Below are 72,089 nucleotides of genomic sequence, written 5' to 3' on the forward strand. Positions count from 1 at the left end.
TGGCGACCACAGTGGGAGCCACCGATCTCGCTGCCGAGATCGTTGCGTCGCAGCCACGGATCTCAATCCCGGTCGAGGAGGAGGTCGAGTATGAATTTGATCAGCAAAAGTTCAAGGAGTATCTGTTATCCTCGTCCGGATCCACCTCCCCTCGCAAGTCCAAGAAGTTCTCCTCCAGGAGAAAAGTTCGTTGGCATGAAGAAGTACAAAATGCCAATGAAGATCTCACCCCAACTGACGCCAAAGTTACGTCGGGTGAAGTTCCGCCGACCTCCAACCAGGTCAACCCTGTTCTCGCCGATGCCTCCACTGTTGAGGGCGTTGTGACCCTCTCGAAGAGAGCCCTCCAGAGGTGACGTCAACGCCTGGCGCGGCAACTCGCAAAGGCGATGGAGTCCACCGACGGAGTCCGCTATCATGCGGATCTGAAGAACAGGAGAGGCAAACAGCCTCAACCACCGATGAATCAGGTCTTCTCTAAGCCACCGCATTCGCAAGCGCCGCGCACTGTCAGCGCAAGCACGGGCTCAAGTCCAGGAAGCCCGCAGGAGATTGCAGAAGGAGGTGGCGAAGAAGCCGCCACCAACCCGCCAAGTCTGGAGGCCAAAGTCTGAAGCGGCGATTCAGGCTAAAGAGCAACCTTTGCAGCCTTCAGCAAAAGTTTAACCTCCGGCGAACCACTCTAAATCGCCGATAATTCCCACGGCTACTCCGGGAGATTACGCAGAATCGTCCCGAAGAAAGAAGTCAGTTTTGGAGCGCCTCGGTCCACTTCCCGATGAACGATGCAAGATGCCAGTTCAATAACATTTGGGTCCGATGAAGAAGCCCCGAACGACTCAACATGCTGGGGGTCGCCATCACCTTCAACATGACAACGAGTTCAAGGTAGCTGCGCGCACTACTTTGCGCATTGAAGTCCGGGAGCCCGTTGAGAACTCACGCCCAAAAAGGCATGTTTCGAGGCGCGTGACTCTTGAAGGCCCTAAAAAGGCAGTCCGCCCTCAGAAGGAAACATTATCGTCTGATGACGATAACGTTATACCTGAGAAGTCGTGCCCACACACGATAGGTTACTCCGATTGTCAAGCTGACGAGTTGTACTATCGTGACGAGAGTACGAGAAAAACCAGGAAGAGGAGTCCTCGAGAACTAGAAACTCAATGCCCCTGTTCCAAACTCATTCGGGCGGTATTGTCTGAGTGTAACTGCATCAAGACAGTTCCTGAAAGAGTTTCGGTTTTCGAAAGACTCAGTGCCGAAATGCCAAAACCAAGGCCTAGGCGTTTCCTACGAAGGAGAGCGGTAGTCGAAGATGGAGAATTTCCAAGGGTTACCACTAACATGACCAGCAAAGGGACATCGGCACGGGATAATCTCGAGTCGATTCTGAAAGCACCCCGACATATGACCCGTCTGCAGTCTGGAACCATCAAACGAGCAACTTATGGTAGAGTTCGGACAAGATTACCTTCGGAAGATGAAAAATCTGATGTCGGCTCCGCGGTTGCATCAGATAATACGGTGTCCAGTGAGGGACAACCCCGCGAGTCATTTATGATAAGTGCGGAACAAGTGGCCAAGATGCTCGAAGAAGCCATGGCTAAACAACAGGAGAGCTTCAGGTTTGAATTACAGATGGCCATGCAGAACATGAGAGAAATGCATGACCAACAAATCCAAGCATTGACGAACCAGCAAGGCGAGCCAAGTCGTCGTAACCAGGTTAATCTGGAAGATGAGGACACAAATGCGAATGAGACTCATAATGCCAATAATCCTCCCGTCAATGCAGGGGGTGGTAATGAGAATACTAGTGAAAACACAGGTGAAAGCTTGAAAATCAAAAACCTCGAGAGCAAAATCAACACATTGATTTCCGCTCAAGAGATGAAGAAAACAGGCATTCCTTGTCCATACCCAAGAGAATGGGAATCGATCCTATATCCAGCGAAGTTCAATCTAATTAACTTCATGCCGTTTAATGGGATGGGTTCACCCACTCAGCATTTGATTTACTTCAAATCACACTTGGGAGTTATCTCTGGAAATGGGCTTCTGATGGTACGGTCATTCGTTGGCACTCTTCGTGGAGCCGCCTTCGATTGGTATCGCCGCCTCAAGCCAGGAAACGTAAATAGCTGGGACGACATGGAGACTAAGTTCCTCGCTAACTTCTTCGACGACGACACCGAGATATCCATCGGGTCGTTGCTTGATGAAAAACAAAAGACGGAGAATTGGTTGATACCTTCGTCAAAAGGTTCCGGAACAAGGCGAAAGGCACATGCTAATGCAGTTGATGCTAATCAAACTTTCCAATTACAACCTCAGCAACAGCAGCAGCAACGAGCATCACAACAATCGCAGCAGCCATGGCAACAACGGCCTCAGAAGCAAAAATCTTCGGAGCCAAGATTTCCTAAGGTGTACTCCTTCAAAGATGACGAAGTTCCCGGCATCTTTAAGTACCTGTTGGAAAACAACAAAATCCAGCTGCCGTCGATCGTGGATCAAGAAGGGGCTAGCAAAGTGACGGATCCAAAGTATTGCGCATACCATAGAGTGGTCCATCACCCTACCAAGTCATGCTACCATCTCAAGGATAAGATCCAGGCGTTGATTGATGTAGGTGTCATAACCCCGAAGTCGTCCAAGAATGTTGGAGCAAATGCAGTGTCAATCAGCTTTGGATCGGTGCCCACAACATGGTTTGAACCAAAACACATCACCAAAGTAGGAATGAAGATGGTGAATGATGACCCACATGGACAGCGCCAAAAAGGACTTGTGCCACACACAGCCCCAAACGGCAAAATCCTCTGGGTTCATCCCGATCTAATTGAAGATGACCAGTGGACGACTTCCTCGACCAGAAAGGGTAAGGGCAAGTCCTGCAATGCTACCTCCGTGATCTTCGAAGAAGATGGTAATGAAGCTCCTACCTTCCCGCTCTCCGAAGAAGAACAAGAAGTCATTGCCACTAGAAGCGGAAATGAGTATCACTACAATTATCCGTCACCTAGTGATCAGTTAGCTGAGCAGGGGGTGAATAAACGGGGACCAGCCAAAACTCTCACAGAGCTGGGTGTGATTACAACTCCTAAACCGGTTGAAGAAGATCGACGACAGCCGGTTTATAAACAGAAAGAGAAAAGGCCCCAGGAGGTTCAGAATCCGAAGCAGTCTCGTTTCAACCGTCCGATTGGAAAAGATAAACCGAAAAGCTCGAACACTCCGCACGTCTTCGATATTATGGCTCAGCTAGCTAACATCCCAGCGCGGATAACATTGTATGAGTTGCTACGGTTGTCTAAAGAAACAAGGGAAGCCTTGCAAGAAGCCTTGGCCAATTCAGAAGTGTTGCTTACTCGGATCAAGCCGACACTTGAAGAGCCAGGACCGTTAATTCAACACTGCAATATAGCGGCTAAAAACCTTCCCTGCATTACCTTCACCAAAGAGGATATGCAGACGAAGAATTCAAACCATGATCGACCCATATATTTCATTGGGTAAATTGGCTCCAGCAAAGTCAACCGAATCCAAGTGGATCCGGGTTCTGCTGTGAGTATTATGCCGCTTCGCTTGATGCATTTCCTTGGCATTCTAGTTAGTAAGTTGGCGTCCACAGGCACTGTTATCTACGGGTTCAATACCAGTGGGTCAAGACCTTTAGGTAAAATTCGAATAAAGTGTCAAATGGGAGATTTGAAGACAGAAGTCACATGTTATGTGATCGATGCCGAGACTTCATATAACTTACTATTGGGTCGGCCTTGGATCCATAGTAACGTTATAATCCCCTCCACTCTCCATCAGTGTTTGAAATATGTCGACACTGATAATAGGGTTAGAACGGTGGTCGCGGATAAACAACCATTTAAAGGGTTTGAGAATTATTTCACTGATTCTCTCCTTTATGGTAACGAATCCGATACTGAATCATCGGCCCATGGCACGGACAGCGGAGAAGAAGCTGATACCGAAGCCGGATTTGATTAAAATGGAGGTTATGTTTTAAACGACATTGTACCCTTTGTAATCAACCTCGACGATGAACAATCATCGGAGGGCAGTTGTAACAGCTTATTATCCCGCTGCGAATGGATTAGCTGAAGCGTTTAACAAGACAATCATTAAGATCCTGTCAAAGCTCGTGAAGACCAATAAATGAGACTGGGACGATAAACTCGGTGAAGCGCTCTGGGCTTATCGCACCACCATACGCACACCTACAGGAGCCACCCCATATTCGTTGGTATATGGATGTGAAGCTGTGCTACCATGGGAGATTCAAATTCCATCCATTCAGATCGCCCTCGCGAATGAGATGACGACAGAAGAACAACATCAGAAACACCTCGAAGAACTCGAAAGGTTGGATGAAAAGCGCTTGGAGGCTCAACAACACATTGAGTTTTATCAAGCCAGAATATCTAGGGAATTTAACAAAAGAGTCCGACAGAGAAGCTTCAAGGAAGGAGATCTGGTCCTCGCTGCTCGCCGACCGATAATCCTCAACTCCAAGAAGAAAGGTAAATTTGAACCCAAATGGGAAGGACCGTTTGTAATAGACACAGTCTATTCAAACGGCGCATATCGCCTGATTACTCAAGAGGGCGCCAGGCAATTAATGCCAATAAATGGGAAGTTCCTGAAAAAGTACTATCCCTAGTACATTCAGGATAACTCATTTGCCGAGAAGTTCCTTGAAGAATATTACAGTTAATATTCTAGAGGATAACCCAAAATCTTTTTTTTTACCAACAAAATCTCTCACTGATCAATTTCAATTGACAGTGAGTCCACCAAAAATGTCTTTCTGGCCCTCTTGACTCTCTCCATGAACAAGAAGTCCACTTTCATTTCAGAGTCCCCTTTCGATAAACGAAAGAACTCCCTTCTTTTTCTCTTTGGTTAAGTCTTCTCATGGTTATAACCGAAGTTGAAATTTCACTTCGATAAACGAAAAACCCATCTTCAGTTTAGATAACAAATCCTATAAAAGATAAGTTTATCTAGATTTTCCAGATTCTCGGAGCGAAGATCCCACTTCTAGTTTCTTTTGCGCTGAAAATAGAATATAAAATTCTTCCTTTCCAGAATCAAGGAATAGAATATAAAATTCTTCCTTCCTTGTATTCGGGTTCGCCTTCACCCTAAAAGAAGACCAGGAAATAGAATATAAAATTCTTCCTTTCCTGTACCAACCTTTTCCGAGAATTTATCAATTTTGGATTCATCCTAGGAAGTTTATCCCGAATCCTAAGCAGGGATAAGTCTGCGCCTAACACGCGCTGCCGGTTTAGTCTTTCTTCGTAGAAAAAGACACCAGAGTTCGATTCTGGGGTATTCTATCCTGAAACCTAAGCAGGGATAAGTCTGCGCTTAACCTGCGCTGCCGTTAACCGTTAAAAAGAACACCCGCCCACATATTCAACATTGTGGCAGATTGTTATTAATAGCACCAAAATCCATGCCTTACACGCATGAGGAATTTCATCCTGAATCCTAAAAAAGGATATGCCGACGCCTAACACGCGTCGCCGGTTTAGTCTTTTACCGATTGAAAATGATACCAGAATACCAGACTGGGGTATTTTATCCCGAAGCCTAAGTAGGGATAAGTCAGCGTCTAATACACGTTGCTGGGTAGCCTATTCCCGTAACAATGGCAAAGTCTACGTATTCAAAGTCGTAGCAGCGAGTCTAAAGGAGTTCATTCCGTTAGCACAACGTTACATGCGGAACGGATTTAGACAATCCGTATGCTAGTCCGACTCAAACGGTAGCCGGTAAAGGCCAATCAAACCCGTTGAAGGCTGGGGGTTGACCAAAAATCTTAAAGTCAATACCTAACACGTGTCGCCGGGTAGCCTATTCCCGTAACAAATGGTAAAGCCTATGTATTCAACATCATAGCACAAAGTCTCAGAGTATTCACTCTCTTAGCGCAACGTTACATGTGGAACGGATTTAGACAATCCGCATGCTAGCCCGATTCAAACAGTAATCGGTAAAGGCTTATCAAACCCGTTGAGGGCTGAGGGTTTGCCAAAAATCCTAAAAGTATTATGGTCAATCATTTCAAACGGAATGAGGAATCATAATAAAGATAAAGATAAAAACCAGTTCCACTAAGAGAATCAAAAGTCAAAGTATTCAGCAAATGAAATCATACATCAAGCCCATGGCTAAAAATCTGCTGACTAAACTTAGACAGCTTCTCATCATAAGCTTGCCTAAGCTCATCCTGCAACTCAGCTCTGATGGACTCTTCAGTGGAGGCCAAAGTCTTCACAGCAATCTTCTCCGTCTCAACCAGCTTCTGCTTCAGGGATTTCAACTCATCAGATAAAGCAGTGTGGGCTTGCTGATCCTGTATCTTCGTCATCTGAAGAATACTCAAAGTCTCCTCTTTCTCACGGAGTTCTCTTCGGAGCTGGTCTATCTGGGTCCCACAAGAGGCAATAGAAAAATCAATCTCGTCGAGTGAAGATGATCTAATAGCAAGGTTGGCCTCAACTCGGTCTACCCGATCCCGCTGCACCTGAATCTCGAGCTCAGCAAAAATCCAAGTATCACGCCATGTCTGTAAGTGAGCATCCAAATGGGCAGCAATGAATGAAGAAGCACCTGCATCCCGGAGCTCACGAAACATCTGAAGCTCGTGCTCTAGACAACCAAGGTCATCAACTATAGCCTTCGCCAGATCCGGGTATCCTGCATCCCTTATTGAATTTACTCTAGAATCAAGGAAAGGTTTAAACTGGTGAAGGGAAAATCCGCCGTGGAAGAGTTTGCCGATCATTGCATTCACGAAGGAGAAGAAGGAGCGGACTTCTATACAGATGACGATTTTCTCTGGGTCGCTGTCTGATAATAACTCCTTCACAAGGACATGAACCCGAGAAGAAAGCCCTACACAAAAAGGAAAAAATCCGTCAAAAGCCTGGATGAGGAAATAAATAACATTTCTCAGTTGCTCAATTTATACCTTCTTCCCCTAGAGTCACTGGGGGTAGTGGAGGTGTAACTGCTGTAGGTATATCAACTGGTGTAGTTGGTCTCACAGCCGGTTCAACAGGATCAGTCTCGATAAAAGCTCCTGTCAAATACAAAACGGAATTCTCAGATGCATCACGTTATAGCTGCATTAGTCAAAAATTGGCTAGTCCTATAATTAACTTGAGAAGAGGCACGTACCTTCAGAAGAACCATCCTCGGGATTCTTAGGGAGTGTAGACTCAGGAAACATATCTCTAGGCAACTGGTCATCAATCTGAGGAGAGCCATACATGAAGTGGAGCATAGGAGTATCCACAAGCAAACCCTCCTCGTCAAAATCATCAGTCGAGAAATCTGACACAAGAGAATATGAGTGCGAAAGAAGAATAAAGGGACTACGACCAATAGAAATAAGCTACCTCTTATGGGTGTGTCAGCCTCTCTATTCCCAAGATCCACGTTTGCCTCCTACAATTTATCTAAAAAGAGCAAGAAGCATAGAGACGATTAGGGGATGCACGAATTTTAGATCGCTCAACTTCTTTGTGTGCCATCTAAAAGATATATTGTCAATGGTAGATGTACCTGGATTCGCTGAATCGGATCCTACATTGATAGCCTCCCTAACGTCGGCAGCTTCTGCAGGCTTTTCTACCTGGTACGGTGAGTCAAGCTCACCAGAAGGTACATAATCATGAGGAGCAGGATCATGACTCATCTCGCTATCCCCACGCTCTCCTACATAGAGATGGAAAAGCATAAGTCGAAGTGCTGAATGATCAAGAGGATGATCTATAGGATAGATGTTACCTCCGTCGCTAGCGGGATCATCACCAGCCAAATCCGTCTCAGATGCTCGCGAATCTACACGCTGCTTGTGGGCTACTCTCTTCCGCCTAGAAGCAGGGACAACAATCGAAGGTCTCGCCTGGGAAGGAGGACGAAATTCTTCATCCTTGTCAGCTGCAGTCCCTGAAACATCAAACAACTATCAAGATTAATAATTCCGGAAGACAAAAGAAAAGGATAAGTAGCTAAGCTCACTCAGAACAGTCCTCGTAATTTTCAAGATTTTCGCCTGAAGCCTCATCAGCGGAATAGAAAATCTTCTTTCCCTCTTCGTCAATCCGACGAGCCTTGTTCCGTGCCCTCTGTGACCGAGCATTCTCCCAAATCACACGAGAATCAGCCTGAGAAGCTTCCTCGGCCTCTAGCTCTGCAATCGGCTTCACGAGGATAGTTTTATTAGCTGCTAACAACCACCTGTAGCTTAAGAAGGTGAGATTCAACTGCCGCTCAGCACTCGGGAGACTGAACTTAGCACCAGTACAGCCCGTCACGGTCCACAGCCATGCCCGGAGACCGTCCACCAAACCGCCATGAGTCCCCCCTCGGCTTTTCCTCATCAATCAGACACTCGCCGTATCGGCCGGAGAACTGTGGAAAGCAAGTGGAAAACGCCCAACACTTGTGGACCTGTAGCTGCTGTCTGACGTCAGGGAATCCTCGCCCCTCCCACTTGCCATTCTCAAGCAACTGTAGTAGGGGAACGGAGGGGTCTGTGGCGTTCGGTACTGACATCATATCAGAACGATGAAGGATGAACCAAGCCATAAAATAATTGTACGGAAGCTCCACCTTAATAGTAGTAATTTGAGCCGGTGGTTCACTTTCCTTCCGTGTAAAAGCACTAGAAATCTGTCGAAGCCCTCGATGAATGTTAGCCACCATCACCGGAAGAAGCGAAAGTTCCTTTTTGTAGGCAAGCTAAACCGCTGGGTAGAGCACCTCCAATGGCAAGATATCACTAGACTGATACGGGACCACGTATTTCTTCAACCAGATAGCTAGGTAACCGGCGAGAAGGGTCATCGGTCGAATTGGCGCGGTCGCATGCCACAAGAATGATTTAAACTTGGTCCCTGTAGGAAAACCACTCTCAGGACTGCTAATGGTATAGGAATGAGCATCAATCTTCTTCAGTAGATTATTAACCCCTGAAGGAGTGAGTGGTGCCAGCTCACAAATAGCCTCGTCAGAATTGCTCTCTAGATTCCTGAACAAATAAGACGCAAACTGTTTCTGGCTCACATGGGATTTAGCCCTCTTCGCTAAAGGTTCAGACTGCGCCAAAGCGATATGATAGTGACATGTGAGATCCCATAAAGTCTCGTAGCGGTCGGGCATACGATCCTTCAGCTTACTCAACTCATGATTAGAGGGAAAATACTCCTGATATAGCATCTGACCCATGGGCAAACCAGAAATCCTGTGCATCTCATGGAGAGCCAAGCCCAACTCCCCTTGCCGGGTCAGAAAAGTGTTTGAATCTGGGTTATAGAGCTCGCACAAAGCGAAGAAATGCTTTGCGCTGACAGGCAAGCCATACATGGAGGCACGAATGGCTGCATATAGACCACAAGCGTGCAACTCCTCGCTCCATCGGCTTAAGACGTACTTCGTCATACGCGCCCACCAAAGCTTGTCTAAAGAATGGACCCAACTGTAGAATCTATGGCGCGCCGCAGGCATCTCCCGTCCTAAGTCAGCGAGGCGATTCTTCAAAGTGGAAGCAGAAGCAAGAAATTCGTTACGTGGCGGCGCATCCAGCCCCAATACTCTAGGACGCAATCCGACGATATGACCCCTGCTCGAACCTGGGGCTGCCTGATGAGTGATATAACCACAGTGAACGCTCTCATGCTCCTCCGTCAAGCGCCACGACATCTCCCGTGTCACAGCCTGACGCCGGAGCTCAGTCAACGAACGGTGTCGGGGATTCTTCGGCAAATATAGGAAACCATTGCCATTTCTATGAAGCCACTGCTCGGCATCAATGAACACTGTATCAGGATCTCTGACAGAGTCGCCAAATAAAAAGTCAGTCTTCCTGAGAGACTGAACAGAACTGGCATCCTTTATGAAAGGCACATCCGTAATCAACTGTCGAAGAGCTCGATGTCCACATTCCTTCACCACTTGGGCAACCTCTGTCGACGTGCCCGGAACAAACTGAAGAGTGAGTGGAATGGGTGAAAAATCATCGGAGGTGGAATAATACTTGTCACGACGTCCGTCCACAGCATGAGATGAGAACGATCTAGAGGGATATTCCACTGAAAACAAGCAATTAAGTGTTTGTTAGTTTCAGTTATAAAAGGAAGTTGAACTCATCTTACAAATGGGTAAGATAGAGTCACGGCCTTATAAAGGGTGAGACGATTTGGCCACATTATGCACTTATAAGGTGGGATACATCAAAAACATATCCCTGCCTTATAAGGCACAATGCAGCGTCAAAACACCCCCCTTTATTTATTTTGAGATATGGTTTTGACCAAGCAAAACCCATCTTTAAAGCATCGATCCTCGCCAAGGAGAATCAAGGCTCTTCCCGATTGCCTAACCAAGGAGAACAAAATGGGGATAAAGGACTAATCTGCAAATATGCCAAAAAGAGCTCACCAGCATACGAGGGAAGCACGCCATCAGCCGACGCAGTAGGGGAGCGACCTCTCGGGACACGCGACATGATGATCTGTAAAATAAATCAGGGGGTTAGATACAAAAATTTTTAGTTAGGGTGACAAACTCTAACCATAAAATTTTATCCCCTCTTTATTATAATTAAATCTTTCAGACCTCCAAATTTTACCCCCCTGAAGGATAAGCTCGAGGCATCAAATCACAAACCCTAACCCTCATATGCAATCCCACAAATTCATGTACTAAATTAAACATGAAATATGCCAAAATATGGAGGATTTACCTGAGGAAAAAAAAACTCAAGGATCCGGCAAAAAATTAGATCTTGAAAGAGGCTCGAACCACGTGCTCGAGGGGTCTGAGAGAAATTTTTATATGAAGATTTTTGAAAGATTTTTCAGTCTAAGATCAAAAGGAAGGATAGATCTAAGACAAATATGAAGATTTCAGAAAGAAAAGATGCATGAGGGAAGAGAAAAGAAAAAAAGAGGACAAAAGGGGGGCCAGCCCTAGAAGGAGAGGAAAAGAGCTCTTTTATAGGTGAACCAGCCTTGAACCAGACCGGACCAAGTTGAACCAGACCAGACCAGTCTAAATCAGTTCAAAAAAGGCTGAACCAGGCCAAACCAGGCTGAACCAGGCCAAACCAGACTGAACCAGACCAGACCAGGATGAACCAGTCTGAACCAGTCCTGAACCAGCCTTGAACCAGGTTGAACCAGTCTTGAACCAAGTTGAACCAGTTTGAACCAGTTTGAACCAGAATTCAAATTGAAGCTGAACCGAGCATCGAAACAACTTCAAATCGACCGAGGGTTCAGTCCTTTGTTTATTCTTTCCTCTCCCACACATTCGGAAGGGTCAGGAGATTTTTTTGAGCCTAATTACTGCCTTTTTGGGTCATTATTAGGCCGGTTCGGCTCATTCAGACATAAAAAACACTCCAATAAGGTATACGAGTATAAACTATTCCCTATTTTTGGTTGAGAAGTTCCTGGAGAATATTTTTCTAAAAATATTCTTAAGGATAACTCAACAACACTACGCCGGACAACGCGTCGCAAATAAGCACTCAACGCCGACAATCGATGGTCAGTTCTATATTGAACCAACAAACACGAGCTAAAGATCAGAAAATCGGGAATCGACTTCAAGTTCAAAATTCCGACAACGGTCAGACAATAAATGCAACGCCGGAACCCTTACAGACATTCGACAAAGCACCGAATAGCCTGAAGGATTGAATGAATCAAGAACAGAAGTCATTCCAAGGTCCCGTTACACCGACTGAAGGTTGGGACAATCATATCCAAAGTATTCCAGACTCTTCTATAAAAGAACGAGGCTGAAATACTTTGGAGGGGGTATCTGTAGGCGTATAAAACTGCTTATAGGTCCCTTAACACAGCTCGGCACGGTGATTCAACAAACCAACGAACCATCGGGCGACATATCCAAACACGATCGTTGGACCACAACACCGAGAATCAGTTAAACGCGACGAAGCGGATTAACGAGCCACCTCTAGGTGGCTCGGTGGCCGAGCCACCTCTAGGTGGATCGGCCAAAACCGAGCCACCTAGAGGTGGCTCGGTGGCCGAGCCACCTGGAGGTGGCTCGGTGGCCGAGCCACCAAGGTGGCCGTGCCACCTAGGTGCCCGAGCCACCTAGGTGCCCAGGCATAGTTCAGAGCCTATAAATAGATCTGGATGCTCATTGTTTCGGAGGTTGGAACTTCTGGAGCCGAAACTCTGCCGGATTGAGAGCTGAATCTTGGAGTTTTGAAGCTTTGAAGACTTGGACATTTTCAGATCTCGTTCTTGGCGAGCATCCACGTCAGAAAGGCAGGATTTCGGGAGAGGAAGATCAGATCTGAGATCCATACGGTAATACTCCGGATCAAAACTTAGTTTTTGATCCCGAGAAGGCTATTATTTCCTTGGTGAAATAGTACCCTCGGCTGTTATTTCCTTCGTGAGATAATACCCACTATACTGTGTAGATCCGACCGGATCTAGATCGCGCGGTAGTCCACAGATTAACCCCGGCGCAGGCAAAGAACCCACAAAAGCGAGTGACCGCAAAATAGGAGCTCGTGATTCGTTCGACAAACAAGGAAGATTGTAACTTTTTCTTTTTCTTTTGATCTCGTTGTAACCGGATCTTATAAAAAGACCGGATCTTTCTGTAACCGATAAACTGTTACCAAAGAGTGCAATGACTTCAATGAAAGCAACAATTTTTCCCGCGAACAGGTCAACGAGTCATCCAACTGTATAACGGATTCGAACTCGAACACCGAAGCGGGTTTACTGCTGAAGACGCTCTACTAGGTGCCTTTTACTTTATGTCTGTGCTTTATTCTCTTCCAGTTTATATAAGGAGAGAAGATATGTGTTGTAAAGTGTGCGTTTTTTAGTCTAAATTTTTATTAAAAAGTCTATGTGGATTTGCAGTGTGCGGAGTTCTCTTGTACGATATTTTATAAATAAAGATTGTGGAGAAAGAAATTATCTTAAGAATGGGCAGCCGAACTTTGTAAGTTATTTCCTTTGTCTAAATTTTTTTATGCATGTTTAGAATTGGTATCAGAGCTATAAACACCTATATACATACATATACACACACGCGCGCACACACACACACATATATATATATATATATATATATACATATATATATATATATACACTACTACTACTACTACTACTACTACTACTGCTACGATAACTCTTAGACTTCCTAACAAAGACTCTTGAACTTCCCAATAACATTCATGCATCTAACATATTTATGCATTTGACTTCTCAAATAACTAAAAGATCTTTTCAATTATCAAGGTAATTGATCAAGTTTACTTTCAACATTCTCCCTTAAACTTGATCCTTCAATCATACCAAGCTTACCTCTAAATATAGTAAACACATCATGCTTCGATGACTTAGTAAATATGTCAGCCACCAGATCTTGCGATTTCACAAACTAAAGCTAAACTTTCTTGTTCTTTACTTGATCGCAGATAAAATGATATCGAGTATTGATATGTTTGCTCCATTCATGAAGCACTGGATTTTTCAAAAGTGCAATAACTGACTTGTTATCAACACAAATTTTGGTCGGCTCTTCTTGTCTGAACTAAAGATCTTGGAGAAAATTTCTCAACCAAAGTCCTTGAGTGACACCTGATAATACAGCAACATATTCAGCTTCAAAAGTTAAAAGAGTGATTATCGGCTGCTTCTTTGAAGACCAATTAAAAGCAGTGTCGTTGATAAAGAAAGTGTAAGCAGTTTATTCTTTTGATCATCAACATCTCTGGCCCAATCGCTATCAGTGTATGCAACAAGTTCAAAATTGTTAGAACATGAATAAAACAAACGGGAATCTGTTGTACCTTTGATGGCCAGAGAATCCTCTTTGCTGCCAACAAGTGTGAAGACTTTGGATCTTCCATGTATATGCTCATGAACCCAACACTATAGAGAATATCGGACCTTGTGTAGGTTAGGTAGCGAAGAATACCAACCAAGCTTTTGAAATAAGTTGCATGAACTTTGCTTCCACCATCTTTCTTAGACAATTTGACTCAACGTTCAACAGGAGTACTCAAATGATTGCTATCCTTCATATTAAACTTATCAAGAATTGACTTTGCATGTCCCTCCTGAGAGATAAAACTTCAACTTAGCCTTGCTTGACCTCGATGCCAAGGTAATAAGACATGAGTCCAATAACTATTATCTCGAACTAACGAACCATGGAGCTTTTGAATTCCTTGAACATATATGGATTATTTCATGTAAAGATTAAATCATCAACATACAAGTATAGAATAAGAATATCTCTAGCATTATTTACCTTGGTATATAAGGCATGCTCAAAAGGAAATTTATAAAAATTATGAGCTCGAAAGTATTCATTAATTATGCTATTCTAAGCTCTTGGTACCTGTTTCAAGCCATAAAGAGCATTCTTCAACTTCAACACTTTTGATTCTTCTCCTTTCTTGATGTAACCTAGAGGTTGATCTACATAGACCTCTTCTTCAAGAATACCATTCAAAAATGCTGACTTCACATCAAGTTGATAGATTGCCCATTTTTTCTAAGCTGTTAAGACAATAATCAGCCTTATGGTTTTAAGACAAGCTACTAAATAGAATACCTCATCATTGTCAATTTCAGCTTTCTACTTGTAGCCTTTAGCAACTAACCTCGCCTTGTGCCTCTCAACTTCTCCTTTCATATATTTCTTCTCTTTGAACACCTATTTGACTTCAATTTCTTTTTTACCTTCTGGAAGTGTTGTAAGCTCTCGGGTTTTATTCTTCTCGATAGCCTTGATCTCTTCATCCATAGCTGATCTCCATGTTGGATTTGAATATCTCACAACCAACGAATAAGCAAAATAATTTTAAATTATCTTGATTTCCAGTTACCTCATACAACTCCCTCAGAATCCAAAAATTTTGAGGTTGTGGGCTCGATGATGATGAGAACAAGGTTGAAGAAGTCATCGATTGGGGCGACTGAGATGTGGTTGGTGATGTTATCATCGGTGTTGATAGAGTGGATGTCAATGGAGTATGTGCTGGAGCATCTTTCCCGACCTTAGTCTCTTCACTAATGAAAGTAATATGGCTCCTAAAAATTTCTACCTTGCTCCAATCCCATGATTTCTCTTTGTCAAATTGAACATCTCGGCGAATAATGAACTTCTTACTACACGGATCATATATCTTGTAACCCTTGGTTCTGAAATCATAGTTGATGAATACATATGGAATACTCCTCTCGTCGAGCTTATTCCTCTTCTGCTCTAGAACATGAGCAGAGCCAATACTACCAAACACTTGAAATGACTCACATTTCGTTTGTTACCAATCTAGGCTTCTTGCATTTGAGTTGGACACCGGTTGAGGAAATGTAGACCGCGTAAGAAATATTTTTGGCCCAAAAGGTTTTAGGCACCTTCTTACTACTCAACGTACTTCTTTCCATATTCAAAATAGTGTGGTTCATCCTGTTAGCAATACCTTTTTTGTGGAGTGTAAGGAGAAGTCAGAAAATATCGAACTCCATGTTATTCATAATGTGCTTCAAAATCCTTTGAAGTGAACTCTCCACCTCGGTCTGATCTGATAACTTTAAAATAAAAGCCACACTCTTTTTCCATATTAGTTTTGAAATTCTTAAACATAGAAAACACTTGAGATTTGTTCTTTAAGAAGTATACCCAAGTCTTTCGAGTAAAATAATTGGTGAAAGTAAGAAAATACTAATCTCACCAATTGAGGTCGGAGTGATCGAACTACACACATCAGTATGTACAAGTTGTACTTTGATGCATAAAATGAAGCCTCCTTTGGGAAAGGAGCTTGATGATGCTTCCCCATTAGACATCATTCGCAGAGTTGTTCAAGACGATCAATTATCGGCAACTCTTTCACCAAGCTTCTATTGGTCAATGTCTTTAGGTTGTCAAAATTGAGATGCCCAAATCTCAAGTGTCATAGCCAAGCAAGATCATTGATACAACCCTTCAAACAATTCACATCTTCACCTTGAAGGTTTAGCATGAACATTCGATTCTTTGACATCTGGACTTTTGCAATCAATCTATCTCTTTGATCTCAAAGAAAAAGACTACAATCTTTCGTATAAAAATCATAGCCCTTTCTAAGATCTATCTCAAACTCAATATATTGTTTTTCATATTGGCATAATAGACATCAGTGGTAAATTTTTCTTCTCTATTTTTGAGGTGAAAAATTATTCCGTTGGCCTTTCATTGGAATCTTTTAGAAATCTCTAAAAGTTATCTTGTCATTCACAAATTTGTCTATGTTGACGAACATACTTCTCTTGCTACACATATGGTTACTGGTGCCACTATCAAGATACCAAACATCCTTATTGTCACTATCTCCTCCGAATGCTAATAGAAGAATATTATCATCATCTTCTTTCTCAACATAATTCACCTTGTCTTTAACTTGATTGTAATAACAATCAGAAGAGTAATGACCATACTTCTTGCATTTAAAACATAAAACTTGCATTTTCCATCGGTCTCTATTAGATCTACTATGTCCACGGTCTCTAAAAGACCTTTGATTTTGATCTTTTTCTTCAAACTTGTTGTGACTTCCTTTGCCATAGGAACCACATCCTTGGCCTCAATATCTATCCCAAAATCTTCCATGGCTATGACTGTCGTTACTTCCTTCTTTTGAATCTTCTCGGTCATCCTTCAAAAAAGGATTAGTTTGAAAAGCCTTCTCCACCAGTTCATTTCTCTTGTTAGATCTTTTCTAGTGGGCATTTAAGGAACCCAAGAATTCATTAATCATCATATTCTCCAAGTCTTTTAACTCTTTGATGGAACAAATAATATAGTCAAAATTCATAGGAAGTGATCGGAGAATTTTCTCCACCACACGAACATCTTCGATCTTCTCGCCATCTCTCCGAAGTTTATTCACCTTGGCCAAGACTCCAGTGAAATATTCAGAAACTAGTTCAGTTTCCTCCATCTCTAAATTTTTGAACTCCTTCAAAGTGTTTGGAGTCACACCTTTTTCATCTTCTCCTCTCCCTTATAGAAGTTTTGAAGTATTTCCCAAGCTTGTTTTGAGGTCACCACATCTGAAATTTTCTCGAAAGCTGATTCATCAACTTCTTGATAAATAAAGTAGAGGGTTCTACCGTCTTTCTTACTGGACTCTTTAAGCGACTCTCTTTGTACTGTTGATAGCGCACCTTCATCTTGAGGCTTTTCAAAGCCTTTCACCATAACATCCCAACAGTCTATTGATCCCAATAGAGGCTTCATTTGAACGCGCCAATTTTCATAATTTTCTTTGGTGACTTTAGGAACAACAAACGGGATCATTCCATTGGAACTCATCTTAGCTCTGTACCAATTTGATAACAATATTTTGCCCAGGATAAATAATTTGAAGAATGATAATATTATTCTTTGATTTTTTTTCTTTGCTTGGCTTCTTTCTACTTACAATCCACACATATATATACTACTACAATGACTCTTAGACTTCCTAACAAAGACTTTTAAACTTCCCAATAACTTTCATGCATCTAACATATTCATGCATTTGGCTCCTCAAATAACTAAATGATCTTTTTAATTCTTGATACGAGTCGCTGTGCGATCACCTTTGATCGCAGAATTATCAAATGTGGATTGAGAAGAGGATGACAGAAATACAAGAATAATTCAGTATGTGACGAAGAAAAATACTCTCTCTAGATTATGAGTATGAAAAGATTACAATTTCTCTCTCACAATCTCACTAGAATCGAGAACAAACTCTTAATTCTCTCTAAACCCTAATCTCTCTTGATTAGAATCTCTTTTTGATTACATCTAATTGATTAGAAACCCTAAACAACCCCTTTTATAGGTGTAACAACGTGGGTGGAAAAGTGGTAAATAACCAAGCCTAAACCCTACAGGAAACGTGTAAACAGAAACCCAAATGAATCAGGAAATCACCGATGAGTAGACTCATAAACATGCATGAGTCGACTCATGCCAAGTGAGTCGACTCATGATGAGGTGAGTCGACTCGTCAGAAACTTTCAACAAAACGGCTGGGTTTCGTGAGTCGACTCATGAGAGGCATGAGTCAACTCAACCTGATGAGTCGACTCATGTACATGTATGAGTCAACTCACAGGCTGAAAACTGGATGCTTCGATTTTTCAATTCGCTGTCTCATTTCACGCTTCAACCTGCGTTCCACTGTGTTATTTTACACCTCTATTCTTAAGTTACCATGAGAATCATCTATCATCAATCTCCCATGAGGATCACTAAGTTCCGAAGAGAAGATACACCTATTGGCCTTCTTGTTTTGATGATATTTAACAAACAATTTATAACTAATATTGTTTGTCTAGTGTTTGTGTTTTCTTATTTATTCTAGGCAAACAACGAGTTGGAGGATGGATGGAATAGAGCTTCAACGATCATATCCAATGGAGGTTGGCAGAATAGTGGAGTGAAGCCTTGCAATTCAAAGTTAAAGATCAAATTCAAGCTTCATCCTTGAGATTACCAAGTCAAGCATATTGAAGACCAATCAAGCTTGGGTAAATTATTTTAGGGCTTATATTATGTGTGTTAATACTTCAAGCTCAATATCACACACACACGTTTGGTTTGGTTTATCGTCGTTTTAGATTATAGACTTAACGATATTATTTTATATCTTTTATCAAGTTTATAAATCTATTGGAAAGTTTTTAAAACTTTGTTTAAACTCATTTTGTCAAGATCAAGCTTTTACAAGTCCATACTTATGTGATTTTGCAAAATAATAAGATTCCACAATTGGGAAATACAAATTGGAAAATTCTTTTTTTTAACATGTTCAAAATAATATTTGCAAACATTTTCCAAAGTTTTATCAAGTTTGAAATTGATTTGTTACATTTAATTGAATTTACAAAATCATGTTTTTCGTTCGTGCATGTTCGTGCATGTTTTTACAAAACAGATGATTTTTCACAAATGGGAATTGATATTTAAGAAATTCTTTCTTTGACATTTTTATCTACATGTTTACAAACTTCTCTAAAAATTTTACTATTTTTTGAGTTGATTTACTGTGTCCAATTGATTTTACAAAATCGTGTATGTCAGCAGATTTTCAGAAACTATATATCTGTGTTCAAATATTTATTTATATCAAATGAGAAATGATTTTTCCAAAATTCTTTCTCTAAAATGTTCTTATACATGTCTATAACCTTACCTCAAAATTTCATAAGTTTTGGAGTTGATTTACTATTTTTAATTAATTTTACAAAGCCAGATACATAAATTTTCAGAATGCTGGAATTTGGGGTATTTTGGTCTTTTCAGCCTATAACGGCTAGTAACGGCTAGTTTTTGATATTTTCGATTTTTGGGGGTTTGTGGCTGGTTTAAGAGGCTATAAAAAGCCCTCAACTTTTATTGTTTCTCATGGATGTTTAAGAGAGTTTTAAAAAGAGTTTTACAAGTTTGTTGAAGCTAGGGTTTTTAAGTTTGTTTCAAGAGTTTGTTTGTGAAGAAAATTCCACAAGAGCTTGAGGAGATCATCTATTGGAGTTTGAGCTTTCAACTATTCTCCCTCCACCTCTTGATCTATTGAGAAGTTTTCTAAACTCTTATCTAGCTTTACATTTGCTTAGTTATTTGATTATCTTTCTTTAAAGCTAGTTTTTTATTTTGAGTTTAGTTTTGATTTGATTTCACTCATTGTTACACACACCCACTTGAGCTTATTGTATTTGCATACATAGTATATTAGGGTTGTGAGAGATTGTAACATTGAGTTGTGCTTCATTGTGTTCTCATCTATTGTAGAGAACAAATTTATATTTGTTACATTGTGAGATTGTTAGGTTTTCAGTGAGCTAGAAAACTGAGTGTATTATGAAGTTTTCGGTGAACTAGAAAACCGAGTGTGAGGAGTGAACGTTGTTCGGTGAGCGTTGAAAACCGACACTGTGAGGTGTAAACGTTATTCGGGTGAACGTAGAAAACCCGGTTGTGATAGTGGATTCTCCCCGGGAGTGGAGAGCGGAGACGTAGGACGGAAGGTCTGAACTCCGTGATCATATAGTGTGTTTGAGTGTGCTTTGGCGTTCATTTATATTTATGTTCATATCTTATATCACCATTGTCCATAGCTCATTATTTATATGATCCCTTATCTAGTTCATATTGTTTACCCCTTGTGTTAGTTTCATATCCTTGCATATATCATATATTGCTTATATCTCTTTGCTAGGATATTTCTTGTTGTTCATATTGCTTATCCTAGCTCATATAACTTGTTGTATTTCATACTTGCTAGGATAACTTGTTAATTAATTTTAATTGTCCACCCCCCACCCCCTCTAGGGTCTAACAACACCTGTATCATGGGTCCTCCCTTTAGGAACTTGAAGTCTCATTCAAGTTAGAACTTCAGCTGAGGAAACTCGCGAGCTCCTCTGTCCTTTCTATACCACATGGCTTTGCTAGGAACCTGATATCGACGTACAACTGGAAACAACTCCTTCATTCCTCGCCTCATCATAGTCGTCTTCCGCTCTAACATGCAACTCCTTTTCGATAGCTCTGTTAGGATATGTGAAGCCTAACTATCAAGCATGCCCTATACTTCAGAAGAGAGGAGGAACAAAGTTGGAACAGGAGGAACAGGATCGACGATGGAGAAGTTCAAGCAAAACGACGAAGGAGACAGTTTTCTGCATCGCGGTCGACCGGCCATGGCGCGGCGGTCGACCGACGTCGTGCACAGCTGGGTGCACAGGCCAGGAGCTCATCGCGGTCGACCGAGCATGGCGCTGCGGTCGACCGGCAAAAGTCCAGAGAGCAAGCCCAGACTGCGGACAGCATCACGGTCGACCGCACATGGCGCTGCGGTCGACCGCCCAAAGTCCAGAGAGCTCGATCAGGAATAGGATTCGTCGCGGTCGACCGCACGTGGTGCTGCGGTCGACCGGAGTCGGGTTTTGGCCCAGTTTCGAATTTTAACCTGTTTTGTTCTGTTTCCTTCTTTACTTGTTAAACCCTTAAGTCTATAAAAGGGTTGTTTAGGGCATGATGTAAAGAGACGAAAAATAGTGAATTTTTCTCCTACGGCGGCCGTGGACGTAGTTTCTCACATTGAGAAGCGAACCACGTAAATCTTGTGTGTTTGAGATTGTTTGATTTTCTCTCTCTTCTCTCCTAAATCTCTATTTCCAAATCGCATCAGGGGGATTGTGCATCCCCAACAAGTGGTATCAGAGCGATCAGGTTCGGCGCGAGCGATTTGAGGTCAGAGATAATGGGATCTGAGAAGGAAACATCCAAGATTGAAAAGTTTGATGGAACAAACTTCGGGTTCTGGAAGATGCAGATGGAAGACTACCTCTATCAGAAGGATTTATACCTACCATTGGGAGAGAAGCCGACGGATATGAAGGATGCGGATTGGAAGCTATTGGATCGAAAGGCCCTTGGAGCGATCAGGTTGACCTTGTCTAAATCAGTAGCGTTCAACATCAAGAATCAGAATACGACGGCGGATCTCATGGCGGCGTTGTCCAGTATGTATGAGCAGCCCTCTGCGGCGAATAAGGTACATCTCATTAAAAAGCTATTTAATTTGAGGATGTCCGAGAGCCAGAAATTCAAGGAACACCTGAACGAGTTTAACGAGATCACGGATCAACTAAACTCGGTCAATATTCAGTTTGACGATGAAATCCAAGCCCTCTTGATACTTGGTCAATTGCCCGACAGTTGGAAGGGTACCGTTATCTCGATCAGCGGATCATGTGGCAAATCAAAGCTGAAGTTTTCAGAGGTGGTGGACATGATTATGACTGAGGAAATAAGAAGACAAGAGGAAGGGATTTCTAATTCAGGGTCGGCGTTGAATCTTGAAGGCAGAGGAAGAAACAGAAACAGAAATAGAGGGAGTAGCCGAGGAAGATCTAACTCGAGGAACGGAAGGCCAAAGTCCAAGAACCGCAAGGGCAAGAAGGAGATAGACTGCTGGAATTGTGGTAAGTTTGGCCACTATGAAAATCAGTGCCGAGAACCCAAGAAAGACAAGGAGAACAAGACTGAAGCGAACGTGGCCTCAGGAGAATCAGATGATGCCCTAATCTGTTCGTTGGAGAGCAAAACTGAATCGTGGGTGCTGGATTCAGGAGCTTCGTTTCATGCCACCTCAAATAGAGATTTATTTGAGAACTATGTTTCAGGAAACCTAGGAAAAATCTATCTTGGTGATGATCAGCCCTGTGATATTGTTGGCAAAGGAGTCGTGCAGATCAAGCTCAATGGGTCTATATGGAAGCTGAGCGATGTGAGACATGTTCCTAGCTTGAGGAAAAATCTGATTTCCATAGGACAATTGGCGAAAGAGGGATACGTATCAACCTTTGCATGTGATACATGGAAGGTTACAAAGGGATCCATGGTTGTTGCCCGTGGTACGAAGACGGGATCTCTCTACATGACGATAGATGCACGAGGTTCCATTGCAGTGGCTGAAGGCAGTGAAGACCCAAATTTGTGGCACCAGAGGCTAGGTCACATGAGTAGCAAAGGCCTAAAGGTTATGCAATCGAACGGGAAGTTACCAGGTTTGAGATCGGCTGATATTGACCTATGTGAAAGCTGCATTCTAGGGAAACAAAAGAGAATAAGCTTCAAAAGGGTTGGCAGAACTCCTAAAGAAGAGAAGCTTGAGTTAGTTCACACAGATGTGTGGGGCCCAGCATCAGTTCCATCCACCGGTGGAAGGTTATATTTCGTGACCTTTATAGATGATCACGCGAGGAAGACTTGGGTCTATTTCATGAAACACAAATCAGAAGTGTTTGAAGTCTTCAAGAGATGGGAGGCTATGGTTGAGAACCAGACCGGTTTGAAGATCAAAAAGCTTCGTTCTGACAACGGCGGCGAGTATGAAGACTCAGAGTTCAAGAAGTTCTGTTATGACAGCGGCATTAGATTAGAGAGGACAGTGCCAGGTACACCCCAGCAGAATGGCGTAGCAGAACGCATGAACAAAATATTGACTGAGAGAGCCAGAAGTATGCGGTTACAAGCAGGGTTTCCAAAGCAATTCTGGGCAGAAGCAGTCAACACAGCTGCCTACTTGATCAACCGGGGACCATCAGTGCCTTTGGAGCACAAAATACCTGAAGAAGTATGGAGTGGAAAGCAGGTAAACCTTTCTCACCTGAGAGTATTTGGATGTGTTTCATATGTACATCTGAGTGATCATGCTAGAAGCAAACTCGATCCTAAGTCCTTAAAATGTTTCTTTGTTGGCTATGGCGGCGATGAGTTTGGCTACAAGTTCTGGGATGAGCAGAATAAGAAAATCATCAGAAACAGGGATGTGGTCTTTAATGAAACAGTCCTCTACAAAGACCGTGATGTCGTTCAGTCCACTAGTTCAACACAGCGTGATCCCACATACTTCGAGTCAGATGATGCCTCAGATGGAGGCAATCCCGAAGCTAGTTCTGATGAAGAAGAAGAGTTGATGGATGAGACTACTTCAGAGGGGGCAGATGAAGATGGAGAGCCTGTTTCGCCCGTCAGAGAGTTAAGGCGGTTAGCTAGAGTCCCCAAGTATAATCCGAAGTACCCATCACTACAGCCCAGAGCTCATCTCAACTACCTATTGTTGAGTGATGGTGGAGAGCCAGAAAGTTATCATGAGGCCCTTCGAGTGGATGATGCGAACAAGTGGGAGCTCGCCATGAAAGATGAAATAAAATCCTTGAACACCAACAAGACATGAGAACTTGCGAAGCTACCAACGGGGAAAAAGGCCTTGAGCAATAAATGGGTGTACAGAATCAAAGAGGAACATGATGGTTCCAAGAGATACAAGGCCAGATTGGTGGTTAAAGGATTTCAGCAGAGAGAAGGAGTTGATTACACAGACATCTTCTCTCCAGTAGTCAAACTAACTACCATCAGAACAGTTCTGAGTATTGTTGCAGCTGAAGATCTACATCTCGAGCAGCTAGATGTAAAGACATCTTTCCTCCATAGTGATCTAGAGGAAGAGATATATATGCAGCAGCCAGAGGGGTTTACTCAGAAGGGAAAAGAGAAGATGGTATGCAGATTAAAGAAGAGCTTGTACGGCCTAAAACAAGCTCCAAGGCAATGGTACAAAAAGTTTGATGGATTCATGCACAGGAACGGTTATTCCAGGTGTAATGCTGATCATTGTTGTTTTGTCAAAGAGTTCGACAACAGTTACATCATCTTGCTTCTATATGTCGACGACATGCTAGTAGCCGGTTCAGATATGAGAGAGATCAAGAAGCTGAAGAAGCAGCTGTCGAGTGAGTTTGACATGAAGGACCTAGGCGCAGCGAAGCAGATATTGGGAATGAAGATCAGTAGAGATAAACTCTTGGGCACACTGCGGCTATCTCAGGCTGAGTACATTAGACGGGTGCTTGAGAGATTCGGGATGAGTGGTGCTAAGGCCGTTAGCACACCGTTAGCCAGTCACTTCAAATTGACCAAGGAGCAGTGCCCCGAGACCGACAAAGAGAAAGAATACATGGCTAAGGTTCCTTATGCTTCAACCATTGGAAGCCTTATGTACGCCATGGTATGCACGAGACCCGACATTGCCCATGCAGTAGGAGCTGTGAGCAGATTCATGTCAGGTCCAGGAGAGCAGCACTAGGAAGCAGTAAAGTGGATTCTGAGATACCTGCGAGGTACAATAGAAGATTGTTTATGCTTCAGAAGAGGCAAGTTAGTCCTGCAGGGTTTTGTTGATGCAGACTATGCTGGTGAGATAGACCAGAGAAGGAGCACTACAGGATATGTATTCACTTTGGGCTCTACAGCTATTAGTTGGGTTTCTCAGTTGCAGAAGATCGTTGCTTTATCAACGACAGAGGCTGAATATGTTGCTGTGACAGAGGCAAGCAAGGAGATGATATGGTTGCAGGGTTTCTTGGAGGAGCTAGGACAGAAGAGTGAGAAGAATGTCTTACATTGTGATAGCCAGAGCGCAATTCATTTGGCAAAGAATCCCGCTTTTCATGCAAGGACCAAACACATACAGGTCCGCTACCACTTCATAAGATCAGCGTTGGACGAGGACATGTTAGAACTTGTGAAGATTCAAGGAAGTAAGAACCCAGCTGATATGCTTACCAAGGTTGTCACTACAGAGAAACTGAAGTTGTGCTCAACTTCAGTTGGCCTCAGCACTTGATGATATGGAGGCCGTCGCCGTAGAGAGAGCTGAAAGAGATGATAGTTAGTCTCTAAGTGGGAGATTGTTAGGATATGTGAAGCCTAACTATCAAGCATGCCCTATACTTCAGAAGAGAGGAGGAACAAAGTTGGAATAGGAGGAACAGGATCGATGATGGAGAAGTTCAAGCAAAACGACGAAGGAGACAGTTTTCTGCATCGCGGTCGACCGGCCATGGCGCGGCGGTCGACCGACGTCGTGCACAGCTGGGTGCACAGGCCAGGAGCTCATCGCGGTCGACCGAGCATGGCGCTGCGGTCGACCGGCAAAAGTCCAGAGAGCAAGCCCAGACTACAGACAGCATCGCGGTCGACCGCACATGGCGCTGCGGTCGACCGACCAAAGTCCAGAGAGCTCGATCAGGAATAGGATTCGTCGCGGTCGACCGCACGTGGTGCGGCGGTCGACCGGAGTCGGGTTTTGGCCCAGTTTCGAATTTTAACCTGTTTTGATCTGTTTCCTATTTTAGCTGTTAAACCCTTAAGTCTATAAAAGGGTTGTTTAGGGCATGATGTAAAGAGACGAAAAATAGTGAATTTTTCTCCTGCGGCGGCCGTGGACGTAGTTTCTCACATTGAGAAGCGAACCACGTAAATCTTGTGTGTTTGAGATTGTTTGATTTTCTCTCTCTTCTCTCCTAAATCTCTATTTCCAAATCGCATCAGGGGGATTATGCATCCCCAACAGGCTCGTCATGAAGTCTAATGCATAGCGAGACAAACTTCTTGCTTGCATTCACTAACCTCTTCGCTCGCGTCACCATCACCAAGTTTGCCTCCCTCTGAAGAGACGCCGAACGAAATATGAACTTTTCACCATCCTTGGTGAATGTGTACTTCTGAGCCCACCTTTCGTAGATCACGTATCTATTCCACAAGTATGATTACCCAGTATAACCTGACAAACATCCAATGGAACGATGTCGCACGTGACCTCGTCAATATACAACTAGTGGAGAGCAAATCTGATAGTGCATTGATTAACTATACTTAGTCCCGTCTCCTTCTGAATCCACATTAATGGATAGGGTTTCGGATGCTTGACTGTCTTCAGACCCAGCTTCTGAGCCAAGGTCTCAGATATCAAATTCTTTTCGCTACCTGGATCAACAATAGCATCAACCAAACTGGTCTTCACTTGCAACTTCAGCACAAAGAACTGCTCTCGGGGGGTCTTCGTCCTCTTTCGTGGCATGTTTTCCTATCATAAGATTAAGACTACTGTTGGGCTCTGTCATCCCAGGAACTTCCTTCGGACCTTGTGCTATCATGTATGCTTTTTTTCTCCTCTTTCTTCTTCAACCCTTTTGTCTTTAGATGAGGATACTTCTCCCAGCATCGATCAGCGATATGTCCTATCTTCTCGCAGTGACTACAAATCAGTTCTGCTCTTCTTGGATCACCCTTCTTCTCCTCCTTATGTTTGGAACCACTAGACTCACCTCCCGTCTGCTTTGCATCTCCTTTTGCCTTGTTGCTCTTCTTTTGCTTGCCCTCGATGGCAATAACTTTCACGTTTGCCTCTACAATAGACTCGACCGTGAATAGCTTTATCTTCTTCCGAATGTATTCGTTCAAACCCGCCATATATACTTCATAAAGATGGAGTATTCATCCGTCGTGATGTTTAGAACCATCGCCTGCTGCTGGAACTCCGTTGTGTACTCTTGAACGATCTGATTAAATCTTTGGTGCAAGCCGTACCACTTATACCAACGCTTCTTAAAGAACCCCACTGGATAGAACTGCTTTCTCAGTAGCTCCATAAACTTATTCCACGACATTGTCTTCTTCTCCTGCTTGTAGTAGGATTTCCACCACATCAACATGTGCCCCAAAAGCTTCAAAGTCGTGAATACAATTTTCTCCTTGGATGAATATCCATAAAGAGTGAAATACATCTCCATACGTTCAATCCACTTATCAAGCCTCTTGACGTTGACACTCCCATCATAAACAGGAATCTCTACCTTAAAGTCTATCTTTAAATTCTGGTAAGAACCCTTACCCCTTTGATGCAGAACAGTTTTGACAATCTCAGTCTCCCTATCAGAATCAGATTCCTCGCCTTCTCCATCGGACTCCATAAGTTTTTTCTTGCCTTTCGAAGAAGATTCCTCCTTTTTGTCCTTTTCTTGGAAGCTATTGACGAGCTGTGTGAGAGTCGAACTCATTGTCTCCATTTGTTTCTCCAATGCATATAGCCTCGCTGAACTCTCTCCTTCAGTCGTCTTCTTCTTCCTTAATTTCTGGAGTTCTTCTAATAAAATAAGAATCTCGCCTAGCTTATTGTATTACGATCGAGTCAAGACCATACGCAGGATTCCCCCTTCACAGGATCTGATCGTTCTGATACCAACTTGATACGAGTCACCGTGCGAGCACATTTGATCGTGAAATTATCAAAGGTGGATTGAGAAGAGGATGACAGAAACATAAGAATAATTCAGTATGTGGCGAAGAAAAATACCCTCTCTAGATTATGAATATGAAAATATTACAATCTTTCTCTCACAATCTCACTAGAATCGAGAACAAACTCTCAATTCTCTCTAAATCCTAATCTCTCTTGATTAGAATCTCTCTTTGATTACATCTGATTGGTTAGAAACCCTAAATAACTCCTTTTATAGGTATAAAAACGTAGGCGGCAAAGTGGTAAATAATCAAACCTAAACCCTATAGGAAAACGTGTAAACAGAAACCCAAACGAACTAGGAAAGCGTCGATGAGTCGACTCATAAACATGCATGAGCTGACCCATGCCAAGTGAGTCGACTCATGATGAGGTGAGTCGACTCGTCAGAAACTTTTGACAAAACGGCTGGGTTTCGTGAGTCGACTCATAACAGGCATGAGTCGACTTAACCTGATGAGTCGACTCATGTACATGTATGAGTTGACTCACGGGCTGAAAACTGGATGCTTCGATTCTTCGATTCGCTGTCTCGTTCCACGCTTCAACCTGCGTTTTATTGTGTTGTTTTACACCTCTATTCTCAAGTTACCATGAGAATCATCTATCCTCAAGCTCCCATGAGGATCGTTAAGTTCCGAAGAAAAGATACACTTGTATCAATTCTCAAGGTAATTAATCAATTTTACTTTCAACAGAAACTACATCATATTCGTTCTACACGCTATTTGATTTGCACGGGTATAAACTGTCCCTCGGTTGCATGACCTTATCCAATAAGATAGCTTTCCTACTTGCTGACTGGTCCCCCATGCTACAGGCAAGCTCCTTCTTCTTTCCAATGCTTTCTTTGGTTGATTAATTAAGACTAATATGTAGAGTTTGTGTCAGGAGAAACTGTTTATTAAATTTTCCTTTGTGGTTCATAATTGCTCATTGGATTGGAAATGCTTATATAGTGATGAAAATTCAGGACTATCTATCACCATGAGACTATTTTTTAAGTAACTGGCACATCTTTTTCCTGTTATGTTTGGTAGCGGGTTTTGAGCAGGAAACCCCGTGCGCTGTATTTTCCCAAGTTTGCATCTGCGGAACAATGTGAGACAATAACAAAAAAGCTTAAATCAAGACTTAAGCCATCAACACAGGCTTTAAGGAAAGGAGAGACTGAAGAGACCACCAAAGGAATAAGAACAAGGTAATCTTGTCTTATTCAAGCTATACAATTTGACATCAGCCGGACTCTTCAGAAAGAGTAAATCAGTTTGCATGAAATCTGATTGAAGTTAATCGAAAGGTTTGCTAACTATTAAATTACCACACAAGTAGTTAACTCCTATACGGAAGTAACAACTGTTTAAAATGAAAAACAACAGGTCTTGTTTTTCTAAAGTTTGCCTCAAAATCTTGAGGGTAGCACCAAGTCAGTTGAGATTCCGTTTAAGCCAGTATAACATTTAGTAAATGGTTTAACTGATGATCCTATTCTTCTGCTTTTTTTTCCGGGGTAACTTGATAGGCATGGTGTTTCCATGGTTGAATTGTGATAATTTTGTATACTTACTTCTATTTAATTTTTTCAGATCTTGTTATCCTCATCTTTATTTGTTTGTCTGTTTGCTTGTGTGTGTGATTCTTATGTACCTATCTCTATGGAGATATGTATGCACATACGTATATAGATACGTACGTATTTGAACAGCTTTTGACCTACCGAATGGTCTGTTTCATAGGATTACCTTCTTAGCTCCTGTCATTCGAATGAGAACCTTTGGCTGATATTTTCTTATCGAATTTATGTTGTCTTCCTTGAATTGGTCAATCTTAGGCTAGCATCTAGAATCCAATCTTTCGAAGGTGTTTCTCCATTCTGCTTTCCTATATTTGGACTTCTTGAGATCATTAAGCTGAAAAGAATATAGTGGAGAAATATTCTCCTAACTCTTTGTTAAAGTAAGAGAGAGAGAATCTTGGATAAATTTCCCTTGAATTGAATATTGAGTATGCACATATATTTATACAAGTAGAGGAGTGTGAGGTTTGTTCTTCCAAGCAATGTGGGACTAAAACCCACTACAATACACTATTATCAACAGCCCCCTTCAAACTCATGTTGGATCAAACAAAGTGAGTTTGCGTACAAGAAACTGGAACCGATGAACATGTAAGGCCTTTGTAAAGAAATCTGCAAGCTCGTCAGCAGATGAAACATGAGGAAGTAGAATTGTCTTGTCCTTGATAACTTGGTGACGGACAAAATGAGCGTCGATCTCAATATGTTTGGTCCTTTCATGAAATACTGGATTATTAGCAATCTGGATGGTACTCTTATTATCACAGTAGAGAGGAGTATGAGTCGTAACAGAAATGCCAAAATCACTGAAAAGGCGACGAAGATGAATAATCTCTTTAGCTGTTGTGGACATTGCACGATACTCTGCCTCAGTACTGGAAAGAGCAATAACATCTTGTTTCTTACTTCGCCAGGAAATAAGGGAATCACCAAGAAATATACAATAACCTGTGGTAGACTTTCTGGTAGTTGGATCACCAGCCCAATCAGCATCAGAATATGCACAAAGCTCTAACTTAGATGTAGCAGGAAACAAAAGTGAGCGAGTGCTAGTACCCCGGAGGTACCGAAGAATCCGTAATAAGACAGCATAGTGTACAGAACGTGGGGCACTAACAAATTGACTGACAATACCAACAGCATGAGAGATATCTGGTCGAGAGATGCACAAATAGACCAACTGACCAACAAGATGTCGATATCGGGTAGGATCAGATAGAGGCTCACCGTCAGTAGAGCAAAGTTTGACATTCTGCTGGAGTGGAGTATCGACAGTTGTATTATCAGTTAACTCAGCTTGATTTAGAATATCTGAGAGATACTTCTGTTGAGACAGTAATACACCCCGCGGGCCTTGAGAAATTTCTAGACCAAGGAAATACCGAAGAGATCCAAGATCCTTCATGTGGAACTGTTGTTGCAACTGAGATTTTGCGTATTGTATACCTGTCATATCATCACCTGTAATGATCATATCATCTACATAGATGAGTAATAAAACTCTGCCGCGTGATGTAGTGCGAACAAACAGAGAAGCATCTTGATGACTTTCTATAAAGCCCGCTTTAAGCACGACATCGCGAAAACACTCAAACCAAGCGCGGGGTGCCTGCTTGAGACCATAAATAGCACGGTGAAGGAGACATACATGTCCCAGAGGAATATTTAACCCTGGAGGCGGTTGCATATATACGGTCTCTGATAAAGAGCCATGAAGAAAAGCATTTTTGACATCCATCTGGTATAAGGGCCAACGATGAGCAGCAGCGACCGCAAGAAGAGTACGAACAGTGAGCATCTGAGCAACAGGAGCAAATGTCTCCTCATAATCAATACCTTGTTGCTGAGTAAAACCTCGAGCCACTAAACGAGCTTTTCGACGTTCAATGGTGCCATCAGGACGAAACTTGACCTTATAAACCCATTTACTGCCAACAAGAGAGATCCCAGGAGGACAGGGAACAACATCCCAGGTATGAGTTTGCTGAAAGACTTGAAATTCCTCAGCCATAGCCTGTCGGCACTCTGGAATTTGAACTGCCTCTCGGAAGGACTTTGGCTCAACAATAGTATGAATGACAGCAAGAAAGTTATGAAAGATAGGTGAATAAGAAGTAACAGAAGCATACCGGGCGGGCATGACATGTGAGCGTTTGCCTCGACGAAGAGAAAGAGGAACCTCAGGCGGGGGAGATGCTGGCGCAGGTGTGTGGAGATCAACAATATTTTCTGGAGTGAGAGTTGTGTCCACGGGATATGGATTAGATGGTGTAAGAGAAGACTCGGGTGAGGAAGAGTCAACAGAAGGAGAGGGAGAGATGTCAGGGAGATCTCGAAAGGAAAATTGAGGTGAAGAAGTGGGTGATGCAGTTGACGGGGAAGCATGATCAGTAGAGTGGAGGAAATTAAAGTCATCAGAAGCAGAATAATATGGAGAATCCTCTTCGAACTGAACATGACGAGATATATGAACTCGACAAGTTGCTGGATCATAACAACGATAACCTCGATGTTCTGAACTAATTCCTAAATAAACACAAGAAACACCTCTGGGAGACAATTTATCACGTTCGTGAGATGGCAGAAGAACAAAACATCGACAACCAAAAACGCGAACTAGATCATAACGGGGAGGGTGAGTATAAACACGACTATAAGGAGTAGCACCGGAAAGAGAGCTAGATGGAGTGATATTAATGGCATGAGTCACAGTGAGAATAGCCTCAGCCCAAAAACGACGAGGAACAGAGTAAGAAATGCTAGATGGAGTGATATTAATGGCATGAGTCGCGGTGAGAATAGCCTCAGCCCAGAAACGACGAGGAACAGAGTAAGAAATGAGCATTGATCGGGCAGTATCGAGGATATGACGATGTTTGCGTTCAGCAACACCATTTTGCTCATGAGTGTAGGGACATGACTGTTGAAAGATAGTCCCATGAGAGGACATGATAGAGCGCATGGCAGAGGATAGGTACTCTTTGGCACAATCAGAACGAAAAACTTTAATACGAGATTGCCATTGAGTGAAAATCATAGCAGTGAAGGCTTGATAAGCAGTAAGTACGTCAGAGCGATTCTTAAGTAGGTAAACCCATGTAAAACGAGAGAAATCGTCGATAAAACTAACATAATATAAGTAGCCAGATGAAGAAGGCAAAGGAGCTGGCCCCCAAATATCAGAATGTACTAAATCAAATAAGGAAGTGGATACAGATGTACTCATTTTAAATGGTAAAGCAGTGAGTTTAACCAATTTACAACCAGTACATGACTCAATCCTAGAACTAGATGATACAGGACCAAGTACTCCAGACTGAATAAGACTCTCCAGCCTTTTATTACACACATGACCAAGTCGTCTATGCCATAAATTGGCAGGAAGCGAGGTAGAGGGTTTTGACGAACGAAGAGAAGCAACAAGAGAACGTGGACGTATGGACTCTGGAAGGTGAAGTTATTCCAGAAAATACAGTTTGTGCCTCCTATGACCCGCACCAACCGTCTTGCCCGTCTGTGGATCCTGCACAATACAAGTATCAGAAGAAAATGAGACAAACAAGCCCGCCATGCATAAAGAGCTAATAGAAATTAAATTCAAGCACAACTGAGGAGCCACATAGACGGGACCAAGTGTTAGATGACCAGATGGATCATTTTGTGGGGTAATAGAGCCATACTGAGTAATGGACAATGGTTGTCCAGCAGCTGTGTAGATAGGAGGAAGAGAGGATGAAGTAAAGACAGAGGATAAAAGTGAGGCATTACAAGTCATATGAAAGGAACAACCAGAGTCAAAAATCCAGAGATCATTCATACCAGAGACTGAAGGATTAGCTGAAGAACCAGCAAAATGCATACCAGAGAGTTGTGCGGCGGATGTAGAGGTGATATGTTGAAAAGCATCAAGTTGACGGCGAAGACTTTCAATAGCTTGAATAGTAGAGTCTGAAGTAGTAGAAGGTATAGCATTGGCCAACAATCCTGGTGTACGAGAGGGTTGAGACTGAGGGGGTCGCCGACCACGGAGAGGGAGCCTGTGGAGAAGTATGATTCATAACAGGAGCAGTGACAGGTAAAGACAAAACAGTCTCAAGTGAAGAGGTAGGAGTGTCTGTTGACAAATTGAGTCGTGCTGTCTGCTGCCGGGTCTCATAAGCAGTGAGAGCTCCCATAACTGAGGTCAAAGTCGAAAATTGAGGCTGATGAAGTAGTTGATCAGCCATAGTTGAATATTCAAGAAGGGACTGAAACAGTTGATGCACCTCATGTCGTTCGTACCAGGCTAGCCAGTCTTCATATGTGGAATTACGTCCAGGAAGCATGGAGCGTAACTCTGTCCAAAAAGCTTGCATTTTTCCAAAATGGGACTGCAGAGATGAACTACCTTTGCGTTGTAGAGCAATGCGTTGCAGAAGATATGCCTCCCGTGCACCCGAGCACTCAGTGAAACGCTCAGTGAGACGAGTCCACATGGCCCGAGCAGAGGGAAGCGAGCCAATCTCGATAGTGAGACCAGAGCCAACACAGCGAGTGAGATAATCCATGACACGAAATTCCTGCAATTGCCACTCTGAACTCTCCTTGACATTGAGAGCATGAGCAGTCTGAAGATCGACATTACCACTGTCAGAGGCAATAGTACTGGATGAAGCAACAGTGCTGATGGACGGTGGAACTGGTCCCGTACTGGTGAGATGATCAAGCAAACCAGCGCCACGCAAGGCATTGGTGACAATGGTGGACCACCCTGCCCAGTCACTTTGATCATTGAGGGGCAAAGGTGGTTTGAGAATCTTCTCTGAAGGAGCCATAACAACAATGTTGAGACGTTAAGATGTCGAGATGCCGTTACTGACTGCGAAACGGCAATGCCGTTCGTTTGAGGCCGAGAGACGGCTTGAAACGACGATGCCGTTAATTTGAGACCGAGAGACGGTCTTGAAACGGTAATGCCATTAAAATAGAACCCGAAGGTTAGAATGAAACCCCGAAGGTTTAAACGAGAACGCGAAACGCGTTAAGAGGCCGCAAAGCGACAAGGCCAAAATATCTGGCAGAAAAAAAAAACATTAAACGGCTGCAAAGCAATAAGGCTAAGATTTGGCAAAAGAACGCAGAAGCGTTAAAAAAAATTTATTGGAAGGGAAATAGCCCTAGCTCTGATACCATGTTAAAGTAAGAGAGGGAGAATCTTGGGTAAATTTCCCTTGAATTGAATATTAAGTATGCACATATATTTATACAAGTAGAGGAGTCTGAGGTTTGTTCTCCCAAGCAATGTGGGACTAAAACCCACTACAATACACTATTATCAACACTCTTAGAATAAATCCTACACTTGAATGTTTCAACTGTTTTTGCCAGTACTAGAAGCTACTAACATAATATGATCATTTCGATATTTGCTTAGTCAGTTGCTATTAACTGATTGTTAACAGTTCTGGAACTCTTGTAAGTGCATCTGAAGATCTCAGCTGGAACTTTAAGCTATATTAAGCAGAAGATAGCAAGGGCCACAATGATTCCAAGAGAGAGAATGGAGAGGTATATATGGCAGGATATGACGGACTACATTTTATTTTGTTGCCAACTTTATAATTGTCAAACTATTCTTTATAGTTGAAAACATGTCTAATAGCTAAAATTATGTGTTTAACTAGTTTGTTGGTCATAAATCTTAATTAGTTTAGAAATCATAACCTGTAAAAATTGGATCCTTATCATTATGGATGTCCAAATTCTCAGAAATTTCTTTTGAAATTAATAACATTGTTTTTGCGGACAAATTTTCAAAACCATCCGGTTATAAAATTTATTCCCAAAAAAATACCCTTTTTAACCTTAATTACAAAAACAGACCTAGTTGGATGAAACTGGGTCTGTTTTTGAAAAAATATTTTCAAACTTCACGGGAGTTCAACTCCCGTGAAGTTTTTTCTCATAACAAAACTTCAAGGGAGTTCAACTCCCGTGAAGTTTGAATTTTTTTTTTAAAAAAAACCGACCCAGTGTCAACCAACTGGGTCGGTTTTTGCAATTAAGGTTGAAATGGGTCGTTTTTTATAAATAAATTTTAAAAGGGGATGGTTTTGAAAATTTGTCCCTGTTTTCGCCTGTGGTTACAGTTCCAAATCCTAACTAAACTTGACAAAATTAACCTATCATTAGGAATATAGCAGTCCCATACCATTTTTAGTGATGTTAGCTAATTCTTGTATAATAATTTATCCTTGTGCTTTTTGTTGTTACCCTTGGTGCTGTAAAAGTTTATCATGTTTTCGTATATGCATATTTAGGTTAGTAAATCTTTATTTCGGGGAGACTATATATGATAGTCATGAGTAACATACATGTCTATTAGTGTGTTGCAGGCTTTCAACATCTTCCAGTTACGAGATGGAGCAGAAGTACTCTTCGCGTTGTGATGCTTTCAATCCAGCTGGATACGGTCCTACAAAAGAGCCAAAGGGTACATATTTCACTACATCCATTTGTCTTAACCTGGTTTCTTTGTCATTAAGTACTGAAATTAGCTTTTGAAAATTCTCTTTTATTATCTAACACGGAAAGCTTTGGTACATGAGTATTTGTATATATTAGATAAAATGCAAATGTTTTGATGAATCAATACCCTTTTTTTTTATAATTCTGAAACTTCCTGATGCGCTCACAAAATGGTGAATTTTTTACATGGTCGTAGACACAATCACGTATTGACATGTCCTTAGGGCATCTCCAATGGGCCAGAAAAATCTGGCCCCTTAGCAAAATTTAGGGAGATTTAAGGGGTTTGTGCTCCAAGGAACCGGAAAAAGATCCCTTCACCCAAAGTACCTTAACTTCCTCCCTAAATTAAGGGGAAGGTTAAAGTCCCTTAACCTTCCCCTTATAATTTTATATTAATATATTTTGTTTTAGAGTTAATTTATAGTTAATTAAATTTAGTTAATGTATAGTTAATTTAAAATAATATAATTAATTTATTAATATTATTTATATAAATTTAAAATGATTTATATAAATTAATTATTATATAAATTAATAATAATTTATATAAATTAATTATTATATAAATTAATTATTTGTTAAATTTTAATATGATTAATTAATTTAATGAGTATATAAGGTAATTTCTTAAATTAAATTAATTATTTATTTATTTTTAGTTATTAATATTTAATTATTTATTTATTTGTAAATAAACCACATATTTAATTAAATCCTAATCAATAAAATTAAAACACTTAAATATGAATAATTAAGGGGTAAGGGGACTTTGAGGGGGAACCATTGGAGGAGATCCTTTCCCTCCCTTAAAATTCCCCCTAGATGTGAACGCGTGAGTGGGGTGACGCGTGTGTGGGGTGGGGACCACAACGTGTTTGTTGTGAACGCGTTTTTTGAACGAACACGTTTTGCTCGTGGCCCACGAGCACCTCCCCACCCACAGATGCGTTTTAAACGTAGGGGGGCCACATCCACACACACGGTCAGGCTTCAAGCTATAAATAGGAACAATAATTTGTTCCTACTGTTTGGTGCAAAATAGGGGGAGAACGGCGTACAAGTGCAGAAGGGAAAAAGTAGGGGCGAAAAAAGGCTGTAGCAAGGGAAAAGCCGCCAACTTTGAAGAGGAGTTTTGTGCAGTTGTTCTTAGAGTTTGAGCATCCATTTTGAGAGAGAAATTAAGAGCTTGTTTGAGGGTTTTATTTGTGATACCTTGTGTAATTGTAAACCCTATTTGTATTCTTTTTCACTCTAATAGTAGATCTCCCCCCTCCTTACCCCGTGGACGTAGACAACTTACCGAACCACGTAAAAATAGTTTGTCTTGCTGTGATTTGGAATAACTTGTTAGGTTCTCTCAACAAGTCAGTCCTAGAACTGATGAGAGGAAGAGTGTATATCCCACTTTGTTGAGATATATCACTTTCGGTTCTTGTTTCCTTTGTAAAACAGAGATTTAGTTGTGACTTACTTTCTTATTGTGCACCAGAGGTGCTGTCAAAATTTCCACTGCGCACAACAAGTGGTATCAGAGCCTAGGTTTTGACTTGGAGCTTGTTCGAAGGATTCGCTGAAGGATTCTTATTTGAAGAGTTAGATCTACAACATGGGTAAAACAAGCACATCGGGATCGTATCTTATGAAGGCGATACAAAGTCTGGGCATCAATAATACAAAGATTAATGTTTCAAAGTTCGACGGCAATATCAATTTTGGTTTGTGGAGATGCCATTTGATGGATACGTTGGACGCGCAGAATTTGGAGGAGACTCTTGAGTTACAAGAGAAAGTTGTAGATATGGAGGACAATGTTTGGAAGAAGATGAACAGTAGGGCTTGTGGAGTTATTCGGTCATGCTTGAAGCTGGATCTTATTTATGATGTTATGAACGAGACGCCGGTGTAGAACTTATGGGAAACGCTCAATGAGAAGTACATTACTAAGAGCATTGATAATCGGCTTGCTTGAAGAAGAGGTTTTACCAGTTCAAGATGAAGAAGGGAGTTTCCATTAGGGAGCATGTTAACAACTTCACAAAGCTGCTTTTGGATATGGCCAATGCGGATATTATGGTTGAGGATGAAGACAAGGCGATGCTATTTTTGTGTTCGTTGCCCGAGGATGATTATTATACTTTTGTTCTCACTATGATTAATAGAAGAACGACTGTTAATTACAAGGAGGTGACCTCAGCGTTGGTGAATTATAAGTTGAGGAATAGTGTTGACGAACCATCTGAGAAGACATTGGGAGATGCATTAGCAGTTTAAGGTCATGATCCAAACCGTAGTAGGAGATCGCAGTCTAGAGGTGCACACTTTACAGTTCGTAAAATCAGTGTGCCTTTTGTAAAGAGAATGGACATTGGAAAGCCGAATGCTCAAAGTTAGATCGAGCCAGGAAGAATAAGGGGAAAGTTATACAAGCTTCAGAGGTGAATGTTGTCAAGTCTAGTTGTAACAATTCAGATTTGGATTCTTCAGGCTATTCGTTATCTGCACTACCGTCAGTTTGTGTTGCCAACTCTACAGAGTGGATGTTGGATTCGGGTGCTTCTTACCACATTTGCCCTAAGAGGGATTGGTTCTTCAGCTTTCAGGAGTTGGAAAGAGAGGATGTCATGCTCATGAGTAATGGACATACATGTTCTATTGGTGGTATTGGTACCATTCAGATTAGGATGTATGGCAAGATGATTTGGGAGTTAGATGAAGTAAGGTTTGGTCTGCAATTATAGAAGAACATCATTTCACTTGGAGTTTTGGGGGCGGCAGGCTATCGGTTGACATTAGAGGATGCATTGTTGATTATCACATTTGGGTCCATGATTTTGATGAAGGGTGTCAGAAAGAGAAATTTATATCATTTTATTGGTAGCACGGTGATTGGTGACGAGCTGACGATTTCTTTGGATTTGGCTAGACTATGGCCTTTGTTAAGGCTGGAATATTTGGTTATTGGTACCATACATTGTTTGTTGAGGAGTGCTTTGATGTGCAGTTTGAAGTCCTATGAACACATTAGTATGAGCGAGAAGACCGATGTGGAGTTTGGCACTTCTATCCATCGATCGAGGGATCTTCTAAGGGGTGTTTATTCAGGCATTTGGGGGCCTTCCAAATGGGCATCATTAGGAGGTAATAGGTATGTAGTTTCCTATGTTGGTGACTGTTCTAGGCATTGGTGGGTTGCAGCCAAGTCACGTTAGTGTGAAGTCCTAGAAGTCAACAACAGTTGGAGGAAGTGTGTTGGCAGAAAGGTAACCCGTCGTTCTGTTTTAGGTAGGGGTTCTTTTCTACGTTTGTATCAAGCTCACGGTAGTTAGAGACACTTCATTAGAGGGGAAACATTAGGGTGACGAAATGAGATGACAGATTTGGTGAGCTGTTCCTTGATGGAGGAGGATCAGCATTTGATGTCAAGCATTAGTTTTGGTGTGCGGGCTTCGACATATTTGGGTCATCTTGTTCATAGGTTGCCAATTACTGTGTTTAGAGATTTTGGATCTGGTGGAGCTGCTTCAGATTTTGGGTTGTGATGGATGTTTGGTTGCCCAGCATTTGGTCACATCGAGGATGTAAGATTTGATCCGATTATACGTTTGGGATTCAGAGGCTCGTTTGGTTATCAATTGAGAGACTCTGATTTTGTTCTGAGTAGGTATGTCACTTTTGACTCTCAGTAGGTAGAGAGTGTTGATCAGATCATTGGGATATCATAGCAAGTGGAGTGTGATGCTACTTCACGTTGGGTGGAGATTCCTCCACGTTCTTCAGATCATACTGCATTGTTTTGGAATTCCAGCTGAGGTGACATAGATTGTGAATCATGTTGGTTTGGATGCTGATGATGAGTTAGTTGATTCGAGTGCAGCTGGTGGACATAGTTCAAATTTGGTTGTGGCCGTTGGTTCACCTCAGGAGGAAGTGTTTGGTTTGTTTCGCTTTGGGGCCATTAGGAGAGCTATCAGCCGCAGATTTGTTAGTAATATTAAAGAAGGGTTCCGAACTCTTCTAGTTGATTGAGGTTGTTCGCGGCCATTTGGGTAAACTACGTGAAGGCTTGATTCCCTGGGCAAGGGTAAACGTAGGTAGTCATTTATGATGCAGGCGATTTTAGAGTAGATACCAACATTTGGAGTTTGTTCGCATTCTTATTTGGGTTCTCAACTTGTTGTGGATTGAGTCCGTTGTCGTGAATTGTTTTACTTCGTACTAGACACAACAAGTGAGACATTTGGTTTGGTTGGTGTCGTCTCAGTTTTAGGAGAAACTTCACCGAGGTGGAGAACTGTGAACGCGTGCGTGGGGTGGGGACCACAACATGTTTGTTGTGAACGTGTTTTTTTGAACGAACGCGTTTTGCTCGTGGCCCACGAGCACCTCCCCACCCACGGATGCGTTTTCAATGAAGGGGGGGCACATCCACACACACGGTCAGGCTACAGGCTATAAATAGGAATAATAATTTGATCCTAGCTTTTGGTGCAAAATAGGGGGAGAACGGCGTACAAGTGCAGAAGGGAAAAAGTAGGGGCGAAAAAAGCTGTAGCAAGGGAAAAGCCGCCGACTTTGAAGAGGAGTTTTGTGCAGCTGTTCTTAGAGTTTGAGCATCCTTTTGAGAGAGAAATTAAGAGCTTGTTTGAGTGTTTTATTTGTGAGACCTTGTGTGATTGTAAACCCTATTTGTATTCTCTTTCTCTCTAATAGTAAATCCCCCTCCCCTCCTTGCCCCGTGGACGTAGGCAACTTGTCGAACCACATAAAAATAGTTTGTCTTATCGTGATTTGTAATAGCTTGTTAGGTTCCCTCGACAAGTCAGTCCTAGAACTGATGAGAGGAATAGTGTATATCTCACTTTGTTGAGTTATATCACTTTTGGTTCTTGTTTCCTTTGTGAAACAGGGATTTAGTTGTGATCTTACTCTCTTGTTGTGCACCAGAGGTGCTGCCGAAATTTCTGCTACGCGCAACACTAGATTAAGGTCCCTGGTAGGGAACCCTTGGAGATGTTCTTAATTGGGACAGCTTCATAACGGAGGTCCTTATGTTATTAGACTGTAGGAAAATATTATAGAAGAAATTACGAACTTCTCACACATAAATTCATAAGCAGATATCATCTGAAGAGAAAAAAACTACCATCTCTAGGTATCTAATATCATAATAAATTAGGACACAAGTATATACATCGCTTCTGTCTTGAAGCAAACCTGATGTTGATATTTTTGTACTCTCCGAGTCATATTCATCTCTAACCATAATAAGAAGTAGGATTGCGAGTGGATGGGCATTGGCTGCATGCATCTTGATCCGGATCCGACCCTGAATATCTAGGGTTGGGCTCGACTTCTGACCCAGACCCGAGACAATCATTAAGGGTCGAGGTGGGGCTGGATCCTTTTATGGATGGGGCCTGGGTAAGGTCCTTCAAAATTGACATATCTGTCCGTTAAAACTATATTCATTTTGCGCATTCGTTAAGATCTTGTGAGATCTGATCCAAATACTAGATGAGGACCCTAACCATTTTGGGTTTTGATCTAGATTTTGGAACTCATCCAGCTGGTGTTCAGATTCAAAGCTGGGATGGGTTCGGATAACCGGACCCACTTTCAGTCTTACGTGGAGAAGATCTTCTATGGTTTTGAAGTTAGGGCCTGTTTGTTTCGTAAAAAAATACAAAAAGTGGGGGAAAGTGGGGGAAAGAAAATTGATATAGGTGAATTTTGATATTTTACTCCACTTTCAGATGTTTGGTTTGTCAAAGCTATAAAAGAAAGTGGGGGAGAAAATGAGTTGTCACCATATTATTGGATGAGATGAGTAATTTTTGATGTTTTCCTCCACTTTTCTTGTTTAGGTTCTTTTCTTGTATTTGGTTTATTATTAAAACTAAGAAAATAGATGAGAGAAGATGAGTTGTCATTATATTATTGGATGATGACTTAGGAAAATCAATTTCCTTATTTTTTGGAGGAAAGGGATGGAAGGAAAATTTTAATGAGATAGGATCAGTTGTCATAATATTATTGGATGATGTGAGTAATTTTTAAAGATGGTAGAAAGTGAAGGAAAATGGGGTGAGGTGAGAGTTGGATGAGTTGATTGATGTGACACATTTCTTGTGTTTAGTTTATTTTTAAAAGTAAGAAATAAGATGAGATGAGATGAGTTGTCACCATATTATTGGTTGATGTGGGAGATTTGTAAGGATGGAAAATGATGAAAGTAAAGGAAAATGGGTTTTGGAAAATAAAGGAAACGAACCAAACAGACTCTAAGTGTAAGCCCCTTTCTAACGAACTCGTAGGCCATGGCTATACTGGCCTAGAAGTGTCCCCTTCACTTCTCAACTTTGGAGTCAATTAATTTTTGGTTCATTTATGTCATGGGATTTGTTACAAACTGTTGCTCGCAATTAATGAAGATTGAGCTATATATGACCAAATGAACATTTGCGGAAAGATCTTATTTAGTTATTGTTAGCCCTTGATTTTTAAGTTAGTAAGGTTCATAGCTTTAGCACCCTTAGTTATTTAGAAATAATTACCGATGACGATGATCCGGTCATCTTGCTAATTAACGTACTAGAATTTGGCATCTCTTGATAATATATGTTGAGGATTTCAATCTCCCCGCCTACCACGATATGCGTAACTCAGAAGCCAACCCCAATCAATAAGATAGAACAACCACAATCAAGAAAAAGAACACCGAGATTTATATGGTTCGGTCGACCAACTTCGACCTACTTCCACGGGGCAACAATACGAGAAATTCACTATGTATCAGGGAGAACTAGAAGAGGAACCACTAACTCTCGTCTCTCAATCTCTCAACCTCACATACATAATCAACTCTCATATTCTCTCCAAAGTCCACTCCTTGTAATCTTTTGCACGGATAAAGACTATGAAACCCTCTCTCTCTCTCTCTCATCTACTACATTTCTACTTTTTCTTCATGGTTTTTCCTCCACCAATAGAAGAATATATATAGAGAAACCAAAACCCTATCTCTAGCCTAACTTCCTAATTAGAACAGGATTCAAACTCCTAATCATGATAAAATCCAAACTCTTAATCATGACAGAACTCAAACTCCTAATCATGATAGAACTCTAACCCTATCTAATTCTCATAAAGTTACACAAAGAATCAAAGACAAAATCCCAACAATCTCCACCTTGGATTTGATTCCCAAACTCCCTTGAAGATATATCATCGTCATCTTGAAACTTTGTCTCTCCCGCTAGAGTCATCTATTTCTTTCGCACTTCAAATAAGAACCCCTGCACTCCCAATTGGATGCCTTCATGATCCTCACTATCTTCTGCTTCATCGTGACGCCTTCACCTCTCTTGTTATCCTTGTGCTCCACCTGCATCGCTCATCTCGAATCATATCGGTGCACCTCTCCTACTCCACACTACGAGCGCTCACCATCTTCAAGTCCAACGCCACCATCTTCATCTCCATGTGTGTCACTCGGTCGTGCCCGCTTGCAAGCTCCACCTGACCTGGTACTGTCCTCCTCAAGTATACACACCAATCAACTCCTGCTTCTTATCTGCCATCAGATTTATCTTACCGTTAAATAGCAGAATATCAAACTTCGGACCCGAAGAAGTCATCATTCTCTAATCAAAATTCAAATCAGTCACCGTAGGTTTGAATTTGATGAAACTGATGCCAAAAACGAACTCAGCACGTCAAAAAACCTTAGAAACGACTCCTGGATCACCAAAATCCGCCTCCAAATCCTTAATCGGCTAACAAATCAATCTGGACCGTCGGATCCCCACGTGAACAGTGCCCGTCACGCTTTAGTTTTCTGCTACAGTAACTTTTCCCTTTTTTCATCTTGATTCTTGTAACGCCGATTTTCAATCTTGCACGACGTCATCTTCTATGTTGCAAACTCGCTCCCGGATCCATCACCATCGCTCCGATACCACTTGTTGGGGATTTCAGTCTCCCCGCCTACCACGATATGCGTAACTCGAAAGCCAACCCCAATCAATAAGATAGAACAACCACAATCAAGAAAAAGAACACCGAGGTTTATGTGGTTCGGTCGACCAACTTCGGCCTACTTCCACGGGGCAACAATACGAGAAATTCACTATGTATCAGGGAGAACTACAAGAGGAACCACTCAACTCTCGTCTCTCAATCTCTCAACCTCATATATAATCAACTCTCATATTCTCTCCAAAACCCACTCCTTGTAATCTTTTGCACGGATAAAGACTACGAAACTCTCTCTCTCTCTCTCTCTCTCTCTCTCTCTCTCTCTCTCTCTCTCATCTACTACATCTCTATTTTTTTCTTCATGGTTTTTCCTCCACCAATAGAAGAATATATATAGGGAAACCAAAACCCTATCTCTAGCCTAACTTCCTAATTAGAATAGGATTCAAACTCTTAATCATGATAAAACCTAAACTCCTAATCATGATAGAACCCAAACTCCTAATCATGATAGAACTCTAACCCTATCTAATTATCATGAAGTTACACAAAGAATCAAAGACAAAATCCCAACAATATCATCAGTTTCAAATGTATTAAGCTCGGCTCAAAAGGCTCCTTTCTCTTCTAAACTTATTTTTACTTAATTTGTTTCCCCTCTTTTAAATGTTGTGTTATGACCCTTTTTTTGTTTTATGAAGTTACACAAAGAATCAAAGATAAAATCCCAACAATATCATCAGTTTCAAATGTATTAAGCTCGGCTCAAAAGGCTCCTTTCTCTTCTAAACTTATTTTTACTTAATTTGTTTCCCCTCTTTTAAATGTTGTGTTATGACCTTTTTTTTTTGTGTGTTTTGTGTTTCATGTGCAATGGCTTAAAAAAGCTCAAACCATAATGTTCTGAACATGATTACCTATTTTCAGGTAGCTTCTTTCTTGTTGAGGGAGGAGAAACCATGTTCCCATTTGAAGTAAGCAGAATAAATTCTCATAGAGCTCTTTTCTTTAAAATTAACCTAGAATTCAGTTATTAGAGGGAACTTTATTGATTTGCAGTATATGGAGCAAATATGGACATTGGTTATAATTACGAAGAGTGTATTGGCCTAAAGGTGAAGCCTTTACAAGGTATAGTGAATAATGTCTTTTGACGAGTTTTTTCGCATACGTGTGTGATATAATGTTGATAAAGGAAAAAATTGAACCCAAACAAATGAAAATACAATTTTATTCATATAGAATTAGATATGCTATGCATTGTGATAGTGTGATTCTGTGGTAAAGTAAGTCTTCTTTCAGACTCTTAGGGCCTGTTTGGTTCAAAAAAAAAGTGTGAAAAAAGCGTGGAAAAAAAGTGTGAAAAAAACGTGGAAACCTACTGGCTACTGACACCTTTTTCCTTGTATTAGACATATAAAATAGAATTTCTATTCCGTCGTTTGGAACTCTGGACAACTTTCTAGAAATCTTTCCAAAAATGTCAGTAAACATCGTTAAAAATAAAAAAGCCATCTCCGAGTTTTTAAGAGGGAATTGGGTGGAAAGCACATAGAAAAACAATAAAAAATTTGGGTGATGGGAAGTTTTTAGGTTTTTCCACCTTTTCTTTCCCGCTTTTCAAGTTTGATCCGAAGTAGGGAATTGTATTGGGAGAGATTTTCCATCTTCCATTTTTTGTGCGAAACAAAATAAAAAAAGAACTTTTTTTCAGAAAAAACACCCTTAAAGGCTTGGAAGATGGGATCTACATTGGACTCATATTCCAATTTATTTGGAAAGTAACCAAACAGGCCCTTAATGTTTAATAATGCTTTGTTGTCTTTAAAACATGGTTTTAACTGATCATGTTTTTTTTTCTCATGCAGGCATCCATCCCTTTATGGTTGGTACCCACTGCCCAGAGAAATGGGTGGCAACAAAATGGATAAGAGATCAAAGGCACTGATCAGTTTTCGCTATTTAATTATGTATTACATCAAAGGAGAGAAAATACCTTGTGATAGAATGGCCAGATCTAATCATATAATTCAATCAATACAACAAGATAGTTTTGGTAGTTGTGGTCGAGGAACATCATGTAAACTGGTCGCATGCATGAAAGTTTAGAAGGTGATCAAATTTTATGCCCAGAAGAAATGTTGTATACCAAAGACGAGTTCAAAGAAATGTTCTAGCTTTTTCCCCCTCCTCTAAGAGATATTTTTTGAATATTAATGTGAACTAAGGAATGTATAGCGATTTGATATATCCATGAAATGAATAATTCAGCTTCAAGATCGCACGGCTGGGTTCTGCCAGAACTCTTTAGATCCGAAATTCTATGAATTTCTGAAGTCCTCTTGATCTCTCAGCTTTATTTAGATTATGAACTGAGTGGTCCATCCAAATTTCCAATGAGCGACTTTTTGACTTCGTGAGTTGCTTGTTATTGTCTTTTAAGTACAAGTGGTCCTGACAATGGCGGAACAAGGAATATTGTCACAAAAAAATAATTAAATTCTCACCAACAAGAGTATAAGATACTTTGTCCTTTTTCTAAGAAATGGTTCCGTAAACGAGTCCCTTACATCTTTCATATTTTCAAATTAGTCCTTCAAATCATGGGAATTGCTTCATGTCCCCTAAGTTTGACTTATTTTGAGACTAGTCCCACCACTCAAGAATATGAATAGCTATCAATTGCTACCTCTACCCTTAATTAGAGGGACTAATTTCAGAATAAGTTAAAAATTGAGAGAGCTAATAACAGCATTTGAGCGATCGACTAGTTTCAAGATAATTTAAGAATTGAAGGACCCAATGGCAATTTTTATTCTCTGAGGGTCCAACTCAAAATATGAAAGATGTATAAAGGACTAAATATCATGATTATTCAAGGGAGGGCCCTATATGGCGGATTGGGATCCTCTCCTCAGGAACAGTAGTTCCTAAGGTTTCCTAATACATCTCAACCATTGATTTTGAATATGAGCACAAAAAACAAGGAGGCCCCATGTGATGAATGGTTGAGATGTATTAGGAAATCTTAGGAACTACTGTTCCTGAGGAGAGGATCCCAATCCCTATATGGCTCCGGCCCCCTGTAAGTGGAAGCCAATTTTGGCTACACTTTCAAAGCGTGAGCTGCTCTTTTTCAGCCCAGAAAGCAATTGCCTCCTCCATTCACTGGCTTCTTTAATCTGCGTCCACAATCTTTCACCCCCAACCGCACATGCTCACTACCCAAAATAGGTACGGACTACTTGCTTCTTTCCATGAACAGAATTAGAAAAAGGATGAGAAGTGGGCCCAAATCTAGGAGTGGGAATCTCCGGGCTTATTACATTGTAGTGGAGAATCACTTTCTGAACCTCACATTTTCGTTTATGTTTAGAAAGATAATGATTCTTAAAATATAAGTGTCATCATTTCTCTATATGAGTTTGTCGCTTATCCAAAGCAAATTCATAGTTATCTATCGGCCACACATCGGAACACAAGAGAGAAAAACTGATTTAACAAGGTTCGCCAATAAATGTGATTCTCTATATCCTTGGAGTATTAATCATGTCATAATTTTACTAATAATCAACATAGATTATAGTCAGATCTTTTTGAATCCTAATCTCACATCCCTCTATCGTCTCTATTTTTCTCTTTCACATGCAGTTTCAACAGACAATTGGATACACATTTATATCACAATTCTCTATCTTTTGGAAGGGAGTTATGCAAAAATTGTTGTGCCAAAAGCTGTGTCGAGGAACCAAACCAAACGCCAATCTAAGAGAGCCAAACGAACTAAATATCAATGCACAAACAAAACACCAATTTTAAAGTGGTTCGGCAAGTTGCCTACGTCCACGGGGTAAGAAAGGGGATGGGGTTTTCACTAATAGAGAAATAGTACAAACTGAGATTACAACTCACTCGAAGGAACAAACTAATCTCACCAACAAGCTCTTAATCTCTCCAAACAAAATCCTAAACAAATAGCTTCGAAAATACCTCTTTTCTGTGCTCCAAATATCCTCAATTTGCTTCTTCGAATTCTCTCTTCCAATTGTTCCATACATATAGAAATCCTAAAATCATAAACATACTAGGAATTCTAAACCAAAAGCCAAATCCAATTGTTCCATACATATAGAAATCCTAAAATCATAAACATACTAGGAATTCTAAACCAAAAGCCAAATCAAATTAGGAATCCAACATACTAGGAATTCTAAACCAAAAGCCAAATCAAATTAGGAATCCTAATAACCTATAACCAAAATAGATTAGGAATCCAAATAACCTCATGTTACCAAAATAGATTAGGAATCTGCTATCCAACAATTCTCCACCTCGACGAAGTTTTTCCAAAACTGAGCCGACACCGACCAAACCAAATGTCTCACTTGTTGCGTCCAATACGAAGTGAAACGATCCACAACAACGGACTCAATCCACAACAAGTCGAGACCCAAATGGGAGTGTGAACACTCACCCAAACGTCGGTATCTACTCACCAAATCGGCTGCATCATAAAGACTTCCTACGTATCCTCTTACCCAAGGAATCAAGCATTCACGTAGTTCACCCAAACGGCCTCCAAAGGCCCTCAATCAAATAGAAAAGTCTGCAACTCTTCCCAAATATCGCAACGGATCTGCAACTGATAGCGGCCCTAAACTGATACAAATCAAACACCTCCATCTGAGGTGAACCAATGGCCGTATCCAAATCATGTCCACCAGCTGCAACCGAATCCAAAACCAATCCATCATCTGCATCCGAAATCAAATGATCCCCAACCTGTGTCACCTCAGCTGGAATCCCAAATGACGCAGTATGATCTGGAGTATGTGGAATAAGTTCCACCCAACGTGAAGTAGCATCACCCTCCACCTGCTGCGATATCCAAACACTCTCCACCTGCCAAGAGTCAAAAGTGACATTCCTACTCAGAAAAAAATTAGAAGCTCCCAAACGATAATCAAATGAGCCTCCGAATCCCAAACGCGCAATCGGATCAAATCTCACAACCTCGATGTGACCAAATGCTGGATAACCAAATATCCGACGCCGACCAAAATTTGAAGCAGCTCCACCAGATCTAATAACTCCTAATGCAGCAGTCGGCGACCTATGACTAAGATGACCCAAATATGTCGAAGCTCCAAAACCAATGCTCGACAACCAACGCCGATCCTCCTCCAGAAAGGAACGACCCATCGAAACTATCATCTCATCTTGTCGCCCCAAAGTCTCCAAATCAATGAAGTGTCTCCTATTGCCGTGAGCTCGGCACAAACGCAAGAAAGGACCCCTACCAAAGCTAGAATAACGAGTTACCTTTCTGCCAATACACTTCTTCCAATTGTTATTGACTTCTATGACTTTACACCAACGGGAACTGATCGCGACCTAATAATGCATAGAACAATCACCAACTGCGGAAACTACAAAACGATTACCTCCCAATGATGCCTCCTTGGAAGGCCCCCAAATGCCTAACTGAACACCTCCTAAAAGACCCTTCGCTCGATGGATAGGAGTTCCAAACTTCATCTCGGTCTTGTTCATCCTAATGTGCTCAAAGGACTTTCATCTGCAGGTCAAAACACTCATCAACAACCTATGCACGGCATCACTAATCAAATACCCCAGCACCAAACAACGTCACAATCTAGCCAAATCCAATGAAGTCGTCAGAGCTCTATCAATCACCATGCTCCCAAGCAAATAGTATAAGTTACTCTTTCTGACGCCCTTCATCACAATCATGGACCCAAATGTAACCTTCAAGTGTGCATCCGCGAAGGTCACCCTATAGCCTGCTGCCTCCAAAGCTCCAAGTAAAATGATGTTCTTCTTCAACTGAGGAACGAACCTCACTCCAACCAACTCCCAAATCACCCCATCACTCATCCTAATTCGAACGGTACTGATACCACCAATAGAGCATTTGTGATCATTCCCCATGAGTACAAAATCCCCTCTTTCTAACTCCTGAAAGCTGGAGAACCAATCCTTCCTAGGAAAAATATGGTATGTAGCGCCCGAATCCAACATCCACTCTGTAGAGTAGGCAGCACAAACTGACGGTAGTACAAATAATGAGTAGCCTGAAGAATCAGAATCTGAATTGTTGCCACTAGTCTTAACAATATTCACCTCTGAAGCTTGTACAGCTTTCCCCTTATTCTTCACGGCTTGATCATTCAACTTTGGGCATTCAGCTTTCCAATGTCCATCTTCTTTACAAAAAGCACACTGATTCCTACGAATTCCAAAATATGCTCCTCTAGAATGTGACCTTCTACCTCGGTTTTGACCCTTTGCTCTTACAACCAATGCCCCCACTACCGGCTCAATAGAAGTCTCATTGTCCTTCTTCCTGAGTTGGTAATTCACTAATGCAGCGGTGACCTCACTATATGAAAGAGATGCCTTCTCATTAATAAGAGTAAGGACAAACGTCTCATATTCCTCGTCGGTTCGTCAAGTACTTGCTCTCTAGGACCTCCCAAATCTTCTTCGCATAAGTTTCATTCATCACATCATATTTTAGATCTTGAGTGAGACAAGACCTAATCACACCACACGCTGTCCGATTCATCTTTTTCCAAACCTTCTCATCAATATCGTCCTGTTTCCCATCCAACTCCAACGTATCTTCCAAATTCTGCGCATTGAGCGCATCCAAGACTTCGCATCGCCAAAGTCCAAAATTGTTAGTGCCATTGAACTTCTCCACGTTAATCTTCATCGAGTGGATACTCAAACTTTAGACAGTCTTCACACCTGAAGAACTACCCTCAACTCCCTCTTTCTCGACCATAATCCTCAACACACCAACAACCAATGCGGAAACAAACAAAGAATAGATCCAAAACTGAGAAAAGAAAGAAGCTTTACCGAAAAGATCCCACCTTTCTCACCAACTGAAACCCTAGACGAGCCCAAATCGATCTACTCCTCCAAATAGCCCAAGCGTAGCCCGAGCTCTGATACCAATTGTTATACCAAAAGCTGTGTCGAGGAACCACACCAAACGCCAATCCAAGAGAGCCAAACGAACTAAATATCAATGTACAAACAAAACACCAATTTTAACGTAGTTCGGCAAGTTGCCTACGTCCACGGGGTAAGAAAGGGGATGGGGTTTTCACTAATAGAGAAAGAGTACAAACTGAGATTACAACTCACTCGAAGGAACAAACTAATCTCACCAACAAGCTCTTAATCTCTCCAAACAAAACCCTAAACAAATAGCTCAGAAAATACCTCTTTTCTGTGCTCCAAATATCTCCAATTTGCTTCTCTGAATTCTCTCTTCCAATTGTTCCATATATATAGAAATCCTAAAATTATAAACATACTAGGAATTCTAAACCAAAAGCCAAATCAAATTAGGAATCCTAATAACCTATAACCAAAATAGATTAGGAATCCTAATAACCTCATGTTACCAAAATAGATTAGGAATCCTAATAACCTCATGTTACCAAAATAGATTAGGAATCCGCTATCCAACAAAAATATCCACATCCCATAAATATAATCTCCATTAAATTAAGCTTTACAAATAACATCATAAGTTAAAATGATAAACGATAGAAAAGTCTTCATTAATCCCGGATATGTCATGGAGAGAACAAAATGTAGCATTAATCAAAAAGTTAGTTGAAAAGTAAGCATGACACCAACCTTTCTTAGGTGCTCCATTAGCATTTCACCACACCAATAGGATGATGCGTTATATATAGAAGAAAATTTATTTAGTTTCATCACTCTCTCATTAGAATGTAATTTGTGACACGTGACCTTCTTCTATTAGTGTGGGGAGTAACTAAGAATCTTTCCTACCAAGGAGGATAAAGTGGCGAAAATAGTGGCTCTGCCGCTCTTGTGCTACCTCCAGCAAGTAAAATATTAGTCAGGAGTACTTATCCCAAATTTGGGGACAGACGATCAACAAATAATGGTAAGGTTGAAAAATTACTGAAGAACTAGGAAAAAATAAAAGACCCCGTTATAAATGTCACTTGGTAGCTAGGTTGTTAATAGTTTTTCTTATCAACTAAATAAGTATTCTTTGCACTATCAGCGATAATTTATTGGAAGTAGTTGTAGAATTGGCAGAGATCAGGTTCCAGGCTCAGGATTCAGGTTGTCAGGGTGGCGGTCGTCCAGCCCGGTCGACCGCGTTTGTGCACAGGAGTTTCTGGGCATCAGGATTGGTAGCGGTCGACCGACGCGGTCGACCGAAGATGGTAGCGGTCGACCGACGTGGTCGACCGCCTGAGTTGTTGTAGGTTTTTTGGTGAGAGATTTGTAACCCTAGTTGTATCCTCTTGTTTCTAATAGTGAAAACTCCCCTCTCCTTTCCCCGTGGACGTAGGCATCTTGCCGAACCACGTAAAACTGGTGTTAGTGATTGTTTGTGCTTATTGGTGTGTTGGTTTATCTTTTCTTGGCGATTGGTTTGGATTCTCAAGGCGCAACAAGTGGTATCAGAGCTCCGGGCAACGCTTGGGCTTTTTGGAGGTATAGATCAGTTGGGAAGTTCATCTAGAGCTTCGATTGGTGATAAATGTGGGATCTTTGTGGTAAAGTTTCTATCTTTTTCAAGTTGGATCTATTTTCTTATTTGTTCCGCAATTGTTTGGGTGCTTTGAGATTATGGACGGAAAGGATAAACATGGGGAGGGTTCTTCTAGTGTGAGGGCCGTCCAAAGTTTGAATATACATTCTATAAAAATAGATGTGGAAAAGTTCAACGGCACAAATAATTTTGGACTTTGGAGATGCGAAGTCATGGATGCGCTAAATGCGTAAAATTTGGAAGATACGTTGGAGTTGGACGGGAAACCGGACAACATGGATGAAAAGGTTTGGAATAAAATGAACAGAACGGCGTGTGGTGTGATTAGGTCTTGCCTTCCCAAGATCTAAAATATGATGTGATGAATGAAACTTCGGCAAAGAAGATCTGGGAGGTCCTAGAGGGCAAAGAGCATCGAAAATCGTTTGCATTTGAAGAGGAGGCTTTATCGCTTCCAATTGAAGAAGGGGACATCCATTAGTGATCACATGAACCACTACACGAAGCTACTTACAAATTTGACGAACGTAGATGTCATTGTTGAAGATGAGGATAAAGCAATGTTGTTATTGAGTTCCTTGCCCGACGAGGAATATGAGACCTTCGTCCTCACTCTTATTAATGGGAAGGTATCTCTTTCGTATAGTGAGGTCACCGCAGCCCTTGTGAACTATCAACTTCGAAAGAAGGACAAGGAGACTTCCATCGAGCCGGTTGCGGGGGCATTGGTTGCAAGAGCTAGAAGTCCAAACCGTGGAAGAAGGTCGCAGTCTAGAGGGGGGCATCCTGCAGTTGGTAGGAATCAGTGTGCCTTTTGTAGAGAGGATGGACATTGGAAAGCCGAATGCCCAAAATTGCAAGCCGTGAAGAATAAAGGGAAAGCTATTCAAGCTTCAGAGGTAAATGTTGCCAAGGCTAGTGGCAATGGTTCAGATTCAGATTCTTCGGGCTATTCGTGCCCAGCTCTTCCGTCAGTTGATGTTGCCGGTTCTACTTACCACATATGTCTTAGGAGGGGTTGGTTCTTCAGCTTTCATGAGTTGGAAAGAGGGGATGCTGTTCTTATGGGTAATGATCACAGATGCCCTATTGGTGGTATTGGTACCGTTCGGATTCGGATGAGTGACGGGATGATCCGGGAGTTGGCTGATGTGAGGTTCGTTCCTCAACTGAGGAAGAACATCATTTCACTTGGGGTATTGGAGGCAGCAGGCTATAGGGTGACTTTGGCGGATTCTCGCTTGAAGGTCACATTGGGGTCCATGATTGTGATGAAGGGAGTCAGGCGGAGTAACTTGTATTATCTACTTGGGAGCACGGTAGTTGATAGGGCGCTGACTACTTCTATGGCTAGACTGTGGCATTGTTTGGTGCTGGGATATATTATTGGTTATACCGTGCACAGATTGTTGAGAAGTGCTATGACCTGCAAATTGAAGTCCTGTGAGCACATTGGGATGAGCGAGAAGACCGAGGTGGAGTTCAGCACTTCTATCCATCGATCGAGAGGTCTTATTGGAGGTGTTCAATCAGGCATTCGGAGAGCTTTCTGAGGAGGCATTATCTTTGGTGAGGTAATCGTTTATTTTGTTTCCGTATGTTGGGGGGGATTGTACTAGGCATATTTGGGTTGCAACCAAGTCTCGTTGGTATACTAAAGCGCCTAGTAGTGTCCGCAACCTTGGAGGAGGTGTATGGGCAGAAAGGTTACCAGTTGTATTGTTCTATGTAGGTAGTCCTTTCTTGGCATTGGTGCGAGCTCATGCAGTTGGAGACACTTAGACGGAGAGGAGACAGTGGGCGACGTGATGAGATGACGTCGATTCAGTGAGCCGTTCTTTTCTGGAGGGAGGATCGGGTATTGTTGTCGAGCAGTGGATTGTAGTTCAGGTTCACAGGTTTTGGGTCATCTTATGCAGGATTGCCGCTGCTGCGTATAGAGTTGTTAGATCTGGTGGAGCTGCTGTCAGATTTTGGTTGGGCGTCTGGATATTGGGCTTAACCCAGCACTTGGTCAGCTATCGCTGATGTGGAGATTTGATCCGATTGCGCATTTAGGATTCAAAGAGTTCAATATCGGCTATCAGTGGGTGAGCTTCTGAGTTTGGTGCTGAGCAGGTTGTCATTTGGACTCTCGCAGGTGGAGAGTAATTGATCAGGTCAGCATGGAATATCGTCTCGGGTGGAGGTTGATCTACTTCCACATTGGGCTGGGGATTTCCCCACAATCCCAGGTCATTCTGCATTGGTTGGATTCAGCTTGAGGTGGCACAACATGGGAGTCATTTATTTATGGGTGCAGATGATGAGGTGGTTGATTTAGATGCAGCTGGTGGATCCGTTTTGGATACGGCCATTGTTTCACCTCAGGTGGAGGTGTTCGGATCGCTTCAGTTTGGGGTCGTTGATGATGCTATCAGCCGCAAGATGGATTGAGGGCCTTTGGAGGCCAAAGGTGAACTACGTAAAGGCTTGACTCCTTGGAGAGGATACGTAGGCAGTCAGTTTTCTGATGCAGCCGATTTGGTGAGCGACATCGACATTTGGGGTGAGTGTTCGCACTCCTATTTGGGTCTCAGCAAGTGAGACATTTGGTGTAGTCAGTGTAGGCTCAGTTCGATTTGGAGAGTAGACACAGTTGGTTTTGGGGTTGAGTGTTCGCACTCCTGTTTGGGTCTCGACGTGTTGTGGATGGGGTCCGTTGTCATGAGTCCGTTGCCATGGCATACTGGATGCAACAGTTGAGGCATTGGTTTGTTCGGTGTCGGCTCAGATTTGGGAAATCTTCGCCGAGGTGGAGATTTGTAGAATTGGCAGAGATCAGGTTCCAGGCTCAGGATTCAGGTTGTCAGGGTGGCGGTCGACCGGCCCGGTCGACCGCGTTCGTGCACAGGAGTTTCTGGGCATCAGGATTTGTTTTCCAGACCCGTTTCGTTTGGGTTTTCTATAAATACCCAAACTTGGTTTTAGGGTTTGTAAGCAAGGGGTTTTAGCAGCCATTGAGGGTGAGTTATTGGGCTTCTATTGTTGGAGCAATTGGGAGAGATCAAGAGTGACTTGTTGTGGGTTTTTGGGTGAGAGATTTGTAACCCTAGTTGTATCCTCTTGTTTCTAATAGTGAAAACTCCCCTCTCCTTTCCCCGTGGACGTAGGCATCTTGCCGAACCACGTAAAACTGGTGTTAGTGATTGTTTGTGCTTGTTGGTGTGTTGGTTTATCTTTTCTTGACGATTGGTTTGGATTCTCGAGGCGCAACAGTAGTTAAAGCACCACTTTGATGAGCCATTTGATATTCCTAGAAACATTCTTATGCTAAGAATCGGATTCAGTTTTATCTTTTGAAAATATATATGCGATCGGTAAAGCTATGAAAACACCATGTAACCACCTTTAAATCGTAACTCTTCTATAAGTAGGTTTATGATGCCTCCCCCCCTCCCCTAAAGAAATGCCGCTAAGCTTATCAATAAAAGTTTGTTTGAGTTTATAGGTATAGTTTATGTCGATCAATTATTCTAGGAGGGTGTTTTAAAAAAAAGAAAAGGAAAGAGTAGATTCATATCATATATACAAGTTCTTACCAAGAAAAAGAAACACTCCTCCTATCTTAGAAAGAAGCTTTACTATACAAATGAATCCTTAATTGTCAGCTGGCCAAACAATTCTGGGAAATTTTTATCCCAATCACTGGTATCCAAGCTCATCCCATATCTACATAACAATGCTTAGGAATGTGCACTAACAAAGATATTGAGCCTACAGTGAGGCTGCTATGGAGACTTGCTTTCCCAACCATTTGCTGGGTTGTATGGACTGTATGCAACAACTTCATATTGAATAGAGTCTCACCATCAACTGGCATCCAAGATAGCTTACTATCTCATTTTCTGGACATAGTTGCATCTAAGTGAGCTCTCATGCTCAAGGCAATTATTCGGAAAAGGGGGATCTCGGACCTGATCGCCTTGAGCGAGGAAAGCAACAGTGAAGGAGGCGAACAGTAGGAATATTATAACATTTTGGTATTATGGATTTTGGGAGTTTTGTGCATAGGCGGAGTCTTCTTTTGGATCTACATACAATATATGTATTTAGTTATACTATTGTGGGCTGTTAATTTCTCTTCTCTTTTGTATATCACTTTTGTATATTTATGGGTGATTTTCCTTTGTACTCTACTGTGTAGAGTGACGACATAGGTCTTTTCCTCTACCAATTTAGGAACTAGCATTAAATCACAACTATGTTGGAAACGGTGAATAAACGGTGAAAATCAGGTAAATTCGAAGCTACAGAAAATTCCTCTGGTCGGTCGACTGGTGGGGCCAAACCAGTCAACCGACAACATGCACGTTACAGGGTCCAAAATTAGTGTTCTGGTCGGTCAACTGATGGACCATTATCAGTCGACCGATGCACATTGATCAGTTGACTGATGAGGGACCATCAGTCGACCGATAGCGGGTAATTGGGTCAGTTTGTAGTTTTAGTTTCCTAGCCTATTTTGGATTGGATTGTTTATATAAATTGAAACACGTTTTGTTAGGGTTTCTTATTAGAGAAAAGAGATTTGTTTGAGCACTTTGAGAGGGAGATCATTGTGAGGGAGTGAGAGATTGTTGGTTAGGGTTATTTTGAATGTTTGAGTGAGTTGTAACCCGTTGTTTTCTCCTTCATATAGTGAAATCTCATCATCCTCTCCCCGTGGACGTAGGCAATTGCCGAACCACATAAATTCTCTATTTGTGTGTGATTTTTATCGTTCTTTTGTGAATTGCACTCGTTAGTTGTTCACCTCTCATTGCTTGACGACTCGTTTGGTTTGTACGCATGCTTCCACCATCGCAACAATTGGTATCAAAGCTATTAGGTTTTAGACCTAGGGTTTGGTTTGGGTTGATGGAAATTCGGTGTTGGAAGCTTGGATCTTGGAGTTCTAGGCTTCGGTGGAGATAGCATTGCAGAGTTACCGTCGAAGATCTCGCCTTCTTCATGTGGTTAGGAGTTCGTTTGGAATCTAATCTAGGGTTCAAGTCGGGTAATTTCACAAATCTATCAAGTTCAAATTTTTTCCTCTACAATTCAGAGTTAGCAAGTGATGGCAGGAGATAGTGGTGGAAGTAGCAAGGCTACGACGAGTATAGTTCAGGTTGCACTTCAGAATAAGAAGATCAGTGCTGTGAAGTATAACGGTAAGATCAAATTTTGGTTGTGGATGAGTGATGTGCAGGATGCATTGAATTCTCAAAACTTGGAAGAGACGGTTATGTCTCATGAGAGGCCACCAAAATATGACGAGGCGATATGGGACAAGATAAATCAAAATACATGTGGGGTAATTAGATCTTGTTTAGAACAAGAGTTGAAGTATGATATTATCGGTGTGACGTCTGCGATGAAGATGTGGGAGATTCTTAACAAAAAGTATCTTACAAAGAGTATTAAGAACCGATTTCACTTGCTGTGGAGATTATTCAGATTCCAGATATCCAGGGGTACCTCACTTGCAGATCATGTGAACAACTACACAAAGTTATTGTCAGACTTGGCGAATATGGATGAGAAGATATCAGATGAGTAGAAGGCGATTATTTTTTTGGGTTCCTTACCTAATGAAGAGTATGATACATTCGTGCTCACTTTATTGAACGGTAGATCTTTCATCACCTATAGTAAAGTGACTAACACATTGACGAATTTCGACTTGAGGAGGAAGAATAAAGAGTCTTCCAAAGCTAGCACTTCAGGAGAGGCCTTGTCGACGAGAGGAAGAAGTCCATATCCAAGAGGTGATAATCGAGGTAGGTCGAAGTCTAGAGGCCACTACCAGATTTTAAAGAACTACTGTGCCTTTTGCAAAGAACAAGAATATTGGAAAAGAGATTGTCAAAGCTTAGAGAGAAGGAGAACAGCAAATAGAAGGTCCCAAAGGCCAGTGAGGTGAATGTCGCTAAAGGTGGTGATGGTTCAGATGATTCATGCTTTTCTTTATTGATTATTCCAGAGGTTAACCATGTAGATGCATAGGATTGGATGCTGGATTCTGACGCTACTTATCATGTGACTCCTCGGAGAGATTGAATTGCATCTTTTGAGAAGCTCGATGGGGGTGTGGTGGTCATGGGAAATGATCAGTCATGTGGCATTTGTTGGATAGGTACCATTAGGATTTGAATGCACGATGGAGTTATTCAAGAGCTGAATAAAGTAAGATTTGTTCCTCAACTGAAGAAAAATCTTATTTCCATTGGAGCTTTGGAGGCAAAGGGATTCAATGTGACTTTTGAGAACGCTGTAGCAAAAGTTACTAAGGGATCTTTGGTAATGATGAAGGAGGTCTACGGTAAGAATATTTATTAGGGAAGCATCGAGATTGGCCAAGTAACTTTAGTAGTTTCAGAGGTGAATACGAGCAAATTTTGACACTACAGATTGGAGCACATAGGAGAAAAGTCACTGCAGGCATTGTGCAAGAAGGGACTATTGAAGGGAGCCAAGAGTGGGAAGATTAAATTCTGTGAGCACTGTGTTCTTGGCAAGAAAACTAAAGTAAAGTTTGAAACAGCTATTCATAGGACGGCGGGCATCTTGGACTATGTGCACATGGATGTTTAGGGTCCCACCAATATGACATCACTTGGTGGTCGATATTGGTTCATCACGTTTGTGGATGACTACTCTAGACATTATTGGATGTACACCATGAAGCATAAGAGTAAAGTCTTAGAGATATTTATGGAGTAGAAGAGGAGATTTGAACTACAGATATGAAGAAAAAGATCAAGACGTTAAGATCTGACAACGGTGGAGAGTATACATTAGACCCTTTTCAACAGCTATGTCGAGACGATGGCATAGAGAGACACTTCACAGTTAGTCATACACCGCAGCAGAATGGAGTGGTAGAGAGGTTGAATCGGTCTTTACTGGAGAAGGTCCGATGTTTGTTATCCCAAAGTAGTTTGGAGAAGATCTTTTAGGCTGAGGCACTTTCATATGTGAGCTACCTCATTAATAGGCTACCTTCATCTTCGATTGAGGGGAAGACCCCTATGGAGATGTGGTCGGGAGAGTCAGCACATGACTATGATCAGCTTAAGGTATTTGGGTGTCCTGTATTTTATCATGTTAAAATTGGTAAATGAGAACCTCGAGCTAGAAGGGCCATATTTGTGGGATTCAAGCATGGTGTGAAAGGTTACAAGCTTTGGGATCCAGTTGAGAAGAAGATTGTGCTGAGTAGAGACGTCACTTTTGATGAGGCTTCGCTCTTAAAGTCTCTCAGCTCTCATCAGGTGGAGAGCAACCCGATAGAGGAGACATCGCAGATGGTGGAGATTGATGCATCTTCACAGTGTCTAGATGAGACTGTATCTATTAGAGTGCTGACTGAGGTGATGCCAGGTGAGCATAGTGATGATTTGGAGGATACAGGTTCAGTAGAACAGGATCAGAGACCAACGACTCAGGTTTAGGATTCTATTACGGTTCGGAGACTCAGGAGAGACATACGCTTGCTAGTGAGGTATACAGATACAGTAGTTGCATATGCACTTCTGATAGAGAGCATCGATGAGTTAGTTCCTACTATATTTAGAGAGGCTAACAGAGTTCAAATGCTGATTTGTGGCAGGAGGCTATGCAGGAGGAGATGGAGTCTCTTCACAAGAACGATACATTGAAGCTTGTTAAGCTTCCAAAGGGGCGGAAGGTAATTAGTTGCAAATGGGTATATACCAAGAAGGAGGGCATTCAGGGCACTCCGGTGAGATTCAAAGCTAGGTTGGTAGTGAAAGGTTATGCATAGGAAGAAGGTATTGACTACAATAAGGTCTTTTCTCCAGTAGTGAAGCACTCTTCGATTCGGATCTTGCTAGCTTTCGTGGAACAATATAGTTTGGAATTAGATCAGTTGGATGTGAAAATAGCTTTTCTTCATGGTGATCTTAATAAAGAAATATATATGACTCATTCATTGGGGTTTCGAGCTGCAAGAAAGGAGAATTTGGTTTGTAGGTTGAAGAAATCGCTATACAGGTTTAAGCAATCTCTGAGATAGTGGTATAGGCTATTTGATGGGTTTATGCTCGTCCATTCATATATTAGGAGCCAGTTTGATCCTTGAGTGTACTATCACAAGTTTCATAGAGGTACGTATATTTATTTGTTGCTTTATGTCGATGACATGTTTGTTACTTCCATTTCCAAATCTGCCATAGATAAATTGAAAAAGTAGCTTTCGATCGAGTTTGAGATAAAGGATTTAGATGAAGTAAAGCGCATTTTGGGGATGGAGATCGACAGAGACAGAGATAAGGGCAAAATTTGTTTGACACATGTGGCTTATTTAAAAAAAGTGCTATAGCAGTTCAATATGAGTATAGAGACAAAGCCAGTCAGTGTACCTTTGGGAGCTCATTTGAAGCTTTCAGCTGACATTTCACCAAAGACAGTTAAAGATAGAGAGTTAATGTCAAAGACTTCATATGCGAGCATAGTGGAAAGTTTAATGTACGCCATGGTATATATGAGGCCAGATTTGTCACAGGCAGTTAGAATGGTTTCACGATACATGCACGACCCAGGTCCAGGTCATTAGGATATCATGAGGTGGATTTTGAGGTACATTCAAGGTACTCTTAATGTTGATTTGGTGTTTGAGCGGGACACTAGTGGTAGGCAATCGTGTATTGGTTATGTTGATTCGGACTATACTAGAGATTTGGATAAGCGCTAATCTACGACGGAGTATGTGTTTACTTTTACTTATGCGCCGGTGTGTTAGAGATGCACCTTGCAGTCTAATGTTGCTTTGTCAATGACAGAGGCAGAGTATATGGTGATTACGGAGGCTGTCAAGGAGGCGATTTAGCTTCGAGAACTTTTTAGAGGACCTTGGTGTTTCACAGCTGTTTGTCACCATTCATTGTGATAGCATGAGTGCTAGATATTTGGTAAAGAATCAAGTTTTCCATGTGAGGATGAAGCACATTGACATTCATTATCACTTCGTTCGAGATTTTCTTAAAAATGGGGATGTGAAGCTTAAGATGATCCACACAAAAGATAATCCAACAGATATGCTCACAGAGATGGTCCCGAGCAATAAGTTCGATCATTATAGAAGCTTGTTGCAAATTTGTACGTGTTGAGGCCTATCGAGGATATTTGGATGAACTACGGGTGGCTTAATCCCTTAGGAGAGGGAGTACGTAGGCAACCATATTAGTACAGCCGGATTTAGAGAGACAACACATTAGTGCTCATGTTGGTGTCGGATCAGTTTTAGGAACACTTCGTCGAGTGGAGAATTATTGGAAATGGCGAAGAAACGGTGAAAATTATGAAAAATTCAAAGCTACAAGAAATTCCTCTGGTCGGTCGATTGGTGGGGCCAAACCAGTCAACCGACAACATGCACATTACAGGGTCCGAAATTGGTGTTCTGATCAGTCAACTGATAGACCCTTATCAATCGATCGATGCACATTGATCAGTTGACTGATGAGGGACCATCAGTCGACCGATAGCGGGTAATTGGGCTAGTTTGTAGTTTTGGTTTCCTAGCCTGTTTTGGATTGGATTGTTGATATAAATTGAAACATGTTTTGTTAGGGTTTCTTATCAGAGAAAAGAGATTTGTTTGAGCACTTTGAGAGGGAGATCATTGTGAGGGAGTGAGAGATTGTTGGTTAGGGTTATTTTGAGTGTTTGAGTGAGTTGTAACCCGTTGTTTTCTCCTCCATATAGTGAAATCTCCTCATCCTCTCCCTGTGGACGTAGACAATTGTCGAACCACGTAAATTCTTTGTGTTTGTGTGTGATTTTGACTGTTCTTTTGTGAATTGCACTTGTTAGTGGTTCTCCTCTCATTGCTCGATGACTCGTTTGGTTTGTGTGCACGCTCCTGCCGTCGCACAACAAACTAGATATTGATATGTGTAAATACTCTTAAGTACTTAATTTTTATACAATGATAGGGCGCCTCGCCCTATTTTTACTTAAAAAAAACAAATGAATGGTGAAAGTACCCTAGAAAGGGGGGTGAATAGGGTATTTGCTAATCTAATCCGATTATAATGCCAAATTAAAACTTATTAACAATTTACCTAAGTAAATATGATATTCAACAAGTTATTTGCAAGGATACGTAATTAAACAAAGGCGATATAAACAATGAGTATAAGATATGAGAAATATACACCAAAAACAAAAGTAAACACATAATATGATCACAGAGTTTGGTCACCCTCAACCTACGTCTCTACTCCTTACCCTCGAGGAGAATCTCCGCTATTAACTCAAATAACTACACAATTGGTTTTTAACGCTCACTGATAAATGTTTATTACACATAATTGCAATCACACAATACACTCTCTAAGTGTTGACCTCGCCCGTGTCAACTTTCTCAAGTGCTCGGAATTACGACCTCTCCCTAGGATTTACTACCAACATCACTCTTCTTAGAATTGACCTCGTCTCTCACCAACCACTCCTCTCGGTGTTCTTGTGTATTACAATGTGATCTCAACAATAAAAGTACAATTAAAAATGATTTGTTCTTTAAACAAGATGAGAACTAATTGTAAGCTCACTCTCAATGACCCAATCACAACCGAAATATACTATATGTGAAATACTAAAAGCTGAAAAGAGTTGTGTGTGCAATCAATGAGAAATAACAAAATCAAACACAAATTAATCTAGCAATATATATATATATATATATATATATATAAAAATGAGCTAAATTAAAGAGTTAGAAAACTTCTCTAAACAAGAGATGAAGATGATGAGAATGAAAGCCTCAAACTTGAAATTTGAATTCCTTCTCTTGTGAAAACCTCTTCACATAAACAAATTTTGATCTTCAAAAACTTGAGATAAACATCCCAAAACCTTGTTAAAAACCCTTGTAAAAAATCAAGGCAAAAGGGGTATTTATATCCCCAAAAACTCATCTACCAAAACTAGTCGTTGGCTAGAAAACACGATCAGTCAACTGACTACAGTGTATCGGTCGATTGATGGAATTGACCGTTGGCAGATTTGATAGATTCTAGAATTTTTGCGTAGATGACTTTATAACATTAATTAAAAATAGTAAATTAACTCTAAAAATCATAAAGTTTTACGAAAAGTTTATACATATATAGATAAACATGTTAAAGAGAGAATTTCTAAAATATCACTTTTAGTTTGTGAGAAATTACTGTTTTAACATAGATATTCCAGATTCTAAAAATTACTGAAACACTTGATTTTGTAAAATCAATTTAATATAGTAAACCAACTCCAAAAATGATAAAAATTTTAAAAATATTTGTAAACATATAATAGAACATATTAGAAAAATAATTTCTCAAATTTTATTTCTCATTTGTAAAAAATCATTTATTTTGTAAACTGTTCAATAATAAGAAATCGTCAAACACTTAGTTTTAATGAAACGATTTCAAACAAGCTTGAAAATTCTTTTGAATGGATTTAAAGACTTATGAAAAGATGTAAAATTATATCACTAAGTCAATAATCCATAAACACGTTGTTTTCTCAATATGATAAACATGTTATTTTCTCAAAACGACGTATAATGCGATAAATATGAAACATATGTGCATGAATACGAATATATGTATTTGTTTCATATTTATTAAATATGAAACATATGTGCATGAATACGAATATATGTATTTGTTTCATATTTATATGGCTAAAACTCATCTATTAAAATATTTGTATGGCTAAACATATCTTTATGCAAAGTGAAACAACCAATGAAAGCATAAAATGAAACAACGTGTATGTGTAAAATTTGAGCTTTAAGCATAACACACAAAGTATAAACACCTAAACTAATATACCAAGCATTGGATCTTCAATTTGCTCGTCTTGGTTTATGGGAATGAAGCGATATGAATCTTGACTTGAATTGTGACGGTTTCAATCTAATATTTCTTCCATCCTCCAATGGATATGATCGTGTAGGCGTAAGTCCATCCAATCTCCAACATTGATGTTTGTGTAGATTTTCTAACAAAACAAATGCAAACACTCGACACACGATGTTAGGAATTGTTTGTTAATCATCAAAACTAGATTAGATAGTAGGCTCATAAACATGAGACCCAACAAGTGGAATCTGAGTCAACTGAGTCATCACACTGTCAAATAGACTTCTATCATAAATTTGAGTTATAGATAATGAATCTATATGTGTATATTCCTTTTTTGCTTTAATTCAATAAATTTCCCGTATTGGACAGTGAGATTTGAACTCATAATTTTTTATAAGAAATAAAGATGCTTATTATAGCCTCTTATCAGCTCATTGATCTGTTTGAAACTTTCTAGTTGAGGAACACTGTTATTGTAATTTTTCAACGGTTTACCACTAAAAAGAAAAAAAACTCTCTATAGTTGGGAAACTATATGTTTCCGTTAGAGTTGCAAAACAGATACATATATTTGTAAGTATATCTACACATCTGTATCCAGCAGATGTTGATTACTAATATAAAATATTTATATCCTACAAGATATGAATATGGATATATGTAAAAGTGAATATCCGGACATCTGAATATCCTAACAAATATCGGTCATATAGTTGAAAATTGGTTTGACTATTAGATCAATGGATCTAACTTCTGAGATAAATTTGATGATCTAAAGACCCGATATTAGCTTTTCAGATATGTTGAACATATAAATGTACTCTTATTTAAGAAATTTATTTTATTTAAAAAAAATTATACTTTTTTGTATTAGTGTTTACTTTTTGTTATCTAATCCTTATGTGTTTCGAACTTTGTATCTATGGATGAGTGTTGGAATATAAAAATATAATTCTCAATTCTCACATGACTTTGGAGTTTTGGTATAATAATTAAGAGAACTTTAAGATGATATCAGATCAACAAAGGTTCAAATCTCACAGACCATGAATTTAAAGCAAGTTTTCTAAATATTAACACTGCATTGAGTCTAGGTTTTAGCCCATAAAAATAATACTCAATTTACGGGAGCATATTAGAATATAAAAGTATAACCATCAACACTCAATATAACTTCAGAGTTTTGATTTAATTGTTAGAGAGACTTTAAGAATGAGTTTTTTTACTAAAACATATTTGTATTTATATTGATATCCGTAATTAATAAGTGGATATAAACATTATAATTATCATATCTGAATCGTAATATGTTAGCACTTGCAATATATATATTGACTAAGGCATGCAAGGAAATTGTGTAAACACATTAGTGAAAGTTAACAAATCACTCAAAAACCATTCTTCGAAACATATTTAAGTAATTTTCTCCTCTACCATAATTCAATAAAAACAAAAGAGAAGGAAGCCATAGCACCAATTAAGAATAAGACTAAGGGCCAGTTTGGTATTAGTTTTTGGACAAATTTTTAAAATAGACCTTTTTAGGAATTTATTTTTAAATACAACCCCTTTGAGATTTAATTGCCATTTTCAACCTAGTTTCAACGACCTGGATGAAACTGGATAGGAAATGGCAATTAAAGTTTAAATTTCACGGGATTTAAGCTCTCATAAAGTTTAGTGTCTGATCAGCGAATAAAATTCCATGAAATTTATTGTCTATAATCACCTATGAAGTTTGGGTGGCTTTTAAACATTAGGACCCTTTCGACGTTGCACAAAAGCCATTACTTTACGTTCAGCTAGCACTAAAAAGACTACTCCTAGTAGAAGTGGTAGAATTAAACCAATTATTTCCGTTGGAACAACAATGTACATTTTTGATTTTCTATTCACTCATGATCTGGCCTGACCTGGTCGACCGGATCATGATATTTCACTTATGATCTGGCCTAACCTAGTCGACCCAATCATGATATTGAAGGATGAGACCTTTTCTCGAAAAACTCCTCATCCCGAGAAGTTTTGAAGATGGTGCATTAATGAATCTTGTTACTTCGAATGGAATCTCCGCCCGCCTCACTTGACTGAGCATAAGCGAAGTCAAGGGATTTCCTTATAACTAATGGCTGAGAGTAAGCAATCCACCCCCCTTCATTCAACTTGTGGTTGAGTCATTAACTCTGGGTCGGGAATCAGTCTTATTCTCTATTGCTAATGTTAGAACCAAGGAAAGAAAGTTTGAAATCACACAATTTTGGGAGAATTTCTTACTATTATTGAATAGCAAACATAGCTAATAAATAGCAGTACATCTAACAGAAAAGCGAATAACAACCCACTATTTTAGAGGCCTATAATCATGGGGTATGACTAGACTAAATCAAAATAGAAAACAATTTATCCCTTAAGACTAGGACTTATTAATGCAAACAAGGAATAACTTTATCATCCTCCCTTAAACTGAATGCTGTCAATCATTCAGTTTATCCTTAGATATGCACACACACCTATGAAATCACGCATCTTCACGAACACATCGAGCTTTAGTGGCTTTGTCAAAATATCTGCGATTTGCTATTGAGTGGAACACTACACTAATTCAACAACTTCATCTTTGACGAGATTTCGAAGAAAATGAAAACGCACATCGATATGTTTGATGCGACCATGCATAACTGGATTTTTTGATAGTTTAATGGATCAGATGTTGTCGCAGTGAACCACCGTCAGTTTGCTTTGAACATGATTAAGCTGCTCCAAAATCCTTCTTAGCCACACAGCTTAGCAAGCACTAGAAGCAACAGTGACGAACTCAGCCTCTGTAGTCGAAAGAGTGACAACCGGCTATTTCTTTGAAGACCAAGAAACTGAACCCGAACTTAAAATAAAGACGTAACCTGAAGTGCTCTTTCGATCATTTTGATCACCAGCATAGTCGCTATCCATGTAGCCAACAAGATCCTCAATTCCACCCTTCTTGTAAAATAACCCAAAATTGACAGTGCCCTTCACATACCGTAACACCCTTTTCACTGCTTGAGAGTGAATTTTAGTAGGTCGTTCCATGTATCTGCTAATTAAACTAACCACAAACATTAAATCAGGATGAGTGGCAGTCAAGTACATAAGGCTGCCTACCATCTGTTTGTAAAGAGTACCATCGATCCTTATTCCATCTTCATCCTTGGTAAGCTTAAAACCAGGAACCATTGGATTATGCACTGGATTGCACTGATCCATATTAAATCTTTTCAAAACCTCCTGAGCATACTCCCCTTGACTAATAAAAATACCATCCAACCTTTGCAACACTTCAATCCTAAGAAAATACCTCATCTTACCAAGATCAGTCATGTCGAATTCGTGCATCATGGATTTATTAAAGTGCTCAAACATAATCTCATCATTACCAGTGAATATAAGATCATCAACATAAAGGCACACAATTAAGAATTTACCTCCATCTGCCTTCTAGATGAATAGAGTGTGCTCATAGGGACACTTCTCAAAGCCTTCTTGAACAAAATAGGTCTCTATTTGACTGCACCAAGCCCTAGAGGCATGTTTAAGTCCATACAAGGACTTTTTTAGTCGATACACCTTAGGTTCTTTTCCCTTGTGTTTATATCCTGGTGGTTGGTCTACGAACACTTCTTTATCAATCTCTCCATGCAAAAATGTAGATTTAACGTCTAGTTGGTAGACCTTCCAACTTTTCTGGGCGGCAAGTAAAATTACTACTCGAATGGTATCCAAGCGAGCTACTAGAGCAAACACCTCAGCATAATCAACTCCATACTGTTGGTTGTACCCTTTCGCCTGTTGGCCTTCTTGTTTTGATGATGTTTAACAAACAATTTACCACTAATGTTGTTTGTCTAGTATTTGTGTTTTCGTATTTATTGTAGACAAACAACGTAGTTGGAGGATGGATGGATTGCGCCATAACGATCATATCAAATGGAGGTTGGCGGAATGTCGGTGAAGCAACATACAATTCATAGTTAAAGATCAAGTTCAAGCTTCATCCGCAACGTGTACCAAGTCAAGCTTAATTGAAGATCAAGATTGCTTGGGTAATGTAGTTTAGGATTTATATTATGTGTGTTAAGTACTCTAAGCTCAATTATCTATACACACACATTTTATTAGTTTCCTTGTATATATATGTAATCACATATATATACAACACAAGTTTTGGTTTTCATGTTTATAAATATGAAATTACATGTTTCATATTTATTATTGTGATTTGGTTTATCTACATAGATATGAAACAAATATATCTTCATATACATACTCATAGGTTTCATTTTCTATTGTATTTGTAAAAATATTGTATTCTTAGTTTGTAGACTTTAATATCAGTTTATACATGTTTTACTAAGTCTACAAAAACATTTCACAAAGTTTCAAAAGTTGGTTTATGTCAAAACATCAAAATTCAAGTATCTCATATTTTCATGTTTTGGACTAGTTTGTAAAATGATGATATTTTTCATTTAGGAAGTCCTTTTTCGAAACCAGTCGTTGTAGCATGTTTATATCATGTCTACAATCATTTTCCAAAGTTTTACATTTTTTGGAATTTATTTGATATTTTTAAACAGCGTTTTAAAATCAGATAACAGTTTTTCAGAACCTGTCATATCTGTTTTCGGTCGACCGCACCGGTCGACCGAACCTGAGGTCAAAAGTTCACTGGGCGACAGAAGCTTGTCAGTCGACCAGTCCGGTCGACCGATGAAAATTTTCGGTCGACCGACGAAATTTTCGGTCGACCGACGCCGTCCAGTTCATGTTTAAGAGTTTGGTTTGTGAAGATAATTTCACAAGGGCTTGAGGAGATAATCTTTGGTGTTTGGGCTTCAAATCATCTCTCTCACTCTTTTCATTTATTGGAGAAGTTTTCTAAACTCAATCTAGCTTTACAATTTATTATTTTGATTATAATTTCATAAGCTAGATTTCATATTGAGTTTAGTTTAATTGTTTTATTGATACTCTTTGTTCACACACAACCTATTGAGCTTATTGTATTTGCATACATTATATAATTGGGTTGTGGGATAGTGTGACATTGAGTTGAGCCTAATTGAGTTCTCACCTTGTTAGAGAGAACAATCATTTGCTATATTGTGCTTAATTGTTAAATCACTTTGTAATACTCTTGTACACCGAGTGAGGAGTGTGTGGTGAGAGTCGGGGATCGTCCCAAGAGGAGTGGCGTCGGTTGACGTGCCTAGGGAGAGGTTGTAACCGAGCACTTGAGGGAGACACGGCTAGGTCCAACACTTAGTGGGTGTAGAGTGTGATTGCAAGAGTGTGAGTTGTAGAGTTTTCGGTTAGCTAGAAAACCGAGTGTGTAGAAGAAGTTCCGGCTTCCAAACCGGATTGTGTTAGTGGATTTCTCCCCGAAAGTGGGGAGCGGAGACGTAGGACGGAAGGTCCGAATTCCGTGATCATATAGTGTGTTTGAGTGTGCTTTGGCGTTCATTTATATTCATGCTCATATCTTATATCGCCATTGTCATTTACTCTTAGTTCACTTTATCCACTATCTTGTTTAGATGGTTTATCCCTTGTGTTAGTTTATATATCTTTGCATATGCATATTCTTGCACATAACCCTTTGTACACCTATCTTGCAAGAATATAACTTGTAAATTAGTTTTAATTGGCATTTAATCGGATTAGATTAGCATAAGACCCTAATCACCCCCTATAGGGTCTAACAATTGGTATCAGAGCTTGGTGCTCTTTGATTTAAGGTCTAACCGCATTGAGTTAAAGATCCAAGTTATCTTTGTGTGCTAATCTTGTTTTGATTGCATTTTTTGTCTTGCTTGCACATATATATTTATCATGATCATGAAGCGTGCACATTTGTTAGGCTATGAATCTAATGTTGCTCCTAAATTCATTAATTTTCCCTATGCACAATGGGCTTCTAGATTTAAAATTTTTGTGCAATCTAAAAATATTGATTTATGGGGAATTATTGATGATGCTTATATTGTACCCACTATGGAGAAATCCAAACAATATTTTGTTAGAATATTTGCTAAATGCTTTTAATTCATCTATGTCTAACAAGTTTGTTCATTTTGATAGTGCTTACAAAGTTTGGAAATTTATAGAAGCACATCAAGGGGACTTGGAGGCGATCCGACAAGCTTTGGAGGATCCCGCTTCAAGTTCTAAAGGAGCTTCATGCACACGGCCACTAGGCGATAGCCCTAGTGAGGTTTGCAAGTTTGAAACCACTAATGATTTATCTAGTGATGAACTTGCTTGTGCTAGTGAAAAATTGTTGCATGCCTTTAACAAATTGCATAAAGATTTTGTTGATTTACAATGCAAGCATGATAATTTAAAATCCGATCATGAGAAGCTAGTGTCTAAATTTAATGTCATTGAAAATGAAAATACTATGCTTAAAGAAAGCAATGACTCATTAAATTTGGAAAATGAAAATTTGATCTCATCTATTGCTAGCCTATCTCATGCTAAGATTGATGCCATGTTAGAAGTAGAGAACATAAAGAATGATACAGCTTCTTTTATAAATAACTATTTATGTTCTACTTCTAAAAATGCATATGTGCCTAAAAATGAAGATTTGAATCTTATGAAAAATAGTATTTCATCTTTAGATTCAACTTTGAAAATATGCATTAATAATCATAAGAGGCTTATGGACATGTGTGCCAAGACTAAGTCAAAATCATCCACTCATTATGCACACATGTATAGCAAAACTTATAAGTGTTCTATTTGCGGCCGTCAAGGTCATTTAGCTAAGTTTTGTTATGATGCACACAAACATAAGAATTCTAATGTTCCTTGTGCATCTCATATAGCTTCTTCATCTTGTACACTTACACATTCACATGCTCATTCTCACAAAGTTCATCATAAGCATGCTAGTGTGTTCAAGTGTGATTATTGTGGTCGTTTTGGTCATTTGGCCAAATATTGCTTTGATTTGAAAAGAAAATCTCATTTGACAAATGCTTCCAATAGACCACATGTTTTTAAATGTGATGTTTGTGGTAGGTTTGGACATCTTGCTAAATTTTGTTTTGATATACAAAAAGCTTCTAAATTGCAATATGTTCCAAATAGACCATTGTTTAAGAATGTTTCTCATTTGCAAAATAATTTTAAAAGAAAATCTTTATTTGCAAATGATTCCCGTGCACGAGCTAATGGTCCACAAAAACAAATGGATCTCTTTCATTGCACAAATTGCAATCGGAAGGGTCATTTGAATGAATATTGTTTTGACCATGTTAGTGCACCATATGTGCCTAAGAGGGTTCATAACCCTAAGGCTTTGAGCTTTAATGATAGGGGTCATGTCCCTAAATCTTTTGGTACCAAGAGTTCTTGGGTACCAAAACAAATTTAAATTTTAAACCAAGAATTTTAGTATTCTTATTTTTTCCTTTTTCTTGGTTATTTGAAAATTATGCTTTGAAACTTTTTATGAAAACAAATTTTCTTTGGTCAAATTCTTATGTTTTCATAATTCCTAGTTTTGATTTTGATGAGAGGTTTGTATTTATATAACCCTCCGGATTTATTGGGTGTTTATTCCCAAATCATGTTTACCGGATGCTAAAATGTTCATATGGGTTAATACTAACTCAAGAGCTAGATAGAGTTGCCTCTCTTGATTTTTGAAAATCAATGATGATTTGGTTTTATGATTTAAACTTTGATTTATGATTTCAATTGGTTGATTTGTTTTCATTTGAAAACTTTTTACATGATTCTCATGTTTCTCTTATTTTGATTTCATAA

The sequence above is a fragment of the Asparagus officinalis genome, chromosome 7, assembly GCF_001876935.1.
Source record: "Asparagus officinalis chromosome 7, Aspof.V1, whole genome shotgun sequence".
Taxonomy (NCBI): Eukaryota; Viridiplantae; Streptophyta; class Magnoliopsida; order Asparagales; family Asparagaceae; genus Asparagus; species Asparagus officinalis.